The following is a 72089-nucleotide window of genomic DNA, read 5'->3' as shown; positions in this document are numbered from 1 at the left end:
AACCACGGTCCAATCTATATGACCTTAAACCATAGTGCACGTCTTGGCCGCATGATGTTAAATTGCTTTGCGTAGGTCCCGGAGGCACGACTGTAAACTTGCCCCCACATGCGCGCACACCCCCTTTACGTGCATTTTCACGCACACTTTCCCTAATCGACCCATTCGTGAGTCTCACCCATACTCACCGTCAGCTAGTGGGTCACCACTTTTCACCCACCATTCATCATCTTCCATCTTTCATAAGTACCCTCATGCCATCTCCCCTAAGCGAGTCAAGACCATTATCATACTCACTCTATGGCCTCCACAGATTGCCATTTTTTACCACTCTGGTCCAACTGTATGACCCTAAACTACAGTGCGCATCCTAGCCGCATGATATTAAAAGGCTTCGTATAGGGTCTCGAAGGCATGACCCTAAACACACCTTCACAAAAAAAAGTCATGGTGTACACTTGGACAAGGGAACGTCATGAGTAAAAATGATAGACAGGCATAGTCATGAAACCATGAGTAAAAGATTTCTGTGAAAACAAAAACCCAGGCATGGTGAAAACCCCAAAAGGGCATTGTGAGCAAAAACGGATGAAAAGGGTGGAAATGGCCGCAAGATCATGGGTAAAAGAGCCCACAAACAAAGTAAATTGGTGAAAGCCGTCTTTACAGTGCCACTTCCCTTGTTCAAGTGAAAACCCGCAAAAGGGCGCTTGGACCAACAAAACAGGTTGATACAACACCACAGCCTCAGTCGACACACAATTGCCAAACAGTCATAATTCTAGCTGGCGAGGTCTACACAAAATCCTCAACTGCCAGCATCTAATCCAATCACAACACAAAATGGCTCACCTGGGAGTGAGAGCCTCATAGGATCTCCCACACTTCACCTCCAAAAACAACAAGAGTCCTTGAGGGTGAGGACGACGACCGAAAGATCCATCCAAAATGCTAAAAGATCATCGCGAAGGCAAGAAACTGACAAAGCCAGGGACTAACCTGCCAGAGACTTTAGGGTTGTTCCTTACCATCGAGATCGTCTCTCCAAAAGCCTTAGCCGACAGGCTCAGATATTCGAGACAGGTCAGAAGCCCCCGACTAGATCAGGCACGATGGGGCCCACGACGCCGCCTCCCCAAAATTCTCCCCAGTCGACAGGCCCAGATCTTTGGGAAGGGTCAGATTCCCCCGAATGGACCTACAAGACGGACCTACAGAGATACCCTGATCATCAAAAGCAAACCTGGTGTAGTAGCAAATAATGCCAACCAAAGGTTCATAGCACTTAGCCTCCAAATAGGCTCGATTCCGACCAATGAGGTCCTTACAAAATCCTCAAGCTGTCAAAATTGTAAATAGTCCCTCGAGGGTAAGGACTTCGACAGGATCCCTCAAAAGTCTCTTTTCCACTTAAAGTCTCCACGGATGGACTCGTACAATGCGTACAGACGTCTGAGCATCCTAGTTACAACATTACGTGGATCTCCTCGACATTCATGTAGCCCGTTGGCTAGCCAGGGGAAATTTCTAGAATGATTGTACTTCTCGCTTATCTTGAAGCACAACATTCGGCGGGGCATACTATTCGAAGACATTTTTCATCATCATGGGTCCTTAGTTAATAAAACCTGAGTGGAAATGTCGACAATCTCAGAATAGCCCTAGAACTGGCCAAGATCTTTAAAAATTATCTCAAAAGTATTTTGTCAAGTTTCATCACATTCCAACTTGTCTAAGGCAGCGCAGACTAAGAAATAATTTCTACAGAATCAATCTTTAGCACCCTGAAACAAACCCTATAACTAGAGTTATATTTTTGGTGTCTCAATTTGTTGTAGGTCCACTTCCATTAGATCCGGTACGGTTTAAAACCCCTAAGGGTCAAATTTCAGCTTGAACGGACATCCCAAGAAGAAGTTATAGGTGAAAGAGCGAAACAGGAGGAGCTGCACGCTACTCTCATGCGGCCACCTTGCAACTCAACTCCATTAAAGGGGCGGTCATAACCAGTGACTTTTGAGGCTCATATCTTATCCGTCTCAAGTCAGATCGTGCTCAAAATTTGTGAGCATGTTCCTCTCATCAAGACAAGCGTTTCGATATATGGCACGTCCTGCGACGACGCCCAAGCACGAAGAAAAGCTAGAGAGAAATTGTTGATCCGTGAAGAAAGTGTAAGAAAATCAGCAGCGTCATGCCTCATTCGAGCGACCAAATCACGCTGCTTGTGAACCCGATCGATGTGAAACAATTCCATTGCGTGCGTAAGGTCTAGGGCTATCTTTACTCTGAACCCTGTATATGATGAACGGTCAGATTTCGCACATGAAGCTGATGAAGTGACTGTAAATTTTGTCGCCAGAATTTTAGATTCTGGCTAAAACTCCAAAGTTTTAAAATCTTCATCTGGGCATGGATTCGAGCTGCATTTGTTGTCCCGCGATCATGACGGCATGCTCAGTGTAATTCAGTGAAGAAATCACAGAAAAACATCAAGGAACAATTACACAATCGATCCAAAGTTTCAAGATCATCCAAATTTCAAGTCACATGATCGTGCCCTAAAAACACGATCCATGGCACGAAATTGGTATCAAATCGATCACCATGCCGAGCCCTACAAGAAAACAACCACCTTTTGATCAAACAGCATCAGAACAACCCCAGATCATCCATGAAAAATCTTACAAGTTCTAAGGCAACATAGGGACTGTTTCGAAATTCCACAAATTGTTAGGAAGGTGCAAATCTGTTATTTTGCACCCTATTTTCCTATTTCTTTTAATTTAGTTAAATCTTAATTTCCAGCAATTAATAATTTTGATCAATCCACCCATGTTTGGGCACAATTCTATATATACCACGTACCATCATTGTACGCAAAGGGCTTGAAACTCTTCACCAAAGAAAATTTTTACTTAATAGAAATTCCTTTCCTTCTCATTGTTGGGTCATGTTTGGAGAGAGAGAGTAGGAGAGAGAAACTTTTAGAATGGTACCCCTAGACTCAAGGTAAATGTTCTCTCTCTTCTTTTCTTTCCTCTTCTTCTTCTTCATTTGAGCCTCCCTCAGAGGCCATGCACGGCAGTGGCAGTGCCGTGATGCCTCTTTCTTTTCTTTTTTTCCCATCTTGTGGTTTCATAGGTCGCACATGACAATGGCAGTGCCATGCCCGAGCTCCTTTCCCCTTTTTGTTAGGTCATCTCTATCTCTCAATGAGGCCCACAGATGACACTGCTCACCACCGTCCGCAAATGTATCCTTGACGCCTCAGTGAAGAACACAGAAGATGAAATTTATTGCCACCTGTAGGGGTCTCCCCCTATTGCACGCCTATCACAAACATCAATGCCTATCGCCGCTCGTGAGAGGTTGCGGCAACACCTATCGTCGTCCACGAACTTCCTACATGCGCTCGGTGCCTATCGTCGTCCATGAACTTCCTTCGTGCGCTCGGTGCCTATCGTCGTCCACGAGCTTCCTTCGCGCTCGGTGCTTATCGCTCTCCGCGAGCTTCCTTCACGTGCTCGGTGCCTATCGCCGTCCACAAGCCTTCTTCGTGTGCTCGGTGCCTATTGCCGTCTACAAGCTTTCTTCGTGCTCTCGGTGCTGATTGCCATACGCAGGCTCTTCTTGCATCCCTCGCCTATCATCGTGTGCCTTGACAAGAACTATCGCTGCACGCCTCGCGGATGGCTATCGCCACGCACTTCACAAGAGGCTATCGCTGCCTGCCAGGGGTGTGCTACCTTCTCGTGTTGCCCAACGACGATGCCTAGCGTAGCAAGTAGTTCACCGCTTGCCCTCTAGCCGTGAGCAATAGTGCATAGCATCGTCCAAGGGCCGTGACACTGCTACTCCATGGTTATAGGTGGTGACACTTAGCGCCGTTGAGATCCCATCTCTTCGTCGTCTCGTGCATTTTCTTCATTCTCTTCTCACGTGACCGAGGATGGGCTCCATCTAGTGTTGCCATAGTGGTCTAGCTGTCGAGCAGTATTGCCATCATGTTGGTCCTGAGTACAATACCCATCTTGCTGCCACACCAAATTAGGATTGTCATGTCGACCTTGGTTTTAAGTAGTATTGCCGTTGTGCCGGTCCAAAGTACCGTGCCCGTCTTGCTACGACACTGGGTCGGTCATTACAATGGTCCAGCTATCATGCTAGTCTCGTCCCCTTGTCGAGTGCCCTCTTCTTTTCTCCTTTCATCCAAACCTTCCACTTCATCACCCTAACTTCTCACATTCTTAGCCACACGAATGTGCATTGCCCTAAGACAAGGGTAGGTCCTTCGGCCCACTTGTCTTGCAAATTAACCATAGTAGTGTTGTGCAGAAAACAAAGAGATTGCAGGTCAAGGGAGGCGATTCCGAACTAGCTGAAGCAGCTGGAGGGCTTTCCGTCATGATCTAAGAGGGTGCTAGCACGAGTCAGCCGGAGTAAGTCATGGACCTAGGTGAGGTTGGTCCCCACCTCACATCCAAAATTCCTCTCTCATTAGTAAGACACCTGCCCTTGTTTTGTGATCTGAGGTCCCGGGTCTTACGAACCCGAGACGCGTGTCACCTGATCACTTAGATCCGGGGAGGCGAGGTCGAGGCACCTAACCAAACACATGTCACCCGATTTATTTTTTTCATAAAAAAATACCTCATTATATTTTTCTTTACCTGATATAATTTTTAATTTCCCAAAAGTACCTCAAATTATTTGGTTTGCCTCATTTTATTCTTTATCTCCAAATAATTCCTCAATTTATTTTTCAAACGAAAAATACTTCAGTTTATTCTAATTTGCAAAGAATACCTCAATTTATTTCTTTAGCAAACGATACTTCGAATTATTTTTCTTTACCTAATTGTTTTTTTTATTTCCAAAAGTAACATCAACTTATTTTTTTACGGAAAAATACCACAAATTATTTTTCTATACCTCATTTTATTTTTTATTACAAAAAAGTACCTCAATTTATTTTTCAAACAAAAAATACCTCAATTTATTGTTAATTACCATAAAGTAGCTCAATTTATTTTTTACCAAAAAATACCTCACATTATTTTTCCTTACGTCATTTTATTTTTTATTACCAAAACACACCTTTGATTTTTTTTTTTTACAAAAAATACATCAAATTATTTTTCTTTGCCTCATTTTATTTTTTCTTACCAAAAAATATCTCAAACTATTTTTTTTTACCTCATTTTTTTTTTCCAGTCACCGAAAAGTACCTCATTTTATTTTAATTACCAAAGAGTACCGCAATTTATTTTTTTTGCCAAAAAACACCTCAATTTATTTTAATTACCAAAGAGTACCTCAAATTATTTTTTTATCCAACAAATACGTCAAATTACTTTTCTTTACCATATTTAGTTATTATTTTTACTGAAAAAGTAGCTCAGTTTATTTTTAAAATGAAAAATATCTCAGTTTATTTTAATTTCCAAAATTTACCTCAATTTATTATTTGACCAAAACATGCCTCAAATTATTTTTCCTTACTCCATTTTATTTTTTATTACCAAAAGGCCTCTCAAATTTTTTTTAACAAAAAATACATCAAAATATTTGTTTTTTACCTACTTTTATTTTTTATTACCAAAAATACCTCAACCTATTTGTTTACAAAACAAAATACCTCAGTTTATTTTAATTACCAAAAAGTTACTGAATTTATTTTTTAAATAAAAAATACCTCATTATATTTTTCTTTACCTGATGCTATTTTTTATTTCCCAAAATTTCCTCGATTGTTTTTTTTTTTATACCAAAGAATACTTCAAATTATTTTTCTGTATCTCATTCTATTCTTTATTACCAAATAATTCCTCAATTTATTTGTAAACGAAAAATACTTCAGTTTATGCTGATTTTCCAAAAGGTATCTCAATTTATTTATTTTAGAAAATAACACCTCAATTTTTTTTTTCTTTACCTCATTTATATTTTTTATCTCAATGAATAACCTCAATTTATTTTTTTACCAATAATAGCATAAATTTTTTTTCTTTACCTCATTTTATGTTTTATGTCAAAAAAAGTACCACAATCTATTATTCAAACGAAAAATAACTTAGTTTATTTTTTGTTACCAAAAATTATCTCAATTTATTTTTATCAAAAAATACCACAAATTATGTTTTCTTACCACATTTTATTTTTTACTACAGAAAAGAGCACACCAATTTATTTTTTTCACAACAAATACATCAAATTATTTTTATTTTTCTTTATCTCATTTTATTTTCTGTTATAAAAAAAATACCCCAATTTATGTTTTAACCCAAAAATGCCTCAAATTATTTTCCTTTACCTCGTCTTAATTTTTATTACCTAAAAGTAGCCCATTTTAAGTTTTCTTTACCTTATTTCTTTTTTTATTACAACAAAACACCTCTATTTATTCTTTTAACAAAAAATTGCCTCAAATTAGGTTCATTTAACTAGTTTTATTTTTTATTAACAAAAAGTTCCTCGATTTATATAATAAAAAATACCTCATTATAATTTTCCTTACTTGCTGTTTATTTTTAATTTTCCAAAAGCACCTCAAATTATTATTTTTGCATCATTTTATTCTTTATTTCCAAATATTTCCTCAATTTATTTCTTTAGCGAAAAACACCTTGAATTATTTCCCTTTACCTAATTATTTTTTTGTTTCCAAAAATAACCTCAACTTATTTTTTTAAGGAAAAATACCACAAATTATTTGTCAATACCTCATTTTATTTTTTATTACAAAAAAGTAACTCAATTTATTTTCAAACGAAAAATACCTCAGTTTATTGTTAATTACCAAAACGTAGCTCAATTTATTTTTTACCAAAAAATACCTCACATTATATTTCCTTTCGTCATTTTATTTTTTATTATCAAAAATGCACCTCGATTTATTCTTTTTTACAAAAAATACCTAAAATTAAATTTCTTTACCCCATTTTATTTTTTCTTACCAAAAACTATATCAAACTATTTTTTTTTACCTCATTCTTTTTTTTCGGTCACCAAAAAGTACCTTAGTTTATTTTAGTTACCAAAGAGTACCTCAATTTATTTTTTTTACCAAAAAACACCTCAATTTATTTTAATTACTGAAGAGTACCTCAAATTATTTTTTTAACCAAAGAAATACCTCAAATTACTTTTCTTTACCATATTTAGTTATTATTTTTACCGAAAAGTAGCTCAATTTATTTTTAAAATGAAAAATATCTCAGTTTATTTTTTTTCCAAAATTTACCTCAGTTTATTATTTGATCAAGAAAATACCTCAAATTAATTTTCCTTACCCCATTTTATTTTTTATTACCAAAAGGCACTTCAATTTTGTTTTTAACAAAAAATACATCAAAATATTTTTTTTTTTACCTAATTTTACTTTTTATTACCAAAAATACCTCAACCGATTTGTTTACCAAACAAAAAACCTCAGTTTATTTTAATTACTAAAAAGTTACTGAATTTTTTTACCAAAAAAATACCTCATTATATTTTTCTTTTCTTGATGTTATTTTTTATCTCCCGAAATTACCTCATTTTTTTTTATACCAAAAAATACGTCAAATTATTTTTCTTTATATCATTATATTCTTTATTAGCAAATAATTCCTCAATTTATTTGTAAACGAAAAATACCCCAGTTTATTCTAATTTTCCAAACGTACCTCAATTTATTTATTTTAGCAAATAACACCTCACAAAAAAAAAAATTTACCTCATTTTTATTTTTTATTTCAATGAATAACCTCAACTTATTTTTTTACCAAATAATAGCACAAATTATTTTTCTTTACCTCATTTCATGTTTTATGTCAAAAAAGTACCTCAATCTATTATTCAAACGAAAAATACCTCAGTTTATTTTCTGTTACCAAAAATTATCCCAATTTTTTTTATCAAAAAATATTGCAAATTATTTTTTCTTACCTCATTTTATTTTTTTACTACAAAAAAGTGCACACCAATTTATTTTTTTCGCAAAAAATGCATCAAATTATTTTTATTTTTCTTTACCTCATTTTATTTTCTGTTGCAAAAAAAAGTACCCCAATTTATTTTTTAACCAAAAAATGCCTTAAATTATTTTCTTTGACCTCATCTTTTTTTTTATTACCTAAAAGTAGGCCATTTTATTTTTATATAAAAAATACCTAAGTTTTTTTTGTTATACCAAAGGGTACCTCAATTAATTTTTTTTTATAAAAAATCCTAGAATTATTCTTCTTTACCTTATTTTGTTTTTTTAACCACAAAGAACCTCTATTTATTCTTTTAACAAAAAATTACCTCAAATTAGTTTCCTTTAAATAGATTTATTTTTTATTAGCAAAAAGTTCCTCGATTTATTTTTTTCATAAAAAATATCTCAATATATTTTTCTTTACCTGATATTATTTTTAATTTCCCAAAGGTACCTCAAATTATTATTTTTACCTCATTTTCAAATAATTCCTCAATTATTTTTCAAATGAAAAATACCTCACTTTATTCGAATTTGCAAAGAGTACTGGTTAGGTACCTCGATCTTGCCCTCTGGATCTGGATGATCGGGCGGCACACGTTTCGGGTTTCATGGGAGGCGCGAAACGTTTTGAGATCACTCTCTTTGGAACCTTGTTCGAGAACAAGAGCAGGTATTACCAATCGATGAGAGAAGAATTTAAGGTAGGTTCAGGACTTGCTCGCGTGGGCGCCCTCTTAGATCATGAAGAAAGTCCCCCAGTCGTAAAACTGGTTTGGAATCGCCTGGCTTGTATTCTCATATTTTCTGCAATCACACGTATGTGGCAAATGTTATAAGCCAAGTGGGTCAACAGACCTCACCTTGCCAATTTGGTGAACGTACACAAGCGTGCACATTCATAAGAATAAGAGAAGGAAGATGGGGGAGAGAAGAATTTGACTAGGCGGGGAGATCAACACAATGACTAAGCGAGGAGATCAGCACAATGGCTAAGCTGGTAGGTAATTGGTCTAATGTGGCAGTAAAACGAGCTCGGTAACTCAGACTGGCTCAACTAGACGTCAATACCGATACTGACTAGCTAGACGCAATGGTTAGTCTGTCGTGGCAATAAAGTGGGCACAGTAATTCTGACACAACAACGTTATGGCTAGACGACAGGGCTACCACAAGAGGCTAATCTCAACCCCTCTTAGTCAAATGAAATGATAACAGTAAGACATGAAAATCATAAAGAGAGAATAAAAAGTAAGAGAATAAGAGAAGGGAAGGAAAGAGAGAAAGGGAAAGAAAGAAGGAGAAGAGTGTGAGATAAGAGATAAGGAAGGAGAGAGGAGCGAGAAGGACACAGTCGGCATCAGGCATCGTCGGCTGTGTTGGAAGAAGAAGAAAAAGAAGACACAGCTGTGTTAGAAGAAGAACAGAGAGAGGACACAGTCGGCGCTAGGTATCACCGACTGTGTTAGAGAGAGGGGGCAAGGACACAGTCGGCACTAGGCATAGCCGACTGTTTTTTTTTTAAGAAGAGAGGAGAGAGAAAGACACAGTTGGTGCTATGCATAGCTGGTTGTGTTTTAAGAGGAGTGGAGAGAGAAAGACATAGTCGGCGCTAGGAATTACCGGCTGTGTTTTAAGAAGAGCGGAGAGAGAAAGACACAGTCAGGGCTGGGCATTGTCGGCTGTGTTTTAAGAAGAGTGGAGAGAGAAAGACACAGTCGGTGCTAGGCATTGTCGGCTGTGTTTTAAGAAGAGCGGAGAGAGAAAGACACAGTCGGCGCTAGGCATTACCACCTGTGTATTAAGAAGAAGAATAGAAAGGAGATAGGGATGAGAAGAAGAGAGATAGAGACGAGAAGAATAGAGAGAAAGAGAGATAGAGATAAGAAGTAGAGAGAGAATGAGAGATAGAGATGAGAAGAGGAGAGAAAGAGAGATAGAGATGAGAAGAAGAGAGAGAAAGAGAGATAGAGATGAGAAGAAGAGAGCGAAATAGAGAGATAAAGATGAGAAGAAGAGAGAAATAGATATAAAGACGAGAAGAAGAGAGAGAAAGAGAGATAAAGATGAGAAGAAGAGAGAGAAAGAGAGATATAGATTAGAAGAAGAGAGAGAAATACAGAGATGAAGACGAGAAAAAGAGAGAAAAATAGAGAGAAAGAGGGGAGGAGAGAGAAAGAGGGAGAAAGAGGGGAGGAGAGAGAAAGTTACCTTATCGAAGGTACCTGCCTTTTTCTTTTCTCTCCTCTTTCTCTCTTTCTCTAAGACGCACCCACGTGCTTAAGCAAAAATGAAGTTTTTATTGAGTCTTTAAGAATGAACCCAAGGGGATTTTACAATTTGGCTTTACATGTTTATATAGAATTGGGCCCAAACATGGGCAAACACTAAAAAACTACCTAGAATTGAAGATAATTATAATTTAATTGAATTAAAAGAAATTCTAAAAATGGTTGTAAAATGACTATTATGCCCCTGCCTAACAATGTGTGAAATTTAAGAGCAGTCCCTGCTGCTGCCCGAGAACTTGAGTCCATGACTTATCTGGGGTTCTTCTGATATCTGTTTGATCGAAAGATGATCGTTTTCTTGTGGGGCTCGGCATGGTGATCGATTTGATACCAACTTCGAGTCATGAATCATGTTTTTAAGCCATGGTCATGAAATTTGAAATTTGCTTAAATCATGAAAACTTTGATCGATTGTGTGCTCGTTTCTTAATGTTTTTCTTTAGTTTCTTGGTTCAATCACACTTAGCATGCCGTCACAATCACGTTGCAACAAACGTAGCTCGATTTCGTATTCGGATGAAGATTTTGTCATCTTAAGTTTTTTGCCTAAATCTTGAAATCCAAAGGATGGAATTATAGCAGCATCAACGCTTCCATGTGTGAAATCCAACCATTCATCGTACACAGGATTCAGACCAGAGATAGCCACGGACCTTATGCACATAATGCAATTGGTTTCGTGCCGATCGGGTATGCGAGCGCCATGATTTGGCCGCTCAAGTGAGGCGTGCTGTTGCTGAATTTTCTGTAATTTTCTTCACGGATCAACAACTTCTCTCTAGTTTTTCTCCCTGCTCAGACATCATCACAAGGCGTAACACATATCGAACGCTCATCTTGATGAGACGAACATGCTCATAAAATTTGAGAGCGATCCAACTTGGAATGAGTGAGATATAGGCCCCGAAAGTCACTACCCGTGACTGTAAAAACAACCACTTTTAATGGTGTTTTGGTGCAGGGTAGCCACACTGGAATAGTATGTGGCCTACCCCTTTTCGTATTTTACCGATAACTTTGTCTTAGAGTGCCTGATTAAGTCGAAACTTGACCCATATGGGTTTTCGACCGTGTCGAATTCAATGGCGGGTCCCATAGCTATTTGACACACCAAAAATATAGTTCTAGTTACGGGGTCCACTTCAGGGTGCTCGAGACCGATTTGGCCGAAATTGTTTCTTTGTGTTCACTACCTTAAATATGTCTAACCGCGATGAAACTTGGCAGGTGGCTTTTTGGAGTGCTGATGAAGATCTTGACCGATTCTGGGGCCATTATGAGACTGTCAAAATTTCAACTGTTTTGTAGGCTTTATTAACATGCTTCCTCTTTATGCCGCATTGGGGACCAATGTGCTGAAAAGTAAATTCAAACAGCTTGCCCCGCTGAATGTTGCTCTTCTAGAGAAGCAAGAAGGACAACATTCAAAAAATTTCTTTCGACTTTATTACTTTTTACTTCTTAGCCACAGGACCACGTGAACGCCGAGGAGATTCACGCAATGGTGTTACTAGGATGCTCAGACATAGGGATGCATTGTTCGCTGGTCTGTCCGTGGAGACTTTAGGGGGAGAAGAGATTCGTTTTTAGGGATCTTATAGAAGTCCTCACCCTCATGTGGACTGTCTGCAATTCTGAAGCTGAGGATTTTGTACGGACCTCATCAGTCAAAATCAGGCCATCTGGTAATTGAGTGCCATGTCGAAGAGCATTGTTTCTTTGTCTTAGATAGACAACAAAAGAGCCTTTGGTTAGCGCTTGTCTGCGTAACGCACCAATTGTTCCTTAGCCGGTAGGGTACCTCATTTTATCGAGATAACCATCTTTGGGTATAACTACCCCTACCCACTGCTTTGTAGCTACGACAATCTTTTGATTGCCGCTCCAAAGTCATGGTTGACTTAGCCTTCTTGGGGCATCTTTGGTTCATCGAAGTGACTTTCTTGTTTGTTTGTTGTGCTGAAGAGCTTTTTGTTGGCACTCGTCTGCATCGTGCACCATTTGTTCCTTGGAGCTCATATTTTTGGACCTTGGTATTGTAACACCAGGGATTCTTTTTTTTTTTTTTTCAATGAGGGCAGAAGTCGCCTGTTGAGGCGAGCGTTGCATCAACCTATTTATTGGTCCAAGCGACCTTTGTGGATTTTCACTTAAACTTGGGGAGCGGCACCGTAGAGATGGTTTTCACCAACTTCTTTTTATTTGAGGCTCTTTTACTCATGACCTTACAGCCATGTTCACCCTTATTCTTCCATTTTTACTCACGATGCCCTTTCAGGTTTTCACTATGCCCAGGTTTTATTCACGAAACTCTTTTGCTCATGGTTTCGTGATAATGCCCATCTGTCATTTTTACTCATGGTGTTCCCTTATTAAGGTATACACCATGCCCATTATTTTATTTTATTTTGTGAAGGTGTGTTTCAGGTCATGCCTTCGAGACCTGTGCGAAGCCTTTTAACATCATGCGGTCAAGATGTGCATTACAGTTTAAGGTCATACAGCTGGACCATACTGGAGATCGATGGCAGTTGATAGAGGCCATGGAGTGAGTATGATAGTAGTTTTAGCTCACTTTTAGGGACATGACACGAAGCTACTATGAAAGATGGATGAGGTGTGAAAGGTGGGTGAAAAATGGTGACCCCATTAGCTTACGACGAGTATAGGTGGCAAGATGGTTTGTCGTTTTGTGAGTGTGGTTGAGACTCAATGGGGAATGATGAAGGATGATGAAATGAATGGACTCACTGGGGTTGAGACTCACGAACAGGTTGGTTAGGGATGACATGCTTGAGAATGCACATAAAAAGGTGTTTATTGTCATACCTCTGGGACCTGTGCAAAGCAGTTTATCGTCATGTGGACAGGACGTGTATTATGATTTAGGGTCATATAGCTGGATTGTGGGTATGAAGTTTAAAGTCATGCATCCAGGACCATACGGTTTAAGGTCGTGCAAGTAGATCTCTGCTACAGTTTACGGTCATATGGTTTGGACCATGGTGCTAAGCCTTTCAATGTCATGTGGCTAGGACGTGTACTATAGTTTTAGGATCATACAGTTAGACCATAGTTATGCAGTTCAAAAGTCATGTAGCTAGGACCATGTAGTTTAAGGTCGTGCAACTAGACTTCCGCTACAGTTTAAGGTCATATAGTTTGGACAAATGTGGATTAGGGGACAAATGTGAGTCTTTTATATCCTTGAGCACATAATAAATAAGTGTGAGGCACCACTAGGGGTTGCGGCAGCAAAAATGACCCCAACTCCACTGGGGATAACAGGCTATAGAACGAGTCTGTCTCTCCTACTGGGAATGAGAAGTCATGACCTGATTTTGATCGACCTAGGTTCAATAGGTCAGAGTCAAGGTGCAGCCTCATTGGGGATAGTGATAGGACACACACTGTTTCGGCCTAGGCTACTTAAAATACAGCTAGTCTCAGGTGCAGCAACCATTATTTCTTGTGAGTGCTCAGCCGGCGATGAGTCTTTGAAAATGCAACGGGCACTGAGGACGACCAACACTGCTTCTTAACTACTCAGTCGATGCTAGATTGCTAAAAACACAGCCGGTGCTAGATTGTTAAAAACATAGCCGGTGTTGAGGACGACACGTGCTTTGAACACAGTTGGCACTGAGTTGTCGAGCACATAGCTGGCGTTGTGGTTGTTGAAACATAGCCGGTGCTAGGTCACTTCGACGGCATAGTCGGCACTGAGTATGGATTGATTTTTGAGACATGACCCGAGCCCGACCCGCTCCTGGTCTGTGTTGCATGGCATTTGATGAAGCAGCAAATGAAACTTTACCTAGGCCTCGGGTCAAAGCCCGACTCGGTCCAACGTGTTTGTTGGAATTTTACAAGAGACAATGAGAGTTGCCTCTGGCCTTGGGTCAAAGCCCAACTCGGCTCATCGTCGTTTGGCTTCCCTTGGACGCGACTAGGATTCCCATTTTGTGAGGGGCGTTTGAGGGTAGTGTTGGCTCTATAAGGGGGTAAAACCCCATTTTCCCCACTTTTCACCGAAGGTAAAAACTTAAACAAATTTTTTAACAGTGAGCAGTCGGTGGAAGCTCTTGCAAGCAGGGGATTCTAATAAGAGATCAAGTGTTCTGGCAATCCCTACAGGGAAGGTTTCGGTAAGCCTGGCAGAACGTTTTGTCGGGGATTGGTGAAGGTGCAGGAAGGGAGTGAGAAAAGAGAGTTCTCCGGCGAGTTTTCTAGGAAACAGGAGAGCTCCGACCATGATTTTGTGGGTTGGAGATGCGGGAAGTGCAGCAATGGGCATTTCCACATGCGTTGGGAGTCTTTCTTGGGCCTTGGTGGTTTCCGGCGTCTTTAGTGGCCTTGCAAAGGTTTCCTTGCAGGGATTTGGTGACTTTTCGGCCATGAAGGAGGAATTTCGGTGAGAAACCGAAGGGTCAAGGAACGGAACGGTCACTTAAGGTGGACCGTCACGGGGAAGGCTAACGGTTGCGATTGGAAAATGTGCAATCGTTGGGGAGGCGAAGGGATTTATGCCTTGAAAATGAGGAGTCTCGAGAGGCGAAGAGCTGCAAAAAACAAGGAGTCATTGGGAGGTGAACAGTAGCAAGAAGCACACTACTGGCGCTGACTCTCCAAGGGGTTTTGCTTCTTCTTCATGATGAGGGTGCTTCTTTGGTGGGTTTGCTTCTTCTAGGAGATCAATTCTTTCGTGGGTTTGCTTCTTCTAGGAGAGCAATTGTTCAGTGGGTTTGCTTTTTCTTCATGAGGAGAGGAATTCTTTTGGCCTGTAACCGTCCTCTTATCCTCATATGCAAGAGTGAAATTATAGATTTTAGTTTGTAACCATCCTCTTATCCTCAGATGCAAGAGACTTGTAACCTCCCTAATAACGGGCTTTTTGGCTTGTAAATTGTAACTCGTTTTTACACCAATAAAGAGTTAGACCTTGTTTGGACTGTCTTGAATGTTTTGCATTGAGTCTCTTTTCTTGAATATGCATTATGAATAGTATTTCTTTAGGTATTGCCTATTGATAGGGGGCATTGCCTCCTCTCCATCAGGTTGTGCTAATATGTAAGCTCCATTTAGCGAGACCTTTTTTACTGTAAAAGGACCCTTCCACTTGGGTTCAAACTTTCCTTTACGGTGCCCATGCATAACAATCGGCCTTTTAATAGCTAGAACTAGATCCCCATGGATGAATGAGCAGACCTTGACTGACTTATCAAACACCCTCTTCATTCTCCCTTGGTTGAGTTCAAGGTTCTGCTGAGCCTCTAGCCTCTTTTCATTGAGGGCATTCATTTCTTGATACCAAAGTTTGACTCTCTCATCTTCGATTACTCCTTGATGTATAACGATACGTAATGAAGGAATCTGAATTTCGAGGGGTAAAACTGCTTCACCTCCATAGACTAAAGAGTAAGGAGTGGAATCAATAGCATTTCGTGTAGTAGTACGATAAGCCCATAGTGCTTTGGGAAGCTTCTCGTGCTAATTCTTCTTTGTCTTTGATAATGAATTTCTTAAAACATTGCACAGGGTCTTATTGAAGGCCTCAGCTAATCCATTCGCCCGAGGGTGGTACATAGTCGAAATTCCTCCATTCGAAACCAAACTGGTTGACCAAGCGATCAATATGATGACTTTGAAATTGAGGGCCATTGTCCGAGATAATTCAGTTAGCGACCCCAAACTGGTATATGATGTGATGTCGAACGAAGTCAGCCACTGTTGTCCCATGAACTTGTTTAAATGGGACCGCTTCAGCCCACTTAGAGAAGTAATATGTTGCAGCTAGAATGAAGACATGACTCATTGCCGAAGGAGGATCTATATGCCCTACAATATCCATACCCTATTATGAGAAGGGCCATGATGCTACTATAGGGTGTAAGGGTTCTAGAGGCTGGTGAACAAGGCTTGAATGTATTTGGCACACCTGGAGCTTTTTAGCATAGTTTAGGGAATCAACAATCATGGAAGGCCAATAATACCCCAATCTGCGTATTCGTTCATAAAGCTTAGGACCGGACTGGTGTAGTCCACAAATTCTTGAGTGTTGAGTGTGCTTCTTCCAACACCTTATTTGCTTCTTGCATGTCCACACATCTAAGAAGAATACAGTCAAATGACTGTCTGAAAAGAGCATCCCCTTCAAGGAGGGTATACTTGGTAGACATTCGACGTATGTTGTTGTGTTGGGCATGATCTTCCGAGAGCCTGCCATGTTTTAGGAAACTACTGATGGGCTCTCTCCAATCTTCTACTTGCTCAATTTTCGCACATATTGGGTCACAGAATTCTGGTTCCTTGGTTTCAACGCTTAGCTCCTTGACTCTATGTCATTTTTTGTTCAGTATTAATTACTTCTTTAATAAGGAGGGCACCAAACGGATAAGGAGGGCACTCAGGGAAGATATTTCTTTCATCATCCCTGTCGACCTCAGTTCTTAGTTCAATGTGTCCCCATTCTGCCACCCAAACAAGCATGGGTCCTGATGAGGACAATTGAATTGTAGCCCTGAGTATCGCAAGCTCGTCTGCCTACGAGTTTAGCCTCCTGGGGATGTGACTCAGGGATATATCTTCAAACTGGGACATGTACGATTTTACAGTATCGTGATAACGCTTGACAGGGTATTTTCTGACGGCGTAGATCCCTTTGAGCTATCGTATAACCAACTCAAAGTCGTCATAGATCTTGAGTTGCTCCAAGTCTAGGTCGAAGGCTATTTCCAATCCAATTATAAGGACCTGATATTCTGCCTCATTATGAGAACATGCCTCGGCAAGAGAAAAAGAAAGAGGCAATATTCCTCCCTTAGAGTCAGGAATACCACTCAGTCTCCTCATTAGTAAAATTCAAAGGCTCCGTCAAAGTACATTTCCCACTCATGAGAAAGCTCTGCACAAAATACTTCTTCATCAGGAAGGTCGCTTGATAATAGAAATTCCTTTGGCACGGGGTGTGCTGCGAGAAAATCAGCCAGGGCTTGGCCCTTGATGGCCTTTTGTGGGACATATGTGATGTCAAACTCCATCAATAATAATGCCCACTTAACAAGACGTCCTGATAGGCATGGGCGTGTCATGAGAAATTTCACAGGATCTGCTTTTTATATAAGTTTCATGTCAAGCTCAAGTAAGTAATGATGGAGTTTTTGTACTATGAAGATCACGGACAAGCACATCTTCACTATAGGGGTGTAATTCCTCTCGGCCCCTTGTATCCTGCGACTGAGGTAGTATAACACAATCTCTTTTCCCTCTTCATTGTTTTATGCCAACAATGCCCCGAGTGACTCGTCCAGAGCAGTCACGTATAGGATGAGAGGCTTTCCCCGCACTGGTGTAGAGACTACTGAAGGGTTGAGTAAATATTGTTTAATGTCATCAAGAGCTGCTTGACATGCTTCATCCCAAATGAATGGAGTATATTTCTTTAGCAGATGCGTAAAAGGTTTACAGCGACCTGAGAGATTTGAGATGAACCTGCTGATGTCCACCAACTGCCCTTGAAGAGAGCATAACTCTTGCAATGTGGTTGGCGACAGCATTTCTTGGATCGCCTTGATCTTGACTGGCTCCACTTCAAGCCCTCGGGTCTAACAATGAACCCTAAGAACTTTCCCGAATGCACGTTGAAAGTGCACTTCAGCGGGTTCATTTTAAGTTGATAGAGACATAGTCGATCAAATACCTTTTCAAGGTCTTTCATGTGAGCATCCTTCTCTTCGGATTTTACCACCACTGCTTTATGTATTATGACCTTGGAGATGGTGCCATTGCTCTTTGGTATTTGGCACCAGCGTTCTTTAATCCAAAATGTATCATTGTGTAACAGAAGACCCCTTTTGGAGTTACGAACGCAGTGGCCTCCTCATCTTCAGATGTCATCCGTATCTGATTATACCTGAAGTATTCATCCAAGAAGGAAAAGATTTGACAGTGAGCCGTAGAGTCGATGAGCATCTCGATAAACGGCAACGAGAAGTCATCCTTAGGACAGGTGGTATTGAGGTCGTAGAAGTCAATGCAGACCCTAATTTGGTCATTCTTCTTCTTGACTGGAATGACATTTGCTAGCCATTTCTGGTACTTGACTTCACGAATGAAACCTGCTTGTCTGAGTTTGGTTACTTAGGCATCTATATGCATTTCGAGGTCAGGCCTATACCTCCTTGACTTCTTCTTGACAGGTTTGATAGTCGGATCAACGACGACTTGAGGGTCCAAACTAAACATCTCATGGTAATGCCAAGCAAAGACATCTCGATTTTCTAACAAGAAAGTAGTGAAATCTTCTTTCTCTTTTAGAGACAGGTTTGCTGAAATAAAAGTGGGTCTGGGGTCGGCTTCGTCTCCAAGATTTATTTCCACAAGCTCGTCTGTTGTGGCTTGACCGCCTTCTTCCCACTCTACTGGGGCCTCCTGCAACTCTTCATTGTTGTTTTCAGAGGTCTTTTGATAGACCTCAAGTGCAGAGACCCATGATCCTGACATCTTTGCCTCTTATAGAGATCCAGGGTGGATCATAATTTCTGCACCTTCCCCAGATTGAGAAACGGAATGATCTTCCATAAATAAAGATTGTTTCTTAGGCTATAGGAGTTCGACTTGGAGATTACAAGGAATTTGAGATTCAACGATTGTGGTTTAAGAAGTGTCCCCATACGAATCACATGGTATTTGAACGGGTGTTTGCCCTGCGCTGGCTGGTACTTCGTAGACTTGTACCATGTGGCAAGTTTCCCGAGAGTAGAAGCTTTGCCCTCTTGATTCTCTCAGTCTTTGCTCAAAGTTAGGCTCATGGGGCCACTGGGGTTTCTTTGGCTTCGATTTTTTATGCTTCTTTGAAGATGGTGGCTCTGCCAGGGCATCAGCAACTGTTAGGAATCCTTCTGCTTGTGCCAGGGTCGTTCTCAATAGTTTCTGTTGCGTCATGCTTATGTTGATCCCTTTGAATTCTCTGTCGAGAGCCTCGAAGTTCGGACATTTCAAGGTTGTACCAGCAGGAGGCATAGGAGAAGAAATATGAGAAGTAGAAGAAGAAGAAGAAGGAGAAGGGTCAGAAAGTAGGGGACTTTTAAGGTCGTTCCCCTCATCAGACCGATATAGGCCGCTTTATACGTCATCACCAGGGTTGGATGTGTGCAGGGATCTTTTAGGTCTTTCCCTTGCTTAGACCATTAAGGAGTACTTTTAATGTCGTCACCCTCATTGGACGTGGATGTCCTATTGATGAGAAGGAAGGAGGATCGTGCTAAGGATAAAATCCAATAAGGTTGGCAGTGGGGGAAGGGGCTTGAGAAATTCCTGCTCAACTGGCGGTTGAACCGTCTTGCTTCTCCGGTGAGCAGCCCTTGGTGCCCATCTCCTTCTGGTTTTTTGAGGTGATGTTTGATTCGTCTCGCTAGGCTTGTGAACAACCTTAGCTTGGTGAATTGTTTCTCGCCTCAAGGACTTGAGTCTGCTTCGCCCCTGGTGGACTATCCATGGATGGGAAGTCAAGGGTTCAGCAGAGTCTGAATCATTGTTAGGAAGGTCTTGTGCTGGGAGGCCCTCCTCTTGCACTGATGGAGTAGTAGCTGGGGATCACTTACTGGAACATCATAAAACTCCAGACATTCTCGTATTTTTTTTTTGAATATGTTATGGAAACTGGTGCATTCCCATAGGTAATGACCTCTTATCTGGTGTTACAAGCACCAACCGTCCTCAGTCCCCTGAAGAAGGGGTCGAGGTTGCCTTGCGGGCTTCGGAGTGATTATGCCTTCGTGAAGCATTACAACGAAGAAGGCGTGACGGATACTAGGGCTTCGTCTTCTTTTTGGATAGTTATTGCATGGGAGGCTTCTGTTTTCCCGAAGGCCTTCTTTAAATCTTCGAGCTTTATTTGACCCTTCTGGATCAAGGCCTCGATAATATCTTTTAGCATGCAGCAATCATCTGTGGGATGGTTGATCCTTCTATGATAAGAGCAATAATTCGCCTGAGTGTCAAGGCCAGCTTGCTCAGGGAACTTGGCTTTTGGAAGCTGAATAATATTCTGTTCCAATAATAACCGGAACAGTGCAAGGACCCATTCCTTCTCAAAGGGGTAGACCTTATTCTTATGCCTGGTGAAATAATTATCTCAATTAAGATTCACCGGCACGGTACTTGATCTTCCATCAGGTCATTGCCCTGAGCTCTCTTGTGGGCTCCAGAGGCATGACCAAAATGACGGGGTTGGTTCAAGATGGTACTCTTAGGGAAGGTCTTCGAATACTAAGGCTGAAGATGCTTGCTCAAAGAAGTACGAGTAGGCAGGAGCAGGGTTGACTCATGAGGAGGCCTAAGTCGAGGGCGAGGGGATGTTTGTGCCGACGATGCGTGTGCACCCCTTGAAGAAGGATCACGGGGGACCTGAGGGTGACCTCGCGCTCGAGCGAGTGATCTGGCCTTAGGAGGCCGCGAGTAGGTATCTATAAGAGAATAGGTAGAGACCTGCCCCTTACAATGTGCGCTTGTATGTGCTGAGTAGGAGGACGAGGAGGTCGTCTCCTATGTACTTGGGTTGGCGCAATGATGGCATTGCCTCGAGTGGTGGGATGCGCATATGAGCAGCGTGTGCAGGACCTGGCCTTGGGAGGTCTGATTCTAGACACGGACTCGAGGTAACATAAGAGTTGCCCCGAGGTGTGGCTCGGGTGGGTGAACCACGATCCTTATGGTGTGTGTGAGAGGTAGAGGCCATAGGGCCTCTGCCTCTATGTTTGGAGCCTCTAGGAATAGGGACTCGTGGTGGTGTAGGAATGTGGGGGGCAGCCTTGTGGCGACCCACAGAAGTAATGGCAAATTGCTTGCCTCCTGCAAAGAGGGCCTTGGCAGCCTTCCAGCGTACCTCGCCAGTACAACTGACAACTATCTTGCCAATGGCTGGGTGCTTGCTGTGTGTGGCAACAGACGTGCTGCCAATGTAGGGTGCCTTGGCGGAGGTTCCACCAGAGCGAGGAGATGGGGAGTGAGGGACCTTTAAGTCCCTCCTCACACTGATCCAGGTTAAGACCTGGGAGCTAGACAAGGGGTCTTTGCTCAAAAGGATGGTTGGGAACAAAGTTGGAGGAACTTATTCCCTAGGGATACTCTCGAATGCGGGGATGAGAAAATCCCCGATCCGGATGATTGAGTTACAGAACCCTCAAGCCATAAGTGATGTGTGAATACAGAAAATAAAAAGGAGAAACTCGCTAAACAAGTATGATCCATTTAAGGGGTAGTAAGTGCCCAGTGGAGTGGCCAAGCTGGTTAGGTGCCTCGATCACACCCTCCAGATCTAGATGATCAGGCGACATGTGTCTCGGGTTTCAGGGGAGACTCGGGACGTTTTTGAGATCGCTCTCTTGGGAACCTTGTTCAAGAACAATGGTAGGTATTACCAACCAATGAGAGAGGAATTTAAGGTGGGTTCGAGACTTACTCGGGTTGGCTCGCGTGGACGCCCTCTTAGATCACGACCTAGTCGTAAAACTGGTTCGGAATCGCCCCCCTTGGCTTGTATTCTCCTGTTTTCTGCAATCACATACATATAGCAAATGTTATAAGACAGGTGGGTTAACAAACCTCACCTTACCTCTTTGGTGAATGTACACAAGCGTGCACATTCATAAGAATAAGAGAAGGAAGACAGGGGAGAGAAGAATTTGACTAGGCGGGGAGATCAGTACAAGGACTAAGATGGTAGGTAATTGGTTGGAAGCGGCAGTAAAACGGGCTCGATAACTCAGACTGGCTCAACAGAGTTACTACTAGACGTCAATACCGATACTGACTAGCTAGATGCGATAGTTAGTCTGTTGTGGCAATAAAGCGGGCATGGTAATTCTGGCACAACAACATTACGGCTAGATGATAGGGCTACCATAAGAGGTTAATCTCAACCCCTCTTAGTCAAACAAAAGGATAAAACAAGGCATAGAAATCATAAAGAGAGAATAAGAGGAGAAGGGAAAGAACGAAGGAGAAGAGTGTGAGAGAAGAGACAAGGAAGGAGAGAGGAGGGAGAAAAACACAGTCGGCGCTAAGCATCACCGGATGTGTTGGAAGAAGAAGAGAAAGAAGATACAGTTGGCACTAGGCATCACGGGCTGTGTTAGAAGAAAAAGAGAGAGAGGACACAGTAGGTGCAAGGTATTGTCGGTTGTGTTAGAGAAAGAGGTGGCAAGGAGAGAGAGGACACATTCAGTGCTAGGTATCGCCGGCTGTGTTAGAGAGAGAGGGAGCAAGAAGGACACAGTCGGGGCTAGGCATTGCCGGCTATTGTTTTTTTAAGAAGAGAAGAGAGAGAAAAACACAATCGACGCTAGGCATTGCCGGATGTATTTTAAGAAGATCGGAGAGAGAAAGAAGCAGTCGATGCTAAGCATTGTCGGCTGTGTTTTAAGAAGAGCAAAGAGAGAAAAACACAATCGGTGCTAGGCATTGCCGGTTGTGTTTTAAGAAGAACAGAAAGGAGATAGGGATGGGAAGAAGAGAGAGAAAGAGAGATAGAGACGAGAAGAAGAGAGAGAAAGAGACGAGAAGAAGAGAGATAGAGATGAGAAGAAGAGAGAAGGAGAGATAGAGACAAAATGAAGAGAGAAAGAGAGATAGAGATGAAAAGAAGAGCAAGAAAGAGAGATAGAGATGAGAAGAATAGAGAGAAAGAGAGATTGAGACGAGAAGAAGAGAAATAAAGAGAGATAGAGATGGGAAGAAGAGAGAGAAGGAGAGATAGAGACGAGAAAAAGAGAGATAAAGATGAGAAGAAGAGAGAGAAATAGAGAGATAGAGATGAGAAGAAGAGAGAGAAATAAGGGAGGAGAGAGAGTTATCTTATCGAAGGGTATTGGTCTTTTTCTTCTCTCTCCTCTCTCCTCTTTCTCTCCAAAATGCACCCACGAGCTTAAGCAAAAATGAAATCTTTATTAGATCTTTAAGAATGAATACAAGGGGATTTTACAATTTAGCTTAGATAGAATTGGGCTCAAACATGGGTGGACGCCCAAAAACTACCTAGAATTGAAGATAATTACAATTTAATTGAATTAAAAGAAATTCTAAAAATGGGTGCAAAAAGATTGTTTTGCCTCTGCCCAACAATGTGTGGAATTGCAGAACAGTCCCTGCTGCCGGAGAACTTGCGTGATCTGCCATGACAGATTCGGGGTTGTTCTGATGCCCGTTTGATCGAAAGATGATTGTTTTCTTGTGGGGCTCGGTATGGAGAACAATTTGATACCAACTTCAAGCCATGAATCATGTTTCTAAGCCATGATCATAAAACTTGAAATTTGCTTGAATCTTGAAAACTCTGGATCGATTATGTGCTCATTTCTTAATGTTTTTCTTCAGTTTCTTCACTGAATCACACTGAGCATGCCGTCATGATCACGTTGTAATAAACACAGCTCGGTTTCGTGTCCGGATAAAGATTTCGTCGTCTTGAGTTTTTTGCCAGAATCTTGAAATCTAGCGGCCGGAATTTACGACAGCTTCGATGCCTCCGTGTGTGAAATCCAATCGTTCATCATACGCGGGGTTCGGACCAGAGATAGCCACGAACCTTGCACACATAATGCAATTGGTTTTGTGCCGATCAGGTATGGGACCATCATAATTTGGTCGCTCGAGTGAAGCGTGCTGTTGCTGAATTTTCTACAATTTTCTTCATGGATCAGCAACTTCTCTCTAGTTTTTCTCCCTGCTTGGGCATCATCAATGGGCGTACCACATATCAAAACGCTCGTCTTGATGAGACAAACATGCTCACAAAATTTGAGAGCCATCTGACATGGAAAGATTGAGATATAGGCTCTGAAAGTCACTGCCCGTGACTGTAAAAATAACCACCTTTAATGGTGTGCTGGTGCAGGGTGGCCACACTGGAATAGTGTGCGGCCTACCCTTTTGGTATTTTACACATAACTTTGTCTTGAAGTGCCCGATTAAAACGAAACTTGACCCGCAGGGGTTTTCGACCGTGTCGGATTCAATGGTGGTAGTCCCACAGCTATTTGACATACCAAAAATATAGTTTTAGTTTCGGGGTCTATTTCAAGGTGCTAGATGCCGATTTTACCGAAATTGTTTCTTTGTGTTCACTGCCTTAGATATGTCTGACCACGATGAAACTTGGCAGGTGACATTTTGGAGTGTTAATGAAGACCTTAACCGATTCTAGGGCCATTATGAAACTATCAAAATTTCCACTGTTTTGTAGGATTTATTGACCTGCTTCCTCTTTATTTCGCATTGGGGACCAAGGTGCTGAAAAATGCATTCAAACAAGTACCTCAACTTATTTTTTTTTGCGAAAAATACCTCAAATTATTTTTCTTTACCTAATTATTTTTTTATTTTCAAAAATAACCTTAACATATTTATTTATGAAAAAATACCACAAATTATTTTTCTATACCTCATTTTATTTTTTATTACAAAAAAGTACCTCAATTTATTTTTCAAATGAAAAATACCTCATTTTATTATTAATTACCAAAAAGTAGCTCAATTTATTTTTTACCAAAAAATACCTCACATTATTTTTCCTTACATCATTTTATTTTTTATTATCAAAAATTACCTCGATTTATTTATTTTTACAAAAAAGACATCAAATTATTTTTCTCTGCCTAATTTTATTTTTTCTTATCAAAAAATATCTCAAACTATTTTTCCTTACCTCATTTTTTTTTTTTTTCCCCCCCCCAAAAAGTACCTGAGTTTATTTTTTTCACCAAAGAGTATGTCAATTTATTTATTTTACCAGAAAACACCTCAGTTTATTTTAATTACCGAAGAGTACCTCAAATTATATTTTAATCAAATAAATACTTCAAATTACTTTTCTTTACTATATTTAGTTATTATTTTTACCGAAAAGTAGCTCAATTTATTTTTAAAACAAAAAATATCTCAGTTTATTTTAATTTCCAAAATTTACCTCAATTTATTACTTGACCAAGAAAATACCTCAAATTATTTTTCGTTATCCCATTTTATTTTTTATTACCAAAAGGCACCTCAATTTGTTTTTAACAAAAAATCCATCGAAATTTTTTTTTAACCTAATTTTATTTTTTATTACCAATAATACCTCAACCGATTTGTTTACAAAGCAAAAAGTCTCATTATATTTTCCTTTACCTCATCTTGCTTTTTATTACCGGAAACGTAACCCATTTTATTTCTATTAAAAAAATACCTGACTTTTTTTCTTAATTACCAAAGGGTACCTCAATTTATTTATTTTTACAAAAAATCCTCAAATTATTTTTCTTTACCTTATTTTTTTTTTATTACCAAAAAGTACCTTCATTTATTTTTTTAACAAAAAATTACCTCAAATTAGTTTCCTTTAACAAGTTTTATTTTTTATTAGCAAAAAGTTCCTTGATTTGTTTTTTTCATCAAGAATACCTCATTATATTTTTTTTTACCTAATATTATTTTTTATTTCCCAAAAGTACCTCAAATATTTTTTTTTCCTCATTTTATTCTTTATTTCCAAATAATTCCTCAATTTATTTTTCAAACGAATAATACCTCAGTTCAAAAAGTACGTCAATTTATTTCTTTAGCAAAAAATACCTCTAATTATTTTTCTTTACTTAATTGTTTTTTTATTTCAAAAAATAACCTGAACTTATTTTTTTTTATGGAAAAATACCAAAAATTATTTTTATATACCGCTTTTTTTCTTATTACAAAGAGGCCACCTCAATTTATTTTTCAAATAAAAAATACCTCAGTTTATTTTTAATTACAAAAAAGTAACAATTTATTTTTTACCAAAAAAAACCTCACATTATTTTTTCTTACGTCGTTTTATTTTTTATTACCAAAACGCACCTCGATTTATTTATTTTTATTAAAAATATATCAAATTATTTTTTTTACCTTATTTTATTTTTTCTTACCAAAAAATAACTCAAATTATTTATCCTTCCCTCATTTTTTTTTCGGTAACCAAAAAATACCTCGGTTTATTTTAATTACCGAAGAGTACCTCATTCTTTCTTTTTTTTTACCAAAAAGCTCCTCAGTTTATTTTAATGACCGAAAAGTACCAAAAAATTATTTTTTTAGCAAATTACTTTTCTTTACCATATTTAATTATAATTTTTACTGAAATGTTGCTCAATTTATTTTTAAAAAGAATAATATCTCAGTTTATTTTAAGTTCCAAAATTTTTTTTAGTTTATTATTTGACCATCAAATTTTTTTTCCTTACCCCATTTTATTTTTTATTACCATTTGGCACCTCAATTTGGTTTCAACAAAAAATACATCAAAATATATTTTTTTTAACCTAATTTTAATTTTTATTACAAAAAATACCTCAACCGATTTGTTTACAAAACAAAAAACCCCAGTTTCTTTTAATTACCAAAAAGTTAATATATTTATTTTTTTACCAAAAACGTACCGCATTATATTTTTCTTTACCTGATACTATTTTTTATTTTCCAAAATTACTTCAATTTTTTTATTTTTTTACCAAAAAATTCTTCAAATTATTTTTTTATCTCATTTTATTTTTTATTACCAAATAATTTATCAATTTTTTTGTAAGCAAAAAATACCTCAGTTTATTCTGATTTACCAAACGTACCTCAATTTATTTATTTTAGCAGAAAACACCTCAACTGTTTTTTCTTTACCTCATTTTTATCTTTTATTTCAATAAATAACCTCAACTTATTTTTTATCAAAGAATACCGCAAATTATTTTTTCTTACCTCATTTTTTTTTTGTTACAAAAAGGAGCACACCAATTAATTTTTTTCACAACAAATACATCAAAATATTTTTATTTTTCTTGACCTCATTTTATTTATTTACAAAAAAAAATACCCCAATTTATTTTTTAACCAAAAAATGCCTCAAATTATTTTCCTTTACCTCATCTTGTTTTTTATTACCGAAAAGGTAACCTATTTTATTTCTATATAAAAAATACCTGAGTTTTTTTTTATTACCAAAGAGTACCTCAATTTATTTATTTTTACAAAAAATCCTCAAATTAGTTTCCTTTACCTTATTTTATTTTTAATTACGAAAAAGTACCTCGATTTATTCTTTTAACAGAAAATTGCCTCAAATTAGTTTCTTTTAACTAGTTTTATTTTTTATTAGCAAAAAGTTCCTCGATTTATTTTTTTCATGAAAAATACCTCATTTTTTTCTTTACCTGATACTATTTTTTATTTCCCAAAAGCACCTCAAATATATTTTTTTCCTCATTTTATTTTTTATTTTCAAATAATTCCTCAATTTATTTTTCAAACAAATAATACCTTAGTTTATTCTAATTTACAAAAAGTACATCAATTTATTTCTTTAGCAAAAAATACCTCTAATTATTTTTCTTTATCTAATTTTTTTTTTATTTCAAAAAATAACCTCAACTTATTTTTTTACAGAAAAATATGACAAATTATTTTTCACCTCATTTTGTTTTTTATTACAAGGAGGCCACAACAATTTATTTTTGAAACGAAAATACCGCTGTTTATTTTTAATTTCGAAAAAGTAGCAATTTATTTTTTACCAAAAAAAACCTCACGTTAATTTTTCTTACGTCATTTTATTTTTTATTACCAAAACACACCTTGATTTTTTTTTACTAGAAAAATATCAAATTAGTTTTCTTTACCTCATTTTTTTTTTCCTTACCAAAAAATAACTCAAATTATTTTTCTTTACCTCATTTTGTTTTTTGGTAACCAAAAAGTGCCACAGTTTATTATAATTACAATAGAGTAACCTCAATTTATATTTTTTGCCGAAAAACACCTCAATTTATTTTAATTACCGAAGAGTACCTCAAATTCTTTTTTTAACCAAATACCCCAAATTACTTTTCTTTAACATATTTAATTATTATTATTACCTAACAGTAGCTCAATTTATTTTTAAAAAGAAAAATATCTCAGTTTATTTTAATTTCCAAAATTTACCTCAATTTATTATTTGACCATCAAATTATTTTTTCCTTACCCGATTTAATTTTTTATTGATATTAGGCACCTCAATTTGTTTCTAACAAAAAATACATAAAAATATTTTTTTTTACCTAATTTTAGTTTTTATTTCCAAAAAAACCTCAACTGATTTTCAACTGAATTGCCAAATGTACCTCAATTTATTTATTTTAATATAAAACACCCTAAAATTTTTTTCTTTACCTCATTTTAAATTTTTATTTCAATGAATAACCTCAACTTATTTTTTACTAAATAATAGCATAAATGTTTTTTCATTACCTCATTTTATGTTTTATTGCAAAAAAGTACCTCAATATTGCCTTTATTCAAGCGAAAAATACCTTAGTTTATTTTTTGTTACCAAAAAGTATCTCAATTTTTTTTTTATCAAAAAATATCATAAATCATTTTTTCTTACCTCATTTTTTTCTTTATTACAAAAAAGAGCACACCAAATTAGTTTTTTCAGAACAAATATATCAAATTTTTTCTATGTTTCTTGACCTCATTTTATTTTTTGTTACAAAAAAAATACCCCAATTTATTTTTTAACCAAAAAATGCCTCAAATTATTTTCCTTTACCTCATCTTGTTTTTTATTACCAAAAAGATAACCTATTTTATTTCTATATAAAAAATACCTGAGTTTTTTTTTTAATTACCAAAGGTTACCTCAATTTATTTATTTTACAAAAAAATCCTCAAATTATATTACTTTACCTTATTTTAATTTTTTATTACCAAAAAGTACCTCTATTTATTCTTTCCACAAAAAATTACCTGAAATTAGTTTCTTTTAACTAGTTTTATTTTTTATTAGCAAAAAGTTCCTCGATTTATTTTTTTCATAAAAAATACCTCATTATATTTTTCTTTACCTTATATTATTTTTTATTCCCAAAAAGTACCTCAAATATATTTTTTCCTCGTTTTATTCTTTATTTCCAAATAATTCCTCAATTTATTTTTCAAAAGAATAATACCTCATTTTATTCTAATTTGCAAAAAGTACCTCAATTTATTTCTTTAGCGAAAAATACCTCTAATTATTTTTCTTTACCGAATTGTTTTTTTATTTTCAAAAATAACCTCAACTTATTTTTTCACTGAAAAATACCACAAATTATTTTTCTATACCTCATTTTATTTTTTATTACAAAGAGGCCACCTTAATTTATTTGTTTAATGCAATATACCTCATTTTATTTTTAATTACCAAAAGGTAGCAATTTATTTTTTGCCAAAAAACGCCTCACATTATATTTTCTTACGTCATTTTATTTTTTATTACCAAAACGTACCTAGATTTGTTTTCCTTACTAAAAAAATATCAAATTAGTTTTCTTTGCCCCATTTTATTTTTTCTTACCAAAAAATAACTTAAATTATTTTTCTTTACCTCATTTTTTTTCGGAAACCAAAAAGTACCAATGTTTATTATAATTACAATAGAGTACCTAATTTTATTTATTTTACCTAAAAGCACCTCTGTTTATTTTAATTACCGAAGAGTACCTCGAATTATTTTTTCAACCAATTACCTCAAATTACTTTTCTTTACCATATTTAATTATTATTTTTAGCGAAAAGTAACTCAATTTATTTTTAAAAAGAAAAATATCATTATTTGACCATCAAATTATTTTTCCTTACCCCATTTTAATTTGTATTTAACAAAAAATACATCAAAATAGATTTTTTAACCCTTTTTTTTTTTTCCTTACATAAAATACCTCAACCGATTTTCAACTAATTTGCCAAACGTACCTCAATTTATTTATTTTAGCATAAAACACCTCAAATGTTTTTTCTTTACCTCATTTTTATTTTTTATTTCAATAAAAAATCTAAACTTATTTTTTACCAAATAATACCACAAATTATTTTTCGTTACCTCATTTTATGTTTTATTGCAAAAAAGTACCTCAATATTGCTATTATTCAAGCGAAAAAATACCTCACCAAAAAGTATCTCAATTTATTTTTTTATCAAAAAATACTGTAAATTATTTTTTCTTACCTCATTTTTTTTTTTATTACAGAAAAGAGCACGCCAATTGATGTTTTTCACAACAATTACATCAAATTATTTTTATTTTTCTTGACCTCATTTTATTTTCTGTTACAAAAAAAATATCCCAATTTATTTTTTTACCAAAAAATGCCTCAACTTAATTTCCTTTACCTTATCTTGTTTTTTTGTTGCTAGAAAGGTAACCCATTTTATTTCTATATAAAAAATACCTGAGTTTTTTTTAATTGCCAAAAGGTCCCTCAATTTATTTATTTTTACAAAAAATCCTCAAATTATTTTTTTTTACCTTATTTTATTTATAATTACATAAAAGTACCTCTGTTTATTCTTTCAACAGAAAAGTACCTCAAATTAGTTTCTTTTAATTAATTTTATTTTTTATTAGCAAAATGTTCCTCAATTTATTTTTTTCATCAAAAAAACCTCATTATATTTTTCTTTTCCTAATATTATTTTTTATTTCCAGAAAGTACCTCAAATGTTTTTTTTTCCTCATCCAAATAATTCCTCAATTTAATTTTCAAACGATTCATACCACATATTATTCTAATTTTTAAAAGTGCTGCAATTTATTTCTTTAGCGAAAAATGCCTCTAATTATTTTTCTTTACCTAATTGTTTTTTATTTAGAAAAACCTCAACATATTTTTTTACGGAAACATACCACAAATTATTTTTCTATACCTCATTTTACTTTTTATTACAAAGAGGCCACCACCATTTATTTTTCAAACGAAAAATACCTCAATTTATTTTTAATTACCAAAAAGTAGCACTTTATTTTTTACCTAAAAAAACCTCAGTATTTTTTCTTACGTCATTTTATTTTTTTTTACCAAAACACACCTCGATTTTTTTTTTACCTCATTTTATTTTTTCTTACCAAAAATAACTCAAATTATTTTTCCTTACCTCATTTTTCTTTTTCGGTAACCAAAAAGTACCACAGTTTATTATAATTACAATAGCGTACCTCAATTTATTTATTTTTTACCTAAAAGCACCTCAGTTTTTTTTAATTATCGAAGAGTACCTCGAAATCTTTTTTTAACCAAATACCTCAAATTACTTTTCTTTACCATATTTAATTATTATTTTTTCCGAAAAGTAGCTCAATTCACTTTAAAAAAAAGTAAAATATCTCAGTTTATTTTAATTTCCAAAAGTTACTACCTCAATTTATTTTTTGACCATCAAATTATTTGTCCTCACCCCATTTTATTTTTTATTACAATTAGGAACCTCTATTTGTTTTTAACCAAAAATATATCGAAATATTTTTTTTTAACTTAATTTTATTTTTTATTACCAAAAACACCTTAACCAATTTTCAATTGATTTGCAAAACGTACCACAATTTATTTATTTTAGCATAAAACAACTCAAATGTTTTTTCTTTACTTCATTTTTATTTTTTATTTCAATAAGTAACCTCAACTTATTTTTTCCCAAATAATAGCATTAATTATTTTTCATTACCTCATTTTATGTTTTATTGCAAAAAAGTACCTCAATATTGTTATTATTCAAGCAAAAAATACCTCACCAAAAAAAATCTCAATTTATTTTTATCAAAAAATACCGCAAATTATTTTTTCTTACCTCATTTTTTTTGTATTCCAAAAAAAAGCACACTAGTATATTTTTTTTTAAAGCAAATACATCCAATTTTTTTATTTTACTTGACCTCATTTTATTTTCTGTTAAAAGAAAATACGCCAATTTATATTTTAACCAAAAAATGCCTCGAATTATTTTCCATTACCTCATCTTATTTTTAATTGTTGGAAAGGTAACCCATTTTATTTCTATATTAAAAATACCGGAGTTTTTTTTTAATTACCACAAGTTACCTCAATTTATTTATTTTTACAAAAATCCTCAAATTAGTTCTCTTCACCATATTTTATTTATATTACAGAAAAGTACGTCTATTTATTGTTTCAACAAAAAATTACCTCAATTTAGTTTCTTGTAACTAGTTCTATTTTTTATTTCCAAAATGATCCTCGATTTATTTTTTTCATTGAAAAAATTGCATTATATTTTCTTTACCTGTTATGATTTTTTATTTCCGTAAAGTACCTCAAATGTTTTTTTTTTCCTCATTTTATTATTTATTTTCAAATAATTCCCCAATTTAATTTTCAAACGAATAGTACCACAGTTTATTCTAATTTGCAAAAGTACCTCAATTTATTTATGTAGAGAAAAATACCTCTAATTATTTTTCTTTACTTAATTCTTTTTTTATTTGAAAAAATAACCTCAACTTATTTTTTACTGAAAAATTCCACAAACTATTTTTCTATACCTCATGTTATTTTTTATTACACAGAGGCTGCCACAATTTTTTTTCAAATAAAAAATACCTCAGTTTATTTTTAATTACCAAAAAGTAGCAATTTATTTTTTACAAAAAATTACCACACATTATTTTTAATTAGGTCATTTTATTTTTTATTACCAAAAATCACCTCGATTAATGTTTTTTACTAAAAAAATATCAAATATTTTTTCTTACCTCATTTTATTTTTTCTTACCAATAAAATATTAAAAAAGTACCACAGTTTATTATAATTACAATAGAGTACCTAAATTTATTTATTTTTATCTAAAAGCACCTCAGTTTATTTTAATTACCGAAGAGTATCTCAAATTACTTTTCCTTGCCATATTTAATCATTATTTTTACCGAAAAGTAGCTCAATTTATTTCTTAAAAGAAAAATATCTCAGTTTATTTTAATTTCAAAATTTTACTTCAATTTATTATTTGACCATCAAATTATGTTTCCTTACTCCATTTTATTTTTTATTACCATTAGGCATCTCAAATTGTTTTTAACAAAAAATACATCAAAATATTTTTTTTTTAACCTATTTTTATTTTTTATTACCAAAAAATACCTCAACCGATTTTCAACTGATTTGCAAAATGTACCTCAAGTTATTTATTTTAGCATAAAACACCTCAAAATGTTTTTCTATACCAGATTTTTATTTGTTTGTTTCAATAAAAAAGCTCAACTTATCTTTTACCACAAATTATTTTTCATTACCTCATTTTATGTTTTATTGCAAAAAAGTACCTCAATATTGCTATTATTCAAGCGAAAAACTACCTCGCCAAAAAGTATCTCAATTTATTTTTTATCAAAAAATACCGCAAATTATTTTTTCTTACCTCATTTTTTTTTATTACAAAAAAGAGCACACCAATTTATGTTTTTGCACAACAATTACATCATATTATTTTTATTTTTCTTGACCTCATTTTATTTTCTGTTACAAAAAACATATCCCAATTTATTTTTTTACCAATAAATGCCTCAAATTATTTTCCTTTACCTAATCTAGTTTTTTATTACAAGAAAGGTAACCCATTTTAATTACCAAAAGGTACCCCAATTTATTTATTTTTACGAAAATACTCAATTTATTTTTGTTTACCTTATTTTATTTTTTATTACCCAAAAGTACCTCTATTTATTCTTTCAACAAAAAATTACCTCAAATTAGTTTCTTTCAACTAGTTTTAGTTTTTTGTAGCAAAAAGTTCCACGGTTTATTTTTCTCATAAAAAATACCTCATTATATTTTTTTTTACCTGATATTATTTTTTATTTCCCAAAAGTACCTCAAATGTTTTTTTTTCCTCATTTTATATTTTATTTCCTAATAATTCCTCAATTTATTTTTCAAACGAAAATACCTCAGTTTATTCTAATTTGCAAAACTACCTCAATTTATTTCTTTAGGGAAAAATACCTCTAATTAATTTTCTTTACCTACTTTTGTTTTCATTTAAAAAAATAACCTAAACTGAATTTTTTGCTAAAAAACACCAAAAATTAGGTACTACTACTAGTAGTACTATTACTAGTACTGGTACTACTACTAGTAGTACTAGTAGTGCATACTAGTAGTACGTACTAGTTGTGTAGTTGTACATACTACCCATACATACTAGTAGTACTAGTACTAGTAGTACGTGCTAGTACTAGTCGTACATACAATAGTAGTACGTACTACTAGTATCTACTACTAGTCGCACTAGTATGTACTACTAATATATATTAGTAGTACATATTAGTAGTAAATACTAGTAGTACTAGTACTAGTACTAGTACTACTAGTATTTACTACTAATATGTACTACTAGTATTAATACGTACTAATTGTACTAGTACTACTTGTACCAGTACTACTAGAACGAGTACAACTAGTTCTAGAACTACTAGTACGTACTACAAGTACTAGTATGTACTACTAATACTAATAGTACTAGCACTAATAATACCAGTACTATTAATATGTACTACTAGTACTAGTACGTACGTACTACAAGGAGTAGTTTTAGTACTAGTAGTAGCATTAGAACTATTAGTAATACTACTAGTAGTACTAATACTATTAATACTAGTACTAGTAGTACTCGTACTATTAGTAGTACTAATACTAATACTTGTACTAGTACCAGTAGGACTAATAGTATTAGTAGTACTAATACTAGTAGTACATACTAGTAGTATGTACTACTAGTATGTACTACTAGTACTTCTAGTATGTACTACTAACAGTTTTAGTATGTACTACTAATACTAGTATGTACTACTAGTACTAATAGTACTAGCAGCAGTAATACTAGCACTACTAGTATATACTACAAGTACTAGTACTAGTACAATTAGTGCAATGAGTACTATTAGTACTAGTACTAGTAGGACTAATAGTACAAGTAGTACATACTACTAGTACATACTAGTAATACTAAAAGTACTAGTACTAATAGTATATACTAGTAGTATGGACTGCTAGTATATACTAGTAGTATGTACTACTACTACTTCTCGTAGTTTCTACTAGTACTAGTACAAGTACTAGTAGTACGTACTAATACTATTAGTACATACTAGTATGTACTATTAGTACTTCTTGTATGTACTACTAGTATGTTCTTCTAGTAGTAGTAATAGTATGTACTAGTAGTATGTACTTCTAGTAGTAGTAATAGTATGTACTAGTAGTATGTACTACTAGTACTAGTATTAGTACTTCTAGTATGTACTACAATTTGTAGCATACTACTAATATGTACTAGTACTAGTAGTAGTAGTAGTAGTACGTACTCGTACAAGTAGTAGTAGTACGTACTAGTACTAGTACTACATATTAATACTAATAGTATATGCTACTAGTACTAGTACATACTACTACTACAAATAGTACATATTACTAGTACTAGTACATACTACTACTAGTAGTACTAATTGTACAACTAGTCTGTTGTAGTAGTACATATGTAGTACGTAGTACTAGTAAATATGTAGTATGTACTAGTACTGCTACATATGTACTAGTACTAGTAGTAGTATATACTACTAGTAGTAGTATATAGTACTAGTACTACTACTACATGAAATATATACTAGTACTAGTACTAGTAGTACTACATTCTAGTATGTAGTACTAGTACATATTAGTACTACAAAGTACATACAAGTATACGTGTACTACATAGTACATACCAAAGTACTACTAGTTGAACTAGTACTAGTAGTACATACTAATAGTATGTACTAAGAGTACCTACTAGTATTACGTATTAGTACTAGTAGTACTAGTAATACATACTAGTAGTACTAGTTGTAGTAGTACAAGTACTAGAATCACTAGTAGTACATACTAATCGTACGAACTACTATTACATAATAGTACTACTACTAGTACATAATAATTCTACTACTACTAGTACTAGTAGTACGTACTACTAGTAGAACGTACTAGTATTAGTAGTACATACTAGTACTAGTACTAGTATTAGTATGTACTAGTACTACTACTAGTATGTACTAGTACTAGTACTAGTAGTACATACTAGTAGTATTAGTAATAGAGTTACTAGTACTAGTACTAGTATGAGTAGTACATACTAGTAGTACCAGTAGTAGTACTAGTACTACTAGTATATACCATTAGTATGTACTACTAGTAATAGTACGTACTACTATTACACATGTACTAGTACTAGTATGTACTACTAGTACATACTAATAGTACATACTAGTAGTACTAGTAGTATATACTACTAGTACATACTAGTACTGCTACTAATACTAGTGCTACAACAAGTAGTACTAGGAGTACATAATACTAGTACTACTACTACTAATACTAGTGCTACAACTAATAGTACTAGTACTAGTAGTACGTACTACTACTAGTAGTACATACTAGTAGTACTAGTACATATGTAGTATGTATTACTAATACACATGTGTAGATGTGTACTACACGTACACGTGTATATATGTACTAATAGTACATGTATTAGTACATAATACAAATGTACACATGTACATATGTAGTACATATGTACACATGTACTAGTAGTATGTACTATGTACTACTAGAACATATATACTATTTATTACTAATAGTACATATGTACTAGTAGTACATATACATAAGTGTACATATGTATTAGTACATAGGTGTACAAGTACTAGTAGTACAACTAGTACTAGTCATAGTATTATGTACTATGTACTACTAGTAAATATGTATTACAAGTCATACTAGTACTAGTAGTACTACATATTACTACTGGTTCTTACATATGAAGTACTACTAGTACATACATATGTATGCACTAATAGTACATTTGTATGTAGTACATAGCACTACTAGTACAAGTAGTACTATTATTAGTACATAGTACTAGTAGTACTACTATTAGTACATAGTACTATACAGTACTACTACTACATATGTAGACATGTACATATGTAATGGTATTACATATATATTACTACGTAGTAGTACTATGTAGTACTAGTAGTAGTATATATGTACTATTATGTACATTCTAGTAGTACATAGGTATCTACTACTAGTATATATGTACTAGTAGTACTAGCAGTACGAGTACTAGTACATATGTACTACTAGTTCTAGTAGTATTACTAGTAGTACTAGATGTACTAGTAATACCAGCTATACCAGTATTAGTACATATGTCTAATACTTGTTGTATTAGTAATAGTACATACTAGTAGTAGCAGTAGTACATACTACTGGTATGTGCTACATATGTAGTAGTATTACATATGTACTACTGGTAGTACTACGTAGTACTCTCAGTAGTAGTACTATATTGTACTAGTACAACATAATAGTAAGTACATTTTACTACAAGTAGATGTACATATGTAGTAGTATGTACTTGTAGTCCTAGTCGTACATACTAGTAATAGTATGTATGAACTACTATGTATGTGCTAGTAGTACATAAGTATGCTCTACTAATACATATGTATTAGTAGTACTCGTAGTACATGCTAATATTATGTACTACTATCACTACTCATATGTACTAATAGTACTACTAGTATATACTACTAGTACTACTATTATGTACTACTAATATGTACTACTAGTACTACTAGTATGTACTACTAGTACATAGTAGTAGTAGTACTATTAGTATGTACTATGTAGTACTAGTAAAACATTCTAGAATGTAGTACGACTCGTAGTAGTAGTACTAGTACAAATGTACTAGTATTAGTAGTACTAGTAGTACATACTACTAGTAGATGTATATATGTAGTAGTATGTATTAGTAGTACTAGCATGTACTAGTAGTACTAGTAGTACTAGTAGTACATACTACTAGTAGATGTACATATGTAATAGTATGTATTAGTAGTACTAGTATGTACTAGTAGTACTAGTAGAGCTAGTAGTACATAGTACTAGTAGTACTATTAGCGGTACTACTCTAATACTATTAGCAGTACTACTATTAATACTACAAGTATGTACTATGTTAGTTCTAGTATGTCTAATACTACATACTAGAATGTACGACTACTCGTAGTAGTACTAGTACATACTACTAGTAGTAGCATTAGTATATATGTACTAGTAGTAATAGTACATGTAGTATGTACTACTACTAGTACTAGTAGTAGTACATACTACATATGTACCAGTACTACACACTAGTAGTACTCGTACTCTTAGTAGTACTACTACATACTAGTATGTAATACTACTAGTCATACTAGTAATACATACTAGTACTACATAAGTACTAGTACATATTTATTAGTAGATACTAGTATTACAAGTACATACTAGTATATACTACTACTAATAGTACTAGTACATACTACTAGTAGTCGTAGTACTACTTCGAGTACGTACATACTACTAGAACTAGTACTAGTAGTACATACTTGTACATATTGTGAATGTACATAGTACTACATATGTACATAGTACTTGCATGTACATATGTACATATATTAGTTGTTTCAGTACCAATACAGTCCGCACTGATGTCTATAACTAATAGTACTACAAAGTACTATTACTAGTAGTAGTACTTAGTAGTAATAGTACTACTATAATACTATTAGTAGTACTACTATTATTAATACTTAGTAGTAATAGTACTTCTAAGCTGCACAAGGTGGAGTAGTTTAGGGTCATGCATAATGTACTACGAGTATGTACTACTAGTAAATACTAGTAGTACAAGTATGTACTACTGGTACGTTCTACTAGTATGTAGTAGTAGTATATTATAATAGTACATACCAACTACATAATACATAATAGTACAAGTAGTACTACCATATGTACTACTAGTAATAGTTGTATTACTAGTAGTACATTCCAGTAGGACCAGTTGTACTAGTAGTACATACTACTAGTATGTACTAGTAATACTACTTCTACGTACTATTAGTACAACTAGTATGTACTAGTAGTACGTAGTACTAGTACTACTAGTAGTATATAGTACTAGTACTGTTAGTAATACATAGTACTACTACTATGTACTAGTACTACTATTAGTACTATTACTAGTAGTACATACTACTACTACTACGTACGACTAATGCTACTACTACTACTAGTACATACTACTACTATTATGTAGTATTAATACTACTAGTAGTACTAGTACTATGTACTAGTAGTACATAGTAGTGTACTATGTACTACAAGTATGTACTAGTACTATATACTAGAATGTAGTACTACTGGTTGTAGTATTAGTACATACTACTAGTAATAGTACTAATACATATGTAGTACTAGTAGAACATACTAGTAGTACATAGTAGTATTATTAGTACTACGTATGTACTAGTACTAGTAGTACATATGTACTATTACATACTAGTAGTACTAGTACTACTAGTACATACTAGTTTGTATTACTACTAATAGTGCTAATATGTACTACTAGTACATACTACTAGTACTACTAGTAGTATTACTACTACTAGTATGTACATACTACTACTACTGATATTAATAGTATTAAGTATTAAAAAGATGATCTAGTTGTAGTATTAATAATAGTACTTTTAGTAATACTACTAGTACGTACTACTAGTACTAGTACTAATATTAGTGCTAGTACTACTACAAGTACTACTTGTATGCATTACTACTAGTACTAGTACTAGTAGGTACAACTACTAGTACTACTAGTATGTATTAGAAGTACTAGTACTAGTATTAATACTAGTACAAGTAGTAGTAGAATGTACTAGTACTTCAAGTATGTACTAGTTTGTACTAGTATGTACTACTAGTATGTACAACTAGTACTAGTACTAGTAGTCGTATTAGTACTACTAGAAAGTACTACTTGTACGTACTAGTACTACTAGTAGTACTAATACTAGTAGTACATATTAGTAGTATTAGTACGTACTACAAGTACTAGTGCTACTAGTATTAGTACTACTACTATTAATATGTACGTACTAGTAGTAGTAGTAGTAGTACTAGTATGTACTAGTAGTATAAACTACTAATATATACTACTAGTAGTGCCTAATATATACTAGTAGTAGTACTAGTACATACTAGTAGTACTAGTAAGTACTAATAGTATTACCAGTATGTTATACTAGTAGTACTAGTACTAGTAGTACAAGAACTACTAGTAGTACGTACTAGTACTACTGGTTTGTACTATTAGTATGTATTATACTACTAGTATGTACTACTAGTACTAGTACTAGTAGTACTACACTGTACATATGTACTATGTAGTACATGTACGTATGTGTACATATGTACTAGTACATATGTGTACTAATATTTACTAGTACATATGTGTACTAATACTAGTAGTACTATATAATATAAACTACTAATAGTACTACTAGGACATATGTACTACATAGTACATACAAGTACAAGTAGTAGTACTACTAGTAGAATATATGTATTACATAGTATTACTAGTAGTTACTATGTAGTAGTACTACTACATATGTAGTGCTATTACATAGTACTGCTAACTAGTACTACATAGTACTATATACATTGTACTACTAATAGTATTATGTACTACTTGTAGATGTACATATGTAGTAGTATGTACCAGTAGTACATACTAGTAGTGGTATAAATGTACTACTATGTATGTACTAGTAGCACATATGTACTAGTACTAGTACATACTAGTATGTACTAGTATGTACATAGTACTGCTAATAGCAATATGTACTACTAGTAGATGTACATATGTAGTAGTAAGTACTAGTAGTACTAGTAGTCGTATGTACTACTACTAGATGTACATATGTAGTAGTATGTACTAGTAGTACTAATACTATTAGTATGTACTAGTAGTACTAATATGTGCTAATATGTACAAGTAGTACTAATAGAACTAGTACTAGTAGCACTAATACTAGTAGAACTAGTACTAGTAGTTCAATGTAGTACATGTACTTATGTAGTAGTACTACAAGTGTACTACTAACTAGTACTACATAGTACTACTATTAGTAGTATGTGCTACTAGTAGATATACATATGTAATTGTATGTACTAGTAGTACTATTGCTACTAATACACATATGTATTAGTAAATATGTGTACTAGTACTAGTAGTACTATTTATTATGTACTACTAGTAGTACTACTAGCACATATGTATTATATAGTACATCTAGTACAAGTAGTACTACCATATGTACTACTAGTAATAGTTGTATTACTAGTAGTACTTTCCAGTAGGACCAGTTGTACTAGTAGTACATACTACTAGTATGTACTAGTAGTGCTACTTGTATGTACTACTAGTACTATTAGTACTACTAGTATGTACTAGTAGTACTTGTAATACAAAGTACTAGTACTACTAGTAGTATATAGTACTAATACTACTAGTAATACATAGTACTACTACTATGTACTAGTACTACTATTAATACCACTACTAGAAGTACATACTACTACTACTACTAGTACATACTACTACTATTATGTACTACTAGTAGTACTAGTACTATGGACTAGTTGTACATAGTACTAGTACTACTAGTATGTACTATGTAGTACTAGTATGTACTTGTACTATATACTAAAATGTAGTGCTACTAGTAGTTGTATTAGTACATACTACTAGTAGTAGTACTAGTACATATGTAGTACTAGTAGAACATACTAGTAGTACATAGTAGTACTATTAGTACTACGTAGGTACCAGTACTAGTAGTACATATGTATTATTACATACTAGTAGTGCTAGTACTACTAGTACATACTAGTTTGTATTACTACTAATATACTAGTCTGTACTACTAGTCCATACTGCTAGTACTCCTAGTAGTATTACTACTACTAGTATGTACATACTACTACTAGTACTAGTACTATTGATATTAGTAGTGCTAAGTACTAATAAGATGATCTACTTGTAGTATTAATAATAGTACTTCTAGTAGAATTAATACTACTACTAGTAGTAGTATTAACAGCAGTACTACTAGTAGTACTAATACTACAACTTATGGAAATACTTCGGTTTCTTACTCGTGCAAATGAATTATTTTTGGGCAACTTGGACAACTTATAACAATGTTTGTCCCGCATATCACTTGGAAGATCGGGATATTTACAAAAGGCTTTATAGAGCTTTCGTCTCTATAAAGTAATAATACAAGTACTAGTACTAGTACTACAAGTCTGTACTACTAATATATATTACTATTAGAACTATTAGTACTACTAGAACTATTAGTAATAATACAAGTACTAGTACTAGTACTACAAGTCTGTACTACTAATATATATTACTGGTACTAGTACTTACTACTAGTACGAACTACAAGTACTAGTACTCGTATTAGTACAACTAGTAGTATGTACTACTCGTACTCGTAGTACATACTACTAGTAGTACTAGTACTAGTACTAGTGCTACTAGTATGTACTACTCGAACAACTAGTATCTACTACTAGTAGTAGAAGTACTAGTACTACTAGTACTAGTATGTATTTGTAGTGCAAGTACGAGTAGTACATACTACTACTACTTCAACTAGTACTAGTAGTACTAGTACTAGTAATACGTACTACTAGTACTACTTGTACTAGGAGTACTAATACTACAAGTATCACTTGTACTAGTACTACTAGTATGTACTACTATTAGTATATACTATTTCTACTACTAATACTAGTAGAACATACTAGTAGTGCATACTAGTATGCACTACTAGTATGTACTACTAGTATGTACCACTAGTATGTACTACTAATACATACTACTAGTATTTAGTACTACTACTAGTATTTAGTACTACTACTAGCATGTACTACTAGTACTACTACTACTACTAGAATGTACTACCACTACTAGTATTTAGTACTACTACTAGTATTACTACTACTACTAGAATGTACTTCCACTACTAGTATGTACTACCATTAGTAATATTGCTACTAGTATGTACTACTACTCGTACTACTACTACTAGTATGTACTAGTACTACTAGTAGTCGTTGTAGTAGTTTATACTAGTAGTATGTACTACGAGTACTAGTAGTTATAGTACTAGTTTGTACTAGTACATATTAGTAGTACTACTACTAGTATTAGTTGTACTACTACTATTACTAGTAGTACATACTAGTATGTACTACTAGCATGTACTACTAGTACTTACTACTAGTACTACTAGTATGTACTACTAGTAGTAGTACTACAACTACTACTAGTACAAGTAGTCCATACTACTAGTACAAGTACTACTACGAGTATGTACTAGTAGTATATACTAGTACTCGTACTTGTTTGTACTACTAGTACATACTAGTAGTACATACTAGTATGTAGCACTAGTACTAGCATTAACAGTATATACTAGGAGTACATACTAGTATGTACTAATAGTACTATGAGTATGTACTACTAGTACATACTAGTATAACAACTACTAGTACATACTACTACTACTACTGCTACTAGTACTACTAGTAATATGTACTAGTAGTAGTACTTACTAGTAGTACTACTAGTACATACAAGTAGTAGTATTGTGTACTAGTAGTAGTACATACTATACCAATAATAGATGTGCATCCAACTATATCAAACCATAGACAGAAAATCATAAACAGAAACTAGAGGAAAGCAACATGCACACCAAAGTCTAAGTGCTTTAATAAACGAGATAAACAAACATAGTACAAAGAAAGATCTTACAGACGCACAAAGATCTTCCAGGCATAATATATAAGAAGATATAAGAACAGAAGACACACCACGAGAGAGAAGTATACAAGGATCAAAGCAGAAGCATAAGAAAGCACACCAAAATTAGACAGGCTAAGAGGCTCTAGAAGCACTCTGCCTCGTTGATGGCCTCGCAGGGCTATTTAGAGATAGCGGAACTCAAATCCGGACTTCAAACACAACCTAAGGACAACTGGCTAGGACAGGTGGCCTATGTACAGTGAACAGGGGACAGGTGGCCTATGTACAGTGAACAGGGGATAGGTGGCCGATGTACAGTGAACAGGGGACAGGTGGCCTATATACAGTAAAAATCTGTGCTACAGTGACGTGCTATAGTGACAAGTGTCGATGCTACAGTGCTACCGACACAATAGTGTTGCTACAGTATCTGCTGACAAAATAAGTGCTGCTACAGTATCTGCCGACAAAATAGTACTGGCATGCTTTGAACAGTGCGCTGGACAGGTTTTGAACTATAGGCATGCTTTGAACAGTGTTGTGCGGCTGCAATCTTAGGTGACTTCATGCGGCTTCAAGCATTATGCGGCGTCAGCATCAATCTATGTTAGGGTAAAGGTAATAGGGGTATCCATCTGAGTCATAGCTGGGTGATAAATGATTGGATGAGCTTTGGAATGGCCCAATATAAGTATCGTCACTTGAGCTGTCATCTGGGGGTTCTTCAGGTAGAGGATGATCTGCAAGCCAGATGTACAATTGGTGTAATAACGAAGCTCCTCTGAGTTGTTCATCAACTATATGACCTATATAGACATCCACATGAATTCAAGCTGGCTGGATTTGATTAATACAACACATGATATGCTTTAATTCAGTCCATAAAGCTGTATGAATAGGACAAAAATTCAGAAGATTGGAATCATACCATCTAATGGTTTGTATGGAAGGATGTTGGGTAATATATTTAGAGTCGGAGTATATCTGAGGGGTCAGGTCTTGATGAAAACTTATGATGATATAAGGTTTATGGGGGTATTCAAAAGATGAGATCCATTGAGAATAATGGAAGTGTTTAATAAGAAACTTGTAAAAGTTTAAGGCTCTGGGATTTGGGTAGTGGTAATTATTCCATTGTAAGAAATGGCAATGACGAAGGTAAGAAATAAGTTTTCGTACATGGAAGTTGTAACAAATATGGTGATTTTGGGTAAGATACCAAAGAAAGAAAATGACTTCTTTTGGCATGTTGTAGTAGTGTCAAGTTTGGAAAAGGGATAGGAATGGGTAGGTTGGAGGGCATCGAATTCCTTGAATGCAACTCCATGATTTCTGACTACTATTTCATTAGGTCATTTATGGAGTCCAGAGTATTCTTGAGGATATCTTCATAAATTTCATCAGGAAGGTCATGTTCAGGGTTATCAATAGTGATGAATACACCTAAAAACCAAACAATTGGGAAAAGCTGGTCATTTGTCAACTTCTTTCTTGAAAACATGTCTGCTAAAACATTATTTTTCCCAACGATGTGTTTATATTCGAAATTCCATTGGGAAAACCAGTTTGACTATCTGAGAAGTTGAGGGTTCGAAAGTATTTCGTTATTGAACTTCAACATGTTAGGAAAAGCAGACAAATCCATTTCCACGAGAAATTTATGTCCTATCAGATGAAATTGGAATTTTTCTCTTCCTCTTTTCACTGCTAGGATTTCTTTGAAAGTAAAATGGTAATGGAGTTCAAAATATTTAAATTTTCCACTTTTATATCCACAAATCATTCTCTTATTGTCAATTTCTTCAAGTAAGATATAAGCCTAATATTCATCTAAAGCATCAGTTTGTAAAACACGCTTTCCTGTAGAAGGAATTTTCAAAGATGGCAAATTTTGAGATAATTTTTTGAGCTCTAGAACACACTCAGTTTGTATCTTAGTCCAAGGTGGTGCTTCCGTTTTCAAGAGAAGATAAAGAGGACTAGTAAATAAAGAAAGTTTGGGGATAAAAGGAGACATGTAATTTACAATACCTAAAAACTGCCGAATTTGCTTTATAGAAGACAAAGTGTCAGGAAATTCTAGCAAATGCTTTGCAATATGGGGCTGTAATTTGTACATACCATTATGAAAGTGCATACCAAGAAAGTCTATCTCAGATCTAGCAAATACACACTTTTTCTCAGAAAGCATGATACCATATTTACAACAAAGAGAGTGGAATTTATCTAAGAGGAGAATATGACTATCTAAATCAGGAGAGAATAGTAAGATGTCATCTATGTATATCAAAGCTTGAGTTGAGATTGGTTTGAAAATGGTGGTCAAAACCTTTTGAAAATAGGTGGGTGCATTTTTCAATCCAAAGGGCAAGACGGTCCATTGAAAATAGTAATTTGGGAGACAAAAGGCTGTCTTTGGTCTATCATCAAGGTGTATGCCAATTTTCCAAAATCCAGATTTTTAATCAAATTTGGAAAATATATGAGCATTAGAAATTTGAGAAAACAAAGAAATCTAGTTGGGTAAAGGAAATTTATCATTAGCAAGGAAGTGGTTTAAAGGTTCGTAATTGATAACCAATCTGAGTTTTCCACGGACTTGTTCTGCTCGTTTATTGATATAAAAGCTTCACATGCCCAGGGAGAACTGGTTGGTTCAATTAGCAGTTCATGAATTTCTTGCTTAGCCTAGTCTGACAAATCAGGATTTAATCCTCTGTGGGAGGCTTTGGTAGGGTTGATATCTTCATTTTTCTTGAATGGGAGTTTAACAAAGAAGTTTTGATTTCTCCAGAGAGGATTGGTGCACTTTTTAAAAATTCTGAATAAGAATTGGCACATAGTCAGAAATAATTTTTTGTTGAACAATTTCCAAGATTTGGGGTTGGTCTAAACTAGCAATCAAAGGTAAGGTTATATTTCTAAAATGAAGTCCCTTAGAAGCCCATTGAAGTTTTACTTGGTGTAAAACATCAAATCCTAATAAGAGGTCTTTATTTACGAGATAAGATCGCAAGAGTTTATGTTGGATAAACACTTTAGGAAGGAGTTTGATAAGAATGGGTTTGCTAATTAGACGTATAGAAAATTGTTCTCCATTAGCAGCCCTAAAGGTTTGGTTACAGTTTTCTCAAAATTGTTTTGGTAAAAGATCAAGTTTTAAAATGCTAGCAGACGCTCCAGTATCAAAAAGGTTGGGACTGTCAAAGGTTTGGAATAGTGTTCATGAAGGAGTTGGACAAGGGCAATAGGGGTAGGTTGTATTGGAAGGGTTTGGATATCGGAAATTTCATCTTGAGATGGATATCAATGTATCCTCATTCTGTTCATCATCTAACGAAAATAGAGATTCCAAATCATCATCAACATTTTCTTCCAAGACTTGAGACAAAAGATTTATAATCTTTTTCTTCTTTTTCCGGTTTGGACAATTTTTTGCACAGTGCCCCTTTTTTCCACAGACATAGCAACGATCTCCTTTTTTTCGATTTCGTCGGAATCTTGATCTGCAAATGTATTTAAACCTTTTAAATTTTTTATTTTTCCGTTTGTGGTCAACCTTCTTCTTTTTTCCAAAAGAGGGACAAGCACATAATTTTTCAGTATCACACTTAATCTCGAGATGGGGTTTGTCACAAGATTTGCCAAGAAGGTGCTTATTTTTCTCCATCTGTTTGACAAATTCTACTTGGTTACATAATTGTTCCAAAGCATGGAGGACAAACTGATATATCTCACCAAAACTAACATTTTGAACCGTCAATCCCTGATTTTCCATGGTCTTTGTAGAATCTTTACCAAGAGTCAGGGGAATAGATTCTAGATAAAACTGTTTCAAGTTTACATTATCAATTCCATTTATTTTGAGGTAGAGCTTATTCATTTCAGAAAAGTGTTTTTCAAGATCTTGCCGCTTAAAAGAACAACACTTAAGTTGGAAGAATTCTTCACGAGCTGTAATCTATTTATGTTTAATCGGGCTTGTGAATTTTGCAACCAGAAAATTCAGGAATTCAACAATGGATTGACAACCACGTAATTGCGTTTGGCGATATTCTCCAAGACTGATATACCAATTAACAATCGTCCTCTAAGTCTAACCAAGACTTTTGCAATTGTACTTGCCAAAGTATTTGCAAAATTAAGCATTTCTGCATACATCCATCCTTGTATTTCCCGAAATCTATCATTCCATTTGGAAGGATGGATGTCATCAATGGTAAATCCTTTAGATGAATCTCCATATGTAGCGTGAAGTTGGTGATCAGGAGGTCTAGGTTCTTCTTCTATAAAAGGGTTTGGGTCTGGATCAAGAGGTTGATCTGGTGGGGTTTATCAACTGGAGAAAAAGAAGAAGAAGAGTCTAGGGTACTTGTGGAGTCAGAGGATTATGTCAAAGAGTCGGAAGATTGGGTTTATGTCTGGAGATTTAACTCAGGTGCTTAGTAAGGTTTTTTAGAAATGTACTCATGTCATGTAAAGGTTATGGGGAAAGTAAGGCTTTGTGGAGGAACAGAAGAAGCAATGACATCAGATTCTGTATCAGATAACTGAAACATATGGGTTTCATTTTTGGGAGTTGTAATTGGTAGAGGTTGGTTAGATAAAGGTTGTGTAACAGGAGGAGATTGAGTATACATGGGCTAAGTATCTACACCAGAAGGTTTAGGTTCAGGTTTTTGAGAAGTACTTGGGACAGAAATATTTGGCTTTTTCCTTAGCTGAGGGAAAAATATTTCGTCTGGGAAACGCCTTTCCTCATCAAAAGAACTTAAAGATTGAAAACCAAAATTTATAGGAGGTACCATGCCCGTAGGTGGGTAAAGTGTTCGTGTGGGAGGAAATGGATTAGGATACCTCAAGGTTGGGTAACTTGGGATATAAGGATTACCTGTTAAAGGTTGAAATTGAGACTGGTGAGGAGAAGACTGGTATGGAGGTTGGGCATAATGAGATTTCATCCGTAAGTCTTTCTCTAGACTTTGCAAGTGCTTATCCAAGAATGCTTTTTCCTTTCCTTTCTGTGTCAGCAAATACGATTATGTATGAATGTCTCTAATAAGATGAAGAATCTAAAGTAACTCCTCTTGCAATGTTTGTATCTTTTCTTTCAATTGAAGAATTATGCCTGCTAAACCCAGTAACTGAGAAGACATAGTGTTTTGTTTTTTTTCAATTCTCAGCAATGCTAAGTTTTGAGAATTTGCATTTTCAGCTTGTCAATTAAGACTTGCTTCAGCTGGGGAAACTATTTTTAATGTACCAGAAGGATCTCTGGTACTAGGGTTTTTAATTTTCCACACATGCTTTTCATGTTCTTGTATTTTCTCATAATCATGCAAAGGGGGAAAATTACTGACATAACAAGAACTATGAGGGTTAAAAGCCATACATTCAGAAGTCGTATCATATTTATCCACAGCATATTTCTTATCATCCCATCTAGTAGGAACAATAGATTCAGAAGGTTTAGGTTTGGGACTGCCATAAGCAACATAATAATCCCATCTATCGGAAGGCTCACCAAGTAAACCGACTGTTGGATATCCATAGCACTAGAACAAGTACTAGTACTAGTAGTATGTACTACTAGTAGTACTAGTAGTACATAGTATGTACTACTAGTAGTACTAGTAGTACATACTACTAGTACACTAGTAGCACGTACTAGTAGTACATACTACCAGTACACTAGTAGCACATACTAGTAGTACATACTGCTAGTACTACTAGTATGTACTATTAGTACTAGAACTAGTACTAGTACAACTACTAGTTGTACACACTAATAATACTAGTAGTACATATTAGTACATACTAGTAGTATGCACTACTAGTAGTATGTGCTACTATGACTAGTACTACTAGTACTAGTACTAGTACTAGTGCTACTACTACTAGTAGCACTAGTACTAGTAGTACATACTAGTGGTACTAGCAGTATTAGTACTAGTACAATTATAGTACTACTAGTAATAGTGCTACTGTGCTACAAGTACTGCTAGTAGTAGTAGTACTATTAGAACTACTAGTATGTATTAGTAGCAGTACTAGTAGCAGTAGTCGTACTACTAGTACTACTAGTATGTAGTACTAGTATGTACTAGTAGTATGCACAACTAATATGTACACCTAATACTATAAGTATGTACTATTAGTATGTACTAGTAGTAAATACCAATACTAGTACTATAAGTAGTACATACTAGTAGTAAAAGTACTGGTATTACCAGTAGTACTAGTAATACTAATACTAGTACTACTGTATGTACTACTAACACTAGTAGTAGTAGTAGTACTAGTAAGTACGAGTAGTACGTACTACTTGTAGTAGTAATACTAGTAGTAAAGACTAGTATGTACTACTTGTACTAGTAGTCGTAGTATATACTACTAGTAGTAGTACTAAAACTAGTAGTACATACTACTACTACTATTAGTACTAGTAGTACATAATACTACTACTACTAATACATACTACTACTTCTACTACTACTACTAGTACATACTAATATGTACTACTAGTGTGTACTACTAATACTACTAGTATGTACTATTAGTACTACTGGTATGTACTACTAATACTAGTATGTAATACTAGTACTACTAATATGTACTACTAGTACTAGTACTAATTTTACTAGTACGTATTAGTACAACTACTACTAGTACTAGTAGTACAAACAATTAATACATACTACTTCTACTAGTAGTACCAGTTGTACATACTTGTATGTACTACTAATACTACAAGTATGTACTATTAGTAGTAGTACAAACAGTTATTACATACTACTACTACTAGTAGTACCAGTTGTACATAATTGTATGTACTGCTAGTAGTAGTACTAATACTATTAGTACTATTAGTGTACTACTAGTAGTGCTTGTAGACTAGTGCTAGTACTGCTACTACAACTAGTTGTAAATACCAGTAGTACTAGTTGTACTAGTAGTACATACTAGTACTACTACTAGTAGTACAAGTTGTAATAATAGTATGTACTATTACTATGCACTACAAGTACTGCTAGTATATACTACTAGTAATACTAGTACTAGTACTACTAGTACATACTAGTACTACTACAACTAGTACTAGTAGTACATACAACTACTACTACGACTATTACAAGTACTAATAGCATATACTAGTACGTACTACTAGTAGTAGTACTAGTACTATTAGTAGTTTGTACTGTTAGTACTACTAGTAGTAATAGTAGTAGTAGTATGTACTAGTAGTATGTCCTACTTGTTCTAGTAGTGATTATACTAGTACGTACTAGAAGTACTAGTACTACTAGTACATACTAGTATGGACTACTAGTATGCACTACTAGTACTAGTACCAGTATGGACTACTAATATGCACTACTAGTACTAGTATGTACTACTAGTATTAAAAGTACGGACTTCTAGTATGTACTAGTAATACAAACTAGTACTAGTACTAGTATGTATTAGTGGTGATTGTACTAGTACATACTACTAGTACATGCTCGTAGTACTACTTGTACTAGTAGTATGTGCTACATGAACTAGTAGTAATTGTACTAGTATGTATTAGTAAAACTAGTCCTAGTAATACTAGCAGTACATATTTGTAGTACTAATACAATTAGTACTACAAGTAGTGCTTGTAGACTAGTGCTTGTACTACTACTACAACTAGTAGTACATACAAGTAGTACTAGTTGTCCTAGTAGTACATACTAGTACTACTACTACTAGTGCAAGTACTACATAATAGTATGTACTACTAGAATGCCCTGCAAGTATTGCTACTATGTACTACTAGTAATACTAGTACTAGTACCACTAGTACATATTAGTACTACTAAGACTTGTACTAGTAGTACATACAACTACTACTACGACTACTACAAGTACTAATAGTAGTACTAATAGTAGTACTAGTAGTACTAATAGTAGTACTAATAGTAGTGCTAGTAGTGCATACTAGTAGTACATACTATTACGTACTACTAATATGTTAATATGTACTAGTAGTATGTACTACTTGTATTAGTAGTGGTTATACTATTACGTACTAGAAGTATTAGTACATACTAGTAGTACACACTAGTATGGACTATTAGTACGCACAACTAGTATTAGTAGTAGTAGTACTAGTATGTACTACTAGTACGAATAGTATGGACTTTTAGTATGTACTAGTAATACAAACCAGTACTAGTATTAGTATGTATTAGTAGTGCTAGTACAAGTACATACTACTAGTACATGCCCGTAGTACTACTTGTACTGGTAGTATGTACTACTTGTAATAGTTATAGTTTTATTATATGTACTAGTAGTATTAGTCCTGATAATACTAGTAGTACATACTTGTAGTACTAGTAGTACATACTACAAGTACATACAAGTACTAGTACTAGTAGTAGTACGTACTAGTACTAGCACAAGTACTAATACTAGTAGTACATACTAGTATGTACAACTTGTATGTACTACTAGTACGAGTAGTAGTAGTAGTAGTAGTATGTACTAGTAGTACTAGTACTACTAGTACTCCTAGTATTTCTAGTACTAGTAGTAGTATTAGTATGTACTACTAGTATATATTACTAGTATGTACTACTAGTACTAGTGCTATTAGAAAAAGTTGTACTAGTACTAGTTATAGTAGAACTCGTATGTACTACTCGTACTTGCACTATTAATATATACTAGTACACATAGTACTAATACTAATACTACTATTAGAACATACTTGTAGTATATACTAGTAGTTCAAGTAGTACGTACTAGTAGACTAGTGCTAGTACTAGTAATGAACTACTAGTAGTACGTACTAGTACTAGCAGTACAGACTAGTAGTATGTACTAATACTACAAGTATGTACTACTAGTAGTAGTACTAATACTATTAGTACTATTAGTGTACTCCTAGTAGTGCTTGTAGACTAGTGCTAGTACTGCTACTACACCTAATAGTACATACCAGTAGTACTAGTTGTACTAGTAGTACATATTAGTACTACTACTAGTAGTACAAGTTGTACATAATAGTATGTACTACTACTATGAACTACAAGTACTGCTAGTATATACTACTAGTAATACTAGTACTAGTACATACTAGTACTACTACAACTAGTACTAGTAGTACATACAACAACTACTACGATTACTACAAGTACTAATAGCATATACTAGTACGTACTAGTAGTAGTAGTACTCGTACTATTAGTAGTTTGTACTGTTAGTACTAGTAGTAGTAGTCGTATGTACTAGTAGTATGTACTACTTGTACTAGTAGTGGTTATACTAGTACATACTAAAAGTACTAGTACTACTAGTACATACTAGTAGTACATACTAGTATGCACTACTAGTACTAGTACTACTAGTACATACTAGTAGTACATACTAGTATGCACTACTAGTACTAGTACCAGTATGGACTACTAATATGCGCTACTAGTACTAGTATGTGCTACTAGTATTAAAAGTATGGACTTCTAGTATGTACTAGTAATACAAACTAGTACAAGTACTAATATGTATTAATAGTGATTGTACTAGTACATACTACTAGTACATGCTCGTAGTACTACTTGTTCTGGTAGTATGTACTACATGAACTAGTAGTAATTGTACTAGTATGTATTAGTAGTACTAGTCCTAGTAATACTAGCAGTACATATTTGTAGTACTAATACAATTAGTACTACTAGTGTACTACTAGTAGTGCTTGTAGACTAGTGCATGTACTACTATTACAACTAGTAGTACATACAAGTAGTACTAGTTGTCCTAGTAGTACATACTAGTACTACTACTACTAATGCAAGTACTACATAATAGTATGTACTACTAGAATGCCCTGCAAGTATTGCTACTATGTACTACTAGTAACACTAGTACTAGAATCACTAGTACATATTAGTACTACTAAGACTTGTACTAGTAGTACATACAACTACTACTACGACTACTACAAGTACTAATAGCAGTACTAATAGTAGTACTAATAGTAGTACTAGTAGTGCATACTAGTAGTACATACTATTACGTACTACTAATATGTTAATATGTACTAGTAGTATGTACTACTTGTATTAGTAGTGGTTATACTATTACGTACTAGAAGTATTAGTACATACTAGTAGTACACACTAGTATGGACTACTAGTACGCACAACTAGTATTAGTAGTACTAGTACTAGTATGTACTACTAGTACGAATAGTATGGACTTTTAGTATGTACTAGTAATACAAACCAGTACTAGTATTAGTATGTATTAGTAGTGCTAGTACAAGTACATACTACTAGTACATGCCCGTAGTACTACTTGTACTGGTAGTATGTACTACTTGTAATAGTTATAGTTTTATTATATGTACTAGTAGTATTAGTCCTGATAATACTAGTAGTACATACTTGTAGTACTAGTAGTACATACTACAAGTACATACAAGTACTAGTACTAGTAGTAGTACGTACTAGTACTAGCACAAGTACTAATACTAGTAGTACATACTAGTATGTACAACTTGTATGTACTACTAGTACGAGTAGTAGTAGTGTAGTAGTATGTACTAGTAGTACTAGTACTACTAGTACTCCTAGTATTTCTAGTACTAGTAGTAGTATTAGTATGTACTACTAGTATATATTAGTAGTATGTACTACTAGTACTAGTGCTATTAGAAAAAGTTGTACTAGTACTAGTTATAGTAGAACTAGTATGTACTACTAGTACTTGCACTACTAATATATACTAGTACACATAGTACTAATACTAGTACTACTATTAGTACATACTTGTAGTATATACTAGTAGTTCAAGTAGTACGTACTAGTAGACTAGTGCTAGTATTAGTAATGTATGACTAGTACTAGTACTAGCAGTACAAACTAGTAGTACTAGTACTAGTATTTGTACTTGTAGTACAAGTAATACTTGTTTTATTACTACAATAGTACATACTACTAAGCACTACTAATACTACTAGTAGTACTATTAGTATGTACTACGAGTATGTGCTAGTACTAGTACTACCAGTTCATACTAGTACTACTACAACTAGTGCTATTTGTATATATTACTAGTACATACTACTACAAACTACTACTAGTACTAGTAGTACATACTAGTATGTACAACTACTACTAGCGCTAGTAGTACATACTAGTATGTACTACTAGTACTTCTAGTATCTACTACTAGTAGTACTTGTACTAGTAGTACATTCTAGTTGTACACACAACTATTAGTACATACCAGTACTAGTAGTAGTACTTGAAGTAGTAGTACATTCTAGTAGCAATACATTTTAGTTGTACATACTACTAGTACATACTAGTTCTAGTAGTAGTATTACTTCTACTACTAGTAGTATGTATTACTAGTAATATGTACTACTAGTACATACTAGTATGTACTACTACTAATACTACTAGTAGTATGTATTACTAGTAATATATACTACTAGTAGTAGTACTACTGTACTTAGTAGTACATACTAGTAGTACTAGTACCAGTATGTACTATCAATACTGGTATGTGCTACTAGTTGTACATACTAGCATGTACTACTAGTACTGATAGTACTAGTACTAGTTCTAGTTTTATGTACTACTAGTACTGATAGTACTAGTACTAGTTCTAGTTTTATGTACTACTAGTACTGATAGTACTAGTACTAGTTCTAGTTTTTACTACTAGTACGTACTACTAGTACTACGAGTATGTACTACTAATATATACTAGTAGTACAAACTAGTACTAATAATAGTATGTAGTAGTAGTACTTGTACTAGTACATACCTATACTGGTAATAGTTGTACTAGTATGTACTTGTACTAGTACTACTAGTCCATGCTTGTACTGGTAGTAGTTGTACTAGTATTAGTACTACTAGTATTACTAGTACAAGTACTAGTACTAATACTACTAGTCCATGCTTGTACTGGTAGTAGTTGTACTAGTATTAGTACTACTAGTATTACTAGTACAAGTACTAGTACTAATACTACTAATATGTAGTACTAATACTAGTAGTACATGCTACTATTAGTACATTACTAGTGCTAGTACTAGTACTACTAGTATGTGCTACTAGTACTGCTAGTATTTACTACTACTAGTACATACTACTAGTACATATTAGTACTATTACTACAAATAATAGTAGTACATATTAGTATGTACTACTAGTAGTACTACTACTAGTATGTACTATAAGTAGTACTACTACTAGTATGTACTACTAGTAGTACTACTACTAGTACGTACTTTTAGTATATACTACTTGTACTACTAGGATTACTACTAAAATTACTACTAGTACTACTAGTGCAACTAATACTAGTACTAGTACTAGCACTACTAATACTACTAGTAGTACTAGTACAAGTAGTACTCGCACTAGTACATATTAGAAGTACTAGTTATATTAGGACTATTAGTAGTACTAGTAGTTGTATTAATACTACTACAACCACTAGTATGTACTGTCAGTAGTACTATTACTGCAAGTACTACTAGTATGTACTACTTGTATGTACTAATAGTACATACTAGTACTAGTACTTCTAGTAGAACATCATCGTAGTACGTACAAGTAGTACTAGTACTAGTACTATTAATAGTAAAAGTACAATTAGTGTCTACTACTACTAGTAGTACGTACAATTAGTACAAGTACTACTAGAACTAGTATTCCCAGTACTAGTGGTACTTACTAAAAATATGTTCTACTTGTAGTTTGTACTACTAGTATGTAGTATGCTAGTAGTACATACTAGTTGTTCATACTAATATGTATTAGATTAAACTAGTATGTATTAGTATGTACTTGTACATACTAGTATGTACTACTAGTATGTATTAGTTTGAATTAATATGTACTAGTACATACTCGTATATACCACTAGTATGGACTACTAGTATGTACTAATAGTATGAACTAGTACGTACTACTAGTAGGTACTAGTAGTATGTACAAGTATGTACTAGTAGAATGTACAAGTATATACTACTAGTATGTACTAATATGTATTACTAGTTTGTAATATTAGCATTTAGTACTAATATGTGCTAGTAGTATGTGCTACTAGTAGTACTACTAGTATGTACTAGTAGTATGTACTACTAGTAATATTACTAGTATGTACAAGTAGAATGTACTACTAGTATGTGCTAATAGTAGTACTAGTATGTATTACTAGTACGTACTAATATATACTAGTACATAATCGTATGTATTATAGTATATACTGGTATGTACTATAGTATATACTAGTAGTACTACTAGTAGTACTACTAGTACGTACTAGTATGTAGTACTACTCGTACGTACTACTAGCATGTATTAGAACTACTAGTATGTACTAGTAGTATTAATACTACTAGTATGTACTAGTACTACTAGTACGGACGAGTATGTGCTACTAGTATGTATTACTAATATGTAATAGTATGTACTAGTATGTAGTAGTACTATGAGTAAAAGTACTTCTAGTACTAGTACTACTTGTACTATGACTAGTACTATTAGTACTTGTACTACTAGTACTATGACTAGTACTTCTAGTACTACTTTTAATAGTACTAGTACTACTAGTAGTAGCAGTAGTAGCACTAATATGTACTACTGCTAGTATTAGTACATTCTAATAGTACAAGTACTACTTGTACTACTATTAGTAGTACTAGTACTAGTATGTATTACTATAATACTAGTATGCATTACTAGTACTAGTACTACTACTTGCACTAGTACTACTAGAATGTACTAATACTACAAAAATGTACCAATACTTCAAGTGCTAGTATAGTACTGCTAGCAGTACTAGTACTACTAGTATGTATTACTAGAAGCAGTAGTTGTGTGTACTAGTAGTAGTACATACTGGTAGTACTAGTACTAGTAGTAGTACAAGTACTCCTAGTACTACTAGTACTAGTAATACTACTAGTATGTACTAGTAGTATATACTACTAGTGTGTACAACTAGTACTAGTACTACTAGTACTAATAGTAGTAGTACTAGTAGTAGTAGTATTAATATGTACTAGTAGTATGTACTACTAGTATTAGTAGTACTAGTACATTCTAGTACTACCAGTATGTACTAGTATTACTAGTACTACATTCTAGTAGCACTAGTACTAGTACTACTAGTACTATTTCTAGTACTAGTAGTAGTAGTAATAGTATTAGTAGTACTAGTATTAGTAAAAGTAGTAGTACTAATACTATTACAAATAATAGTACTAGTACAGGTAGTAGTACTAGTACTACTATTAGTACTGGTAGTACTATTATTAGTAATAGTACTAGTACAAGTAGTAGTACTAGCTCTACTACTAGTACTAGTAGTACTATTATTAATAATAGTACTAGCACTAGTACTAGTAGTACATACTAGTACTAGTACTGGTAGTACGTATTAATACTAGTCGTACGTACTTGGACTAGCAGTACATATTTGTAGTACAGACTAGTAGTACGTACTAGTACTAGCAGTACATATTTGTAGTACATACAACTAGTAGTACATACTAGTAGTACATACTTTTAATAGTACAAGCAGTACTACTACTAGTACTAGTACTTGTACTAGTTGTACGTTTTCAAGTACAACTATTAGAACATAATAGTAGTACATACTATTTTGTACTAGTACTTGTACTAGTTGTACTTGTTCAAGTACAACTAATAGTACGTAATAGTAGTACATACTACTATGTATTACTTGTACTAGTAGTACTAATACTAGTCTGTATTACTAGTATGCACTAGTACAAGTACTGCTAGTACAAACTAGAACTACTACTGTTACTCCACTAGTACTAGTAGTACATACTAGTATGTACTACTAATATATACTACTAGTATGTACTACTAGTATATACTACTAATACTACTAGTATAAACTACTAGTAGTTGTACTAGTACAATTAGTAGTAGAACTAGTAGTGCATTTTAGTAGTACATTCTACTAGTATGTACTAGTACTAGTACTAGTAGTGCATATTAGTATGTACTACTAGTTCTACTAGTTTGTACTACTAGTACTACTAGTATGTATTAGTACTAGTAGTAGTAGTATGTACTAGTAGTTTGTACTACTAGTAGTACTAGTAGAAGTAGTACACATATGTATTAGTACATACTAGTAGTACATAGTAGTATTATTACTACTAGTGCTAGTCCTACATACTAGTATAGACTACTAGTTGTTCTGGTACAAGTGCTAGTATTAGTAATACTGTGCTACTAGTTTGTACTACTACATACTACAAGTATTAGTACAGGTACTACTATTACATACTAGTACTGCTACTACAAGTACTTATATGTATTAGTAGTGCAAGTACTAGCAGTACATACTAGTTTTACTAGTACTTGTTTGTATTAGTAGTGCAAGTACTAGTAGTACGTACTACTATTAGTAGTGCAAGTACTAGTAGTATGTACTACTAATAGTACTAATACTACTAGTACATACTAGAACTACTACTAATAATATTTGTATGTATTAGTAGTGTAAGTACTAGTAGTACATACTAGTACTACTACTACTACTAGTACAAACTACTAGTGTATACTACTAGTACTAGAAGTACTAATAGTTCAAGTACTAGTACTACTAGTATATACTACTAGTATGTACTACTAGTATGTACTACTAGTACTACTAGTATGTACTGCTAGTAGTACTGGTATGTGTTACTGGTATGTACTACTAGTACTACTAGTATGTACTAATACTAGTACATACTAATACTAGTAGTAGTACTAGTTTGTACTACTAGCACATACTGTAGTATATACTAGTAGTACTAGTAGTAAATACTAGTACTACGACTACTAGTACTAGTAGTACATACTATTCTGTACTACTAGTATGTACAACAAGTACTACTAGTATTTACTTAAAATAGTACTAGTACTAGTACTATTAGTATATAATAGTACAACTATTAGTAGTACATACTACTAAAACATACTAGTGTAATAGTGTAATAGTAATAATATTACTACTAGTAATATTAGTAGTAAGTAGTACTATTACTTGCACTACTACTAACAGTAGTAATAGTATTACTACTATTATTAGCACTAGTACTAATAGTAGTATTAGTACTTGTACTACTACTAATTACTACTACTATTAGTGTAAGTAATAGTAGTAGTGTTAGTAGTACTACTTGTATTACTAGTAATACTAATAATACTAGTACTACAACTACTAATACTACTTGTGCTATTAATATTAGTTGTACTAGTAGTACTAATATTAGTAAAATAACTACTACTACTACTTCTAATAGTAATACTAATAATAATACTAGTATTAGTACTAAGTGCTTCTAGTATAATAGTACTATTATTACTAATAATAGTACTTACTATTATGCCGTACTAATATTAGTAAAATAACTACTACTACTACTTCTAATAGTAATACTAATAATAATACTAGTATTAGTACTAAGTGCTTCTAGTATAATAGTACTATTATTACTAATAATAGTACTTACTATTATGCCGTACTAATATTAGTATTAATACTACAATTAGTAGTATTAATACTACCAGTACTAGTACTACTACTATTAGTATACTATTACTACTATATTATTAGTAGTATAACTATTAGTAGTATTAGTACTACGAAGAGTAATAAGTAGTAGTAGTAGTAGTACTAATATTAGAAATAGTGCTATCACTAGTAGTATTAATACTAGTATTAGTACTACTACTACTTAGTAGTATTAATACAACTACTAGTAACACTACTACTAATAGTAGTACTAATAATATTAGTAGTATTATTAGTACAAGTAGTACTATTACTACTATTCCTACTATTACTATTATTACTAGTACAAAGTATTATTAGTAGTAATACTAGTAGTAGTACTATTAGTACTAGTACTAATACTTAGTATTACTAGTAGTACAACTTAGTACTACTAGTAGTACAATAGCAATAGTAATAGTGGTATTGTTATTATAGTACTAAATAGTCTAGTAATAGTACTACTATTATTAGTACTACTATTACTTTTAGTATTAATAATAGTACTACTAATACAATTTGAATTACTATTAGTAATATTAGTACTACTTAATAGTAATACTAGTACTATTAGTAGTACTATTTTTAGTACTATTTCTAGCACTAAATATTTCTAGTACTAAGTACTAGTAAGTATTTCTAGTACTACAGTAAGTATTTCTAGTACTAGTATTTCTACTGGTAAGTATTTCTATTAGTAAGTATTTCTAATAGTTGTATTTCTAGTACTAAGTATTTCTAATACTAAGTATTTCTAGTACGAAGTATTCCTAGCACAAAGTATTTCTAGTAATAAGTATTTCTAGTATTTCAAGGACTAAGTATTTCTAGTACTAAGTATTTCTAGTATTAATAGAACTACTACTAATAATACTAGTAGTACTAAGTATTTCTAGTATGGACCGACGATGTACAGTACTAGAACATATTATTCGTATCTAGTTCTAGTACATATGTAGTATGTACCAGTATTAGTAGTAGTACATATTACTTGTAATACTACTAGTACATTTGTACTACTATTAGTACATTTGTACTAGTACTACTAGTAGTAGTATGTATTAGTATTACTACGAATAGTATTAGATTCTAGTATGTAGTACAAGTACATATTAGTACTTCATAGTACATACTAGTACTACATAGTACATATTAGTTGTCTACTAGTAGTATGTACTACTAGTACCAATAGTAGTCCTAATAGTACATACTGCTAGTATGTAGTAGTAGTACATACTACTATTATGTACTATTAGTACTTCTAGTACTAGTAGTACATATGTACTAGTACTACTAGTACATATGTACTAATAGTTCATATATATGTACTTTTAGTACATACATAGTAGTACATACATACTACTACTAGTATGTACTACTACTACATACTACTACATATGTACTAGTATGTACAACTAGTACTACTAGTACAAGTACATACTGCACATTAGGAGTACTACTATTAGTAGTAGTACTATTACTACTAGTACATACTAGTAGTTGTACTAGTAGAATGTACATACTACTAGTGCAAGCAGTACTAGTACTAGTAGTAGTACTAATATGTACATACTAGCAATATTACTACATAATACTACTACTAGTATGTACTACATACTAGTACTTGTAGTACATATTATTATTTACTAGTAGTACTAGTAGTACATACTACATATGTACATAGTACATATATCTACCACATGTACATGTGTACATATATATATGTACATAGTACACACATGTACTATAAGTACATGTGTACATATGTACATGTACTAGTACTAACAGTACTAGTAGTCCTAATAGTTCTACTACTAAATGTGCTAGTAGTACATACTAGTGGTACATACTAAGAGTACTACTATTAGTACTAGTAGTACATACTAGTGGTACATAGTACTAATACCTACTAGTACTACTACTACTAGTACTAGTAGTACGTACTAGTACTCGTAGTACATACTAGTAGTACTAGAACTAATACTACTACTACTAGTACTAATAGTACATACTAGTAGTACTACTAGTAGTACATACTTATAGTACTAAGAGTGCGTATTATTACTACTAGTACTAGTACATACTAATAGTAGTACGTATCAGTACTAGTACGTACTAGTACTAGTAGTTCGTATTAGCAGTAGTAGTACGTACAACTACTAGTAGTACATACTAGTAGTAGTAATACTTAATAGTACTAATACTAGTAGTACATACTAGTAGTAGTCTAGTGGTAGTAGTACGTACTAGTACAAGTACTTATACTAGTATGTACAACTAGTAGTACATACTACAAGCATGTACTTCAACCACTAGTAATACTATGTAGTAGTACTACTACATATGTAGTATACGTACATATTTAGTAGTACAACAAATGTACTACTACATAAATTACTTACTACTACTATATAGTACTATGTACATAGTACTACTACTACTAGTAGTATGTACTACTAGTAAATGTACATATGTAGTAGTATGTATTGTAGTACATACTGATAGTAGTACGTATATTCTATGTGTGTATTAGTAGTACATATGTATGCACTACTAGTACATATGTACTAGTAGTCTAAACAGTACTAGCAGGTACTACTAGTAATACTATTATGTACAACTAGTACAACTAGTATGTACTATTTGTTGAACTAGTATTACATAGTACTAGTATTACTAGTAGTACAGAGTACATGGTACTAGGAGAAATAGTAGTACTACTAGTTGCACATACTAATTGTAGTACTAGTAATCATAGTTATAGTATTACTACTATGTACTAGTACTACATATGTACTAATACTAGTGGTGCATAAGTACTAGAACATACTAGTGCTACTAGTACATACTAGCACTAGTGCTAGTAGTAGTACTACATACTAATACTAATAGTACATAGTAGTATGTACTACTAGTATGTATTACTAGTACTAGTACTAGTACAACTAGTAGTATGTACTATTAATACTACTACTAGTACAGCTAGTGCAAGTAGTACTAGTAGTACGTACTAGTAGTACATGCTAGTAGTACTACTAGTTATATTACAAGTACTACTACTACTAATAATAGTAGTACTACTATTAGTACTACTTTAAGCAGTATACAACTTAGTAATAATACAAATTTAGTACTAATACTAATAATACTATTATTAATACTTAGTAGTAATAATAAGTTTTAGTAGTACTTAGAATTAGTACTAAGTAGTACAAGTAGTACATGGGTACATATGTATTAATATGTACATACGTACATATGTACGCTTGTAAATATGTACTAATAATACATATGAGTAGTACATGCTAGTAGCACTAGTAGTACATACTAGTGGTACATTCTACTAGTACATATTAGTACTACTACTACTTACTAGTACTAGTACTACTACTACTAATACTAGCACTACTACTATTAGTATAAGTACTAGTAGACGTAGTAAGTACTAGTAGTAGTTGTGCATACTATGACTAGTTGTACATACTGGTAGTACTGGTAGTAGTAGTAGTACTACTACTAGTACAACTACTGGTACTAATAGTAGTAGTACTACTTCTAGTACAACTAGTGGTACTAGTAGTAGTATTATTACTACTAGTACAACTACTTCTACTACTAGTACTAGAAGTACTAGTACTTACTACTACAACAACTATTAGTAGTACATACTAGTATGTACTACTAGTACTAGTACTACTACAAGTAGTACATACTAGTAGTACTAGTAGTACTAGTAGTACATACTAGTAAGTACTACTAGTACGACAAGTATGTACCGCTAGTAATACTAGTACTAGTAGTACATACTACTGTACAAACTAGTACTGGTAGTACATACTACAAGTACATACTAGTACTGATAGTACATACTACTAGTACATAATACTACTATTACTACTACTAGTTCTAGTTGTACATAATACTATTACATACTACTATGTACTAGTAGTAGTTGTACTTGTACTACTAGTAATACACAAGTAGTACTAATACTACTACTAGTAGACTAGTAGTGCCAGTTGTACTAGTACTAATACTACTAAAACTAGCAGTACATACTAGTATGCACTACTAGAATTACTAATATATACTATTAGTAATACTAGTACTTCTAGCACATACAAGTACTACTACAACTAGTACTAGTACTAGTAGTACATACTACTACTATTAGTTCAAGTAGTACATACTAGTATATAGTATTAGTACTAGTACTACTAGTAGTACATACTCGTAGTAAAGACTATTATGTACCACTAGTATGACCTACTAGTAGTTGTACTAATACTAGTACTACTAGTAGTACATACTAGTAGTACATACTAGTAGTACATACTAATAGTACGTATTAGTTGTGTTAATACTACTACTACTAGTACGTACTAATAATACAAGTATTACTAGTAGTACATATGTACTAGTACGTACTAATACAAGTACTACTAGTACATATGTACTAGTACGTACTATTAGTAGTACTACTAGTACATACTATTAGTAGTACGTACTACTAGTATGTACTATTAATATGTACCACTAGTAAGTACTTCTAGTATATACTACTAGTATGTACTAGTAGTATGCACTACTAGTATATACTACTAGTAAGTACTTCTAGTAGCACTACTACTACTAGTAAGTACTTCTAAAAGTAGTAGTAGTAGTAGTAGTACTAGTATGTACTACTAGTATTACTAATAGAACTAGCACTACAAGTACTAGTACTACTAGTATGTACTACTAGTATATACTAGTACTCCTAGTGCTCCAAGTAAAACTAGTACTACTAGTATGTACTACTAGTACATACTAGTACTCCTAGTGCTCCAAGTAAAACTAGTACTACTAGTACAAGGACTAGTATTACTAGTACTAGTATGTGCTATTGGTATGTACCACAAGTACTAGTACTAGTAGTACATTCTACTTGTACTACATTACAAGTATTAGTACTACTAGTATCACTAGTACATTCTAGTAGTACTAATTTACTAGTACATACTAGTAGTACTACTACTAGTATTAGTATGTACTAGTAGTACTAAAACTAGTAGTACATACTAGTACTACTACTATTAGTACTAGATTTACATTATAGTACATACTAGTATGTACTACTAGTACTACTAGTAGGTTCTACTAGTCAAAATAGAACTAGTACAACTAGTAGTTGTTAGTACTAGTATGTACTAGTACTAGTAGTACATATTAGTATGTACTACTAAGACTACTAGTATGTACTACTAGTACTGGTATATACTAGTATATACTAGTTGTAGAAGTACTAATACGTACTACTTGTAGTAGTACTGCAAGTTGTAGTGCATACTAGTATGTACTACTAGTATGTACTACTAGTATATACTACTAGTAATATTAGTAGTAGTATGTACTACTAGTTGTACTAATAGTTGTAGTACTAATATGTACTAGTAGTACTACTAGCAAGTAGTAATACTAATAGTAGTTTTACTACTAGTACTAATATTAGTAGTACAGTAGTATTATTACTATCAACATTACTAGAATTATTAGTACAGATAATATAAATATTACTAGTATTATTATTAGTACTAGTAGTATACTGCAAGTGCTAGTAGTACTACTACTTAGTAGTACTAAGTAATACTAGTAGCAGTAATACTAATAATACTACTATTAATAGGACTACTACTAAGAGCATTACTAATTGTGATAGTAGTAGTAGTACGAGTACTAGTAGTACGAGTGCTAGTAGTACGGACTAGTAGTATTAGTACTACTAGTAGTACAAATACTAGTATTAAAACTACTAGTTTGTACTATTAGTAGTACTAGAATTAGTATCTACTACTAGTACATACTAGTAGTACATACTAGTACAATTATTAGTACTTGTACTAGTACTAGTAGTACGTACTATTATTAGTATTACTAGTAGTATTAGAACTACCTGTATGTACTACTAGTATGTACTACTAGCTACTAGTATGTACTACTACTAATAGTAGTAGTACAAGAGTTGTTCTAGTATTAGTACTACTAGTACTAGTAGTTGTTAGAACTTGTAGTAGAAGTACTGGTATGTACTAATAATATGTACTAGTAGCATGTACATGTAGCATGTACTAGTAGTACTAGTATGTACTACTAAAACTTCTAGTACTAGTAGTACTAGTATGTACTACTAAAACTTCTAGTACTAGTAGTAGTAATACTAATATGTACTAGTAGTATGTACTACTAGTACTACTAGTAGTACTAGTACTAGTACTAGAGTACATATTAGTAGTACTAGTACTAGTGCTACTAGTACATCTAGTACTACTAGTAGTACATACTAGTAGTACATACTAGTATTACTAGTAGTACATACTAGTAGTACTAGTAGTACATACTAGTAGTACTAGTTTTAGTAGTACTAGTAGTACATACTAGTAGTACTAGTTTTAGTACTACTAGTAGTACATACTAGTAGTACTAGTAGTACATACTAGTAGTACTAGTTTTAGTACTACTAGTAGTACATACTAGTAGTACTAGTAGTACATACTAGAAGTACTAGTTTTAGTACTACTAGTAGTACATACTAGAAGTACTAATACTAGTACTACTAATAGTACATACTAAAAGAACTAGTACTAGTAGTACATAGTAGTATGTACTACTTATACTACTAGAATTAGTAGTAGTCATATTAGTATGTACTAGTAGTATGTACTACTAGCATGTATTATTAGTAGTATTAATACTAGTAATAGTATTAATACTAGTACTATTAGTATGTAATAGTATATTAGTACTAGTAATAGTATTAGTACTAGTACTTGTAGTACATACTAGTAGTGCTAGTTCTAATACTACTAGTATATACTACTAGTGCTAGTAGTACGTCTATTAGCACTAGTAGTACATACTAATAGTACTACTACTAGTATTACTAGTACAGCTAGTACTACGAGTAGTAGTACGTACTACTAGTAGTACATACTAGAATTATTAATACTAGTACTGCTAGTACATCTAGTACTAGTACAAGTACTAATAGTATGTACTACTTGTACATCTAGTACAAGTACTACTGGTATGTAGTATGTACTTGTAGTAGCAGTACTCTTAGTTTATACTACTAGTAGTAGTATGTGCATACGAGTAGTATTACTACTACTACCAGTACAAATGAACTACTAATATTAGTACATATGTAGTACTAGTAGTACAAGTATGTAGTACTATTAGTAGTACTACTACAAGTAATACTACTAGTTATACTAGTAATAGATACTTGTATGTAGTACGAGTAGTAGTACTAATAGTATGCACTAGTAGTAGTATTAGTAGTATGTACTACTACAAGTACTATTGCATACTACATATCGACCAGCACTACTATTAGTCGTATGTACTTGTACTACTACGTTCTAGTATGTAGTACTAGTACATACTAGTACTACATAGTACATACTAGTAGTACTACGTGAAGTATGTACTACTAGTTGTACAACAAGTATTACTAGTACTAGTACATGTAGTACATACTCGTAGTACTAGTAGTCTGTACTAATAGTATGTACTATGTAGTACTAGTACTAATACATATGTACTAGTAGTACATACTAATAGTACGTACTACACGTGTGCATTATGTAGTACTAGAACATATGTACTAGTAGTGCATACATATGTACTACTAGTACATACATACTACTACTAGTATGTATTATTGGTACTACTATTATTACTAGTACATACTACTAAATATGTACCACTACTAGGAGTAGTATTTACATACTAGTAGTAGTAATACTACTAGTACATATGTACTAGTAGTAAATACATGTGCATACACATGTGTTTAGATTTACTACTAGTAGATGTGTACATATGTACTACATATGTATTAGTACATTTATACATGTGTACATATGTACTATGTACTAATACATGTACTATTAGTACATATGTACTATGTACTAGTACATGTACTATTAGTACATATGTACTATGTACTAGTACATGTACTATTAGTACATATGTACTATGTACTAGTACATGTACTATTAGTACATTTGTACACATATGTACTAGTAGCACATACTACATGCGTACTAGTATGTACTAGTAGTACATGCACTAGTACATAATATACATGTACTAATAGTACATACTCGTACATATGTACTTGTATGACTAGTACATATGTACACATGTATTACTAATACATATGTATATATGTACTAGTGCACATATGTACTACTAGTACATCTTACACATGTACTAGTATGTAGTAGTACTACATTTATACACATGTAATACTGAGCAGTTTAGGGTCATGCAGTATGGACCGACGATGTGCAGTCTATGGTTTTTCCATATGGTACGAGTCTTAGCTATTTAGGGTTATTCAGTATGAAACGAGGCAAAGTGGTTTAGGGTCATGCAGTATGGAAAGAGTTTGGGCAGTTTAGGGTCACGCAGTTTAGTGTCACGCACTCTAGACTGAGGCTGAGCAGTTTACGGTCATGCAATGTGGATTGAGGCTGAGATGCTTAAGGTTATGCAGTATGAACTGAGACTGAGCAGTTTATGGTCGTGAAGCATGAACCGAGGCTGAGTAGTTATGGTCATGTAGTGTGGACCGAGGCTTAGCAAGTTAGGGTCACGCATTATGGATTGAGGTTGCGCAGTTTAGGGTCATGCAGTATGGACTGAGGCTGAGAAGTTCGGGTCGGGCATTATGGGCCGAGTATGAGCAGTTTAGGGTCATGCAGTATGGACCGAGGCTGAGCAATTTATGGCCATGCAGTTTAGAACGAGGCTGATCAGTTTACAGTCATGTCATATAGACCGAGGCTGAGCTATACATACTGCATGACCATAATCTGCTCAGCCTCAGTACAAACTTCATGACCCTACACTGCTCAGCCTAGGTCCATAGTACAAGACCCTAAACTCCTCAACCTCGTTCCATATTGCATGACCTTAAGCTACTCAGTCCCAGTTCATACTGTGTGACTATAAACTGCTCAGCCTTAGTAAAAAATGCATGACCCTAATTTGCTAAGCCTCGGTCCACAATGCATGGCCATTAACTACCCAAGCTCAGTCCATAATGCATGATCCTAAACTGTTCAGCCTCGATCCATACTGTAGGACCCTAAACTGTTTAGGCTCGAACCATACTGGCTGACCCTAAATTGCTCAGCCTCAATCAATAGTGCCTGACCCAAAATTGCTCAGCCTTAGTCCATACTGTAAGACCGTAAACTGCTCAGCTTCGTCTATAATGCATGACGCTAAACTGCTCAGCCTCGGTCCATACTGAGTGACCCTAAACTGCTCAAGCTCGATCCATTTTGCATGACCCTAAACAGCTCAGCCTCGGTTCATACTGCATGACTCTAAACTACTCAGGCTCAGTCCATACTGCATGATCGTAAACTGCTCAGCCTCGATCCATACTACCTGACCCAAAACTGCTCAGCCTCGGTTCATATTGCATGACCATAAACAGTTGAAACTCGGCCCATACTGCACGGTCCATACTGCATGACCCAAAACTGCTCAGCCTCGATCCATACTGCATGACCCAAAACTGCTCAGGCTCTGTCCGTACTGAATGACAATAAATTTGTCAGTCTCGATTCTTACTGCATGACCCTAAACTGCTCGGGCTCGGTCTATATTTCATTACCCTAAACTACTTAGGCTCAATTCATACCGCATGGCCCTAAACTGCTCAGGCTCAGTCCATACTGCATGACCCTAAACTAGTCAGCCTCATCCATAATGCTTGACCCAAAACTGCTCAGCCTCGGTCCATACTGACAGACCCTAAACTGCTCAACCTCGATCCATATTGCATGACCCTAAACAGCTCAGTATGTACTTGTACTTGTACTACTAGTACATATGTACTTGTACTACTAGTACTACATATTCGTTGTAAGTACTAATATTAGTTGTAGTACATACTACGACTAATATGCACTAGTAGTAGTAGTACTACTACTATTAGTAGTACATTGTATGCACGTATTACTACTAGTACTAGAATATACTAATAATACTACTGCTAATAGTATGTACATTAGTACTAGTTGTACTAGTAGCAGTAGTAGTAATAGTACATATAATAGTACTAGTAGTATGTACATACTATGAGTACTCCTACTACTAGTAGTAGTAGTACAAACTAGTAATACTAGTAGTATGTACATACTACGTGTACTACTACTAGTACTAGTATGTACATATTACGTGTACTACTACTAGTACTAGTATGTACATACTACGTGTACTACTACTAGTACTAGTATGTACATACTACGTGTACTACTACTAGTACTAGTATGTACATACTACTAGTACTATACTAAGTATGTACATACTACTAGTAGTACTACTACTAGTATGTACATACTACTACTACTACTACTACTAAGTATGTACATACTACTACTACTACTAAGTATGTACATACTACTACCACTATTAGTAGTATATCTATTATTAGTAGTACTATTAGTAGTATTAGTACTACTAAGAGTAATAAGTAGTAGTAGTAGTACTAATATTAGTAATAGTACTATTACTAGTAGTTTTAATACTAGTATAAGTATTATTAGTACTTAGTAGTACTAATACTACTATTAGCAGTACTACTACTAATATTATTAGTAGTATTATTAATACTAGTAGTATTATTACTACCGATACTACTATACTACTATTACTACTATTATTAGTACTAAGTATTATTAATAGTTGTATTAGTAGTAGTACTATTATAGTTGTACTATGACTACTATTAGTACTACTATTACTACGAGTACTACAAGTACTATTACAATATTACTAATACTATTACTACTACTAGTACTAATACTAATAATAATAGTAATAGTACTACTATTACTACTAGTAGTAGTACTAACTAGTATTATAAGTACTACTACTACTACTAGTAATATTAGTAATAAGTAGTACTATTACTCGCACTACTACTAATAGTAGTAATAGTATTACTACTATTATTAGCACTAGTACTAATAGTAACATTAGTACTAGTACTACTACTAATTACTACTACTATTAGTGTAAGTAATAGTAGTAGTATTAGTAATACTACTAGTATTACTAGTAATATTAATAATACTAGTACTACTACTACTAATACTACTTGTACTATTAATATTAGTTGTACTAGTAGTACTAATATTAGTGTAATAACTACTACTACTACTATTTATAGTAATACTAATAATAGTACTAGTATTAGTACTAAGTACTTCTAGTATAATAGTACAACTTACTACTATGCAGTACTAGTACTACTACTATTATTATACTACTACCAGTACTAGAACTTCTACTATTATTATACTATTACTACTATATTATTAGTTGTATAACTATTAATAGTAATAGTACTACGAAGAGTAATAAGTAGTAGTAGTAGTACTAATATTAATAATAATACTATTACTAGTAGTATTAGTAGTAGTATTAGTACTACTAGTACTTAGTAGTACTAATACAACTATTAGTAGCACTACTACTAATAGTAGTACTAATACTATTAGTAGTATTATTAGTACTAGTAGTATTATTACTACTAATACTAGTATACTACTATACTATTATTACTACTATTATTAATATAAAGTTTTATCAGTAGTAATACTAGTAGTAGTACCATTAGTACTAGTA

The sequence above is a fragment of the Amborella trichopoda genome, chromosome 3, assembly GCF_054954075.1.
Source record: "Amborella trichopoda isolate Santa Cruz 75 chromosome 3, AtrichopodaSantaCruz75HAP2 v2.0, whole genome shotgun sequence".
In the NCBI taxonomy this organism is placed as follows: Eukaryota; Viridiplantae; Streptophyta; class Magnoliopsida; order Amborellales; family Amborellaceae; genus Amborella; species Amborella trichopoda.
Note: the sequence above shows the minus strand (reverse complement) of the source record.